Genomic DNA, 51,223 nt, shown 5'->3' with positions numbered 1-51,223 from the left:
TCTCTCTCTCTCTCTCTCTCTCTCTCTCCTCTCTCTCTCTCTCTCTCTCTCTCTCTCTCCTCTCTCTCTCTCTCTCTCTCTCTCTCTCTCCTCTCCTCTCTCTCTCTCTCTCTTATCAGGGCAGGGTTAGGTCCTGGCTGTGTGACACTGATCCTGGCAGATAGAGATTAGCGAAGGCCACATAGGGAAGAGACCGGAGAAACCATTTACCAGCCGCCGCCGGACACTGATGAATGGACACGGGCCGTTATCGAACGCTACCCTAATCAGACCATGATTAGGTACATTGCCCGATTATCAAACACGTTTGATAATGATGAGAATTCCAGTGAGGCTCAATCTTTTACAACTGTTGTAAGAAGAATAGAAACAAAAGGATGGTAATGAGGGTGATGGAGGGCTGAATACAGTTGGGAATTGAGTGGTACTGAAAGTAGACCTGCTAGAAAAGTGGGAATTTTCATGAAAAGGAAAATGTAGAAGATAACTTTGTAGCTATGGTTGTTTTCCCTGAACCATCAAACAAACACTGTCGTCCTATTCAGTTGACAAGCAATTCAGACAGAGATAGGGTGATTAAGTATGCCAACATTTATGGATTTGGCAAAGTATTGATTTTTGCAAATGGTCAAATGCAACAGGATAAAATTCTGAAGTTAGAATCGCTTAATGAGGTTTGGATGAAATATCCCCCGGTGCTATGGCCAACTGAGGGGGGGGTAATTGCTGGGATACCATTGTCAGTAACCATGGAAGAAGTTATGACTTCCTTGAAAGGTGGAAAGTAACTGAAGCAAAAAGGATGTCGAGCAAAACAGTGGCGGTCGAGTGGACACTACAACGGTACTTTTAACTTTGAAGGGAAATTACCAACCACAGTACATTTAGGAATGCTAAATTATCATGTAAGAGATATGTGCCACCTCCACTTCGTGTTTTAAGTGCCAAAGTACCCATCAAAATCATCAGTTTTAAGCTAGAGATATCAGATTCTTTGCTTGGGCTGCGTCTCAATCCACCACATCCGCCTATTTTGGTCTTCTGTGGTGGAAGGTGGCCGAGTTACAGCGCTGTTTGTCAGACCATGAGACATCCCGAGAATCGGTCTTCTCTCGAAAACGTCTGTAGCGTGCAAACGGTTGGCCTAACTATTATGATCACTCTATGGAAAGATGAGACTCTCACGAACACGAAGGTGTTCACCGTTTGCTCTACGACCCCAATAGTGTCACGAGACTCGTCTGAAGTCGATAACGCTGTTGTACCAACTTCTGTCTGTAGCGTCTGAACAGTTGAGCTACAAACTAATATGACCCCACTATGGTGTTCTCCGTTTTGCTCTATGACACCCACAAGTGTCACGGGACTCATCTTAAGGTAACCCATACAAACAAAATGAAAGTATGGAGGTAGTTTTGTGCCAACAATAATAAGTACGTGTCCAAAATACAAAAATGTTTCCTGAGCTTTCTTACATCTCCTAGATATAGGACAGACACTTCAAAACCTTATTCCTGATGATTTATTTTTTGAATGTCTTTTTCACCATTTATGAATGTGTTATTCAATGCGTTTCTATGGCCTATTCAATATTTAATAAAATAATAAAATAAAATAAATACCTAAAGGGGTCATAAAATTCTAAATCAAACAGCTAAATGATCCATGGTATGACCATCTTAAAACAAGTCTATATGTTAGCCCCCCAACGGAGGTTAAATTAAAGTCTGTTGGAGAGTTGTCTTTAGAGAGCAGTGGCGTGTTCTCATGGATGCCAAGGGAAGTCAGGCTTTCTCGAAGAATTGACCAAGAATTTTTTTAAAAATCATTTATTTTGTCTCTCTGCGTTTCATAATTTTCCTTCAATTGCAGCAGGCTGAATGTATCTCACCGGAGAATGTATCAGAGCGAGCAAAACAGCACCCCTCTGTCTCTGTATGTGTAGGCCATCTATCTGATGCTGTCTGGTCCAAATGAGTATGACATTGTTGCCGCCCATAGCATTGAACGCAAAGGAAGCCAGTGAGCATTTGGCCTCCCTTGATAAAAAATAATAGCCAATCGGCGTTGAGCTAAACTGAGTGAGCTCAACTGTGAATGGTCCTGGCGCACCAAAATAAAGTGTCAAGGGAAGCCAGCTTGGATTTGGCTTCACTCCAATCACATCGCATCGAGAGCATACGTCATTGACAGAAACTGGATAACAACCCAAAAAAATTATAAAGCTAGGGAAATTTGTCGACCAATATTACCAACACCAAAACATGTCGAAGAGAAATCATGGATTACCAATCGCCAAAAGAAAATGAGACTCCTCGACTGACACAGACGATTTATGCTTTTCACCACCTGGAACAGTAAGTGTAGAAACCGACTTGATAAAGTCGATAAATGATAAATTGGGCATACTAGAACTAGTCAGTAAAGATATAAAGGAGGTGAAGGCGAGCCTCGAGATGAGTGACGAAAAAGCCGCGACAATGGAGAAAGAAACAAACAAGCTAAAAAGGTACAGCCAATACTATTGAAACTGATGTTAAAGAACTTTAAAAAGAGAAGATTTTTCTGAGAGAAACCTTACTTGAAATACAGACTAGATCTATGCGAGAAAACTTGGTACTTACCGGTATTAAAGAGGATGAGGGTGAAGATCCATAGTGTGGTGAAATAATTCCTGGTTAAAGCGCTACAGATCCCAGGCGATACTGTCGACAAACTCAAACTCGAACGTGTACATCGTTTCGGACAGAGAAGACAGCGATACGAGCGCCCAATCGTTGCCAAATTTGCATTCTTTAAAGATAAAGTAATGGTTAAAAGCCTGGGCCAAAGACTCTGGCACGAAAATAGGCATGAATGATCAGTTCCCAAAAGAAATTTCAGAATGGCGCAAAGTTCTGTACCCACTCTTCAAAGTGAATAGACTAAAAGGTAGTCAATAAACTGTACATTAATAACCAACTGTTGCGAGACACCAAGACTACTCCATGGCTTTTCTAAATAATACAAAGTTCCCATAGAGGAGTCGAATAATGGAACACCCAATAATATCCATGGTAGGGATTGTAATAAAAAACTGGAAAACAATCAAACACAACAATTGATAAAGAAATAAACTACAAATACACTATTCCATTCAAGATAGGGAATGTTGTCAAATAATTTGTATTCGACTTTCTATTTATAGTATTTATAAATAGATAAAGACAGCATTAGAAGAAAGGACAGTTATTGAAATACTACATCTTCAAATATAAGGAACTGGAACACAAAAGTACTCAAAAGCCCGAAATTAGGTAGGAATCAACATGGCAGAGATAAAAACACAGCAAACAGAGGACATAGAAGGCACAGTTTCTGGGTATGTGCAGGTGTACAGCATATGTGGGGGGAGTGTTGTTGTGATGGAAGATGGGGAGTGTTTTTGTGATTGGAAAAGTGTGATGAGTTAAGTGAGTGAAAAAGGAAAATGGTTGCAAATGCCAGAGCCCATGTGTGTCTGCAAGCAGGAGTTGTGACAGAGAGTTTTCAATTTTGTGCAGATATGGGATATACATTTTTAAATAACTGAACATCTGAGCTTGTGGTTGTTTGTGGTGGAAGGGTGGGGAGAGTGTGTGTATGTACAGTGGGGGAATTAGTATTTAGTTAGCCACCAATTGTGCAAGTTCTCCCAATTAAAAAGATGAGAGAGGCCTGTAATTTTCATCATAGGTACACATCAACTATGACAGACAAATTGAGAGAAAAAAATCCGGAAAATCACATTGTAGGATTTTTAATGAATTTATTTGCAAATTATGGTGGAAAATAAGTATTTGGTCACCTACAAACAAGCAAGATTTCTGGCTCTCACAGACCTGTAACTTCTTCTTTAAGAGGCTCCTCTGTCCTCCACTCGTTACCTGTATTAATGGCACCTGTTTGAACTTGTTATCAGTATAAAAGACACCTGTCCACAACCTCAAACAGTCACACTCCAAACTCCACTATGGCCAAGACCAAAGAGCTGTCAAAGGACACCAGAAACAAAATTGTAGACCTGCACCAGGCTGGGAAGACTGAATCTGCAATAGGTAAGCAGCTTGGTTTGAAGAAATCAACTGTGGGAGCAATTATTAGGAAATGGAAGACATACAAGACCACTGATAATCTCCCTCGATCTGGGGCTCCATGCAAGATCTCACCCCGTGGGGTCAAAATGATCACAAGAACGGTGAGCAAATATCCCAGAACCACACGGGGGGACCTAGTGAATGACCTGCAGAGAGCTGGGACCAAAGTAACAAAGCCTACCATCAGTAACACACTACGCTGCCAGGGACTCAAATCCTGCATTGCCAGACGTGTCCCCCTGCTTAAGCCAGTACATGTCCAGGCCCGTCTGAAGTTTGCTAGAGTGCATTTGGATGATCCAGAAGAGGATTGGGAGAATGTCATATGGTCAGATGAACCCAAAATAGAACTTTTGGGTAAAAACTCAACTCGTCGTGTTTGGAGGACAAAGAATGCTGAGTTGCATCCAAAGAACACCATACCTACTGTGAAGCATGGGGGTGGAAACATCATGCTTTGGGGCTGTTTTTCTGCAAAGGGACCAGGATGACTGATCCGTGTAAAGGAAAGAATGAATGGGGCCATGTATCGTGAGATTTTGAGTGAAAACCTCCTTCCATCAGCAAGGGCATTGAAGATGAAACGTGGCTGGGTCTTTCAGCATGACAATGATCCCAAACACACCACCCGGGCAACGAAGGAGTGGCTTCGTAAGAAGCATTTCAAGGTCCTGGAGTGGCCTAGCCAGTCTCCAGATCTCAACCCCATAGAAAATCTTTGGAGGGAGTTGAAAGTCTGTGTTGCCCAGCGACAGCCCCAAAACATCACTGCTCTAGAGGAGATCTGCATGGAGGAATGGGCCAAAATACCAGCAACAGTGTGTGAAAACCTTGTGAAGACTTACAGAAAACGTTTGACCTGTGTCATTGCCAACAAAGGATATATAACAAAGTATTGAGAAACTTATTGACCAAATACTTATTTTCCACCATAATTTGCAAATAAATTCATAAAAAACCCTACAATGTGATTTTCTGGAATTAATTTTCTCATTTTGTTTGTCATAGTTGACGTGTACCTATGATGAAAATTACAGGCCTCTCTCATCTTTTTAAGTGGGAGAATTTGCACAATTGGTGGCTGACTAAATACTTTTTTTCCCCACTGTATCCCACATATGTTGCAATGGGGTAATGATGTTGGGGACAGTATAGGATGAATCACAATAATTGTTTCCCCAAATAATAATTGCTTGCCAAAAAAATGTTTTATGCCAGCCCTGGTTATACAGTGCCTTGCAAAAGTATTCACCCTCCTTGGCATTTTTCCTATTTTGTTGCCTTACAACCTGGAATTAAAATTGATTTTTTGGGGGTGTTGTATCATTTGATTTACACAATATGCCTACCACTTTGAAGATGCAAAATATTTTTTGGGGTGAAACAAACAAGAAATAAGACAAAAAAACAGAAAACTTGAGCGTGCATAACTATTCACCCCCCCAAAGTCAATACTTTGTAGAGCCACCTTTTGCAGCAATTACAGCTGCAAGTCTCTTGGGATATGTCTCTATAGGCTTGGCACATCTAGCCACTGGGATTTTTGCCCATTCTTCAAGGCAAAACTGCTCCAGCTCCTTCAAGTTGGATGGGTCCGCTGGTGTACAGCAATCTTTAAGTCATACCACAGATTCTAAATTGGAATGAGGTCTGGGCTTTGACTAGGCCATTCCAAGACATTTAAATGTTTCCCCTCGAGTGTTGCTTTAGCAGTATACTTAGGGTCATTGTGCTGCTGGTAGGTGAACCTCCGTCCCAGTCTCAAATCTCTGGAAGACTGAAACAGGTTTCCCTCAAGAATTTCCCTGTATTTAGCGCCATACATAATTCCTTCAATTCTGACCAGTTTCCCAGTCCCTGCCGATGAAAAACATCCCCACAGCATGATACTGCCACCACCATGGTTCACTGTGGTGATGGTGTTATTGGGGGGATGAGAGGTGTTGGGTTTGCACCAGACATGATACTGCCACCACCATGGTTCACTGTGGTGATGGTGTTATTGGGGGGATGAGAGGTGTTGGGTTTGCACCAGACATAGTGTTTTCCTTGATGGCCAAAAAGCTCAATTTTAGTCTCATCTGACCAGAGTACCTTCTTCCATATGTTTGGGGAGTCTCCCACATGCCTTTTGGCGAACACCAAACGTGTTTGCTTATTTTTTTCTTTTAGAAATTGTTTTTTTCTGGCCGTTCTTCCGTAAAGCCCAGCTCTATGGAGTGTACAGCTTAAAGTGGTCCTATGGACAGATACTACAATCTCCACTGTGGAGCTTTGCAGCTCCTTCAAGGTTATCTTTGGTCTCTTTGTTGCCTCTCTGATTAATGCCCTCCTTGCCTGGTCCGTGAGTTTTGGTGGGCTGCCCTCTCTTGGCAGGTTTGTTGTGGTGCCATGTTCTTTCAATTTTTTAATAATGGATTTAATGGTGCTCAGTGGGATGTTCAAAGTTTTGGATATTGTTTTATAACCCAACCCTGATCTGTACTTCTCCACAACTTTGTCCCTGACCTGTTTGGAGAGCTCCTTGGTCTTCATGGCGCCGCTTGCTTGGTGGTGCCCCTTGCTTAGTGGTGTTGCAGACTCTGGGGCCTTTCAGAACAGATCATGTGACACTTAGATTGCACACAGGTGGACTTTATTAAACTAATTATGTGACTTCTGAAGGTAATTGGTTGCACCAGATCTTATTTAGGGGCTTCATAGCAAAGGGGGTGAATACATATGCACGCACCACTTTTCCGTTATTTCTTTGTATAATTTTTTTTAACAAGTTATTTTTTTCATTTCACTTCACCAATTTTGACTATTTTGTGTATGTCCGTTACATGAAATCCAAATAAAAATCCATTTAAATTACAGGTTGTAATGCAACAAAATAGGAAAACCGCGAAGGGGGATGAATACTTTTACATAAGTATTCAAACCCTTTACTCAGTACTTTGTTGAAGCACCTTTGGCAGCGATTACAGCATTGAGTATTCTTGGGTAAGACGCTACAAGCTTGGCACGCCTGTATTTGGGGAGTTTCTCCCATTCTTCTCTGCAGATCCTCTCAAGCTCTGTCAGGTTAGATGGGGACAGTTGCTGCACAGCTATTTTCAGGTCTCTCCAGAGATGTTCGATCGGGTTCAAGTCCGGGCTCTGGCTGGGCCACTCAAGGACATTCAGAGACTTGTCCCGAAGCCACTCCTGCGTAGTCTTGGCTTTGTGTTTAGAGTCGTTGTCCTGTTGGAAGGTGAACCTTCACCACAGTCTGAGGTTCTGAGCACTGTGGAGCAGGTTTTCATCAAGGATCTATCTGTACTTTGCTCCATTAATCTTTGCCTCGATCCTGACTAGTCTCCCAGTCCCTGCCGCTGAAAAACATCTCCACAGCATAATGCTGCCACCACCATGCTTCACCGTAGGGATGGTGCCAGGTTTCCTCCAGACGTGACGCTTGGCATTAAGGCCAAAGAGTTCAATCTTGGTTTCATCAGACCAGAGAATCTTGTTTCTCATGGTCAGAGTCTTTAGGTGCCTTTTGGCAAACTCCAAGCAGGCTGTCATGCCTTTTACTGAGGAGTGGCTTCCGTCTGGCCACTCTACCATAAAGGCCTGATTGGTGGAGTGCTGCAGAGATGGTTGTCCTTCTGGAAGGTTCTCCCATCTCCACAGAGGACCTCTAGAGCTCTGTCAGAGTGACCATCGGGTTCTTGGTCACCTCCCTGACCAAGGTCCTTCTCCCCCGATTGCTCAGTTTGGCCGGGCGGCCAGCTCTAGGAAGAGTCTTGGTGGTTCAAAACTTCTTCCATTTAAGAATGATGGAGGCCACTGTGTTCTTGGGGATCTTCAATGCTGCAGAATGTTTTTGGTACCCTTCCCCAGATCTGTGCCTCGACACAATCCTGTCTCGGAGCTCTACGGACAATTCCTTCGACCTCATGGCTTGGTTTTTGCTCTGACATGCACTGTCAACTGTGGGACCTTATATAGACAGGTGTGTGCCTTTCCAAATCATGTCCAATCAATTGGATTTACCACAGTTAGACTCCAATCAAGTTGTAGAAACATCTCAAGGATGATCAATGGAAACAGGATGCACCTGAGCTCAATTTCAAGTCTCATAGCAAAGGGTCTGAGTACTTATGTAAATAAGGTATTTCTGTTTTTTTCTGCAAAATTTCTGCAAAGATTTCTAAAAACCTGTTTTCACTTTGTCATTATGGGGTATTGTGTGTAGATTGCTGAGTAACATATTTTTTTTTAAATCCATTTTAAAATAAGGGTTTAACATAACAAAATATGGAAAAAGTCAAGGGTTCTGAATACTTTCCAAAGGCACTGTAGGTACATCAGATCCCCTAGTTGTATGGGACAGTTGTAAATGTGCCTTTAGAGGCCATGCAATTCAATACTCATCTTTAAAACAGAAGCAATTTAGGTCTAAATAATTCATAACAGAAATAGAGGGACTAACCGTACAGATAGATAGCAATAAAAACTGTACCATAGAGCCACAGAATAAGTTAGAGGAAAAACAAAAATAACTGGAGGAACTTATTCAAGAAAGATCAAGTGTAATATTTTATTAAAATAAAGCGAACTGGATGGAATATGGGGAAAAATGCACCAAATTATGTTTTAATCTTCAACATACTGTAGAAATGCTACCAAAAATAACTTGCTAAAATGACAGAGTCAACCATGATTCACCTAATTCTTTTTTGAAAGAGGAAGCAAAGTACTTTAAGCATATATTTTCGTTTCAGTCTCCTCCGTCTCCACTAACCGAAATTGATTGTTTTTTATTAATAATGTAAAATTAACAGCTGTACAGAAAGACTAATGTGAAGGCCAAATTACAGAGGAGGAACTTCTTGATGCAATTAAAGCCTTTAAGTCCGGGAAAACTCCAGGGCTGGATGGCATACCAGTTGAGGTGTATCAAACCTTTTTTGATGTATTCAGAGGACCGTTATTAGCATGTTTTAACCACTCCTATATAAATGGTAGATTATCTGATACTCAACAAGAAGGTCTGATTTCACTATTACTGAAACAGGCCCCAGGTGGTAAATATAAACATCCAGTCCATTTAAGCAATTGGAGGCCCCTTACACTTCAGTGTTGGGATTCAAAAATTATATCAAAATGCATAGTGCATAGAATTAAAAAGGTATTGTCGGATATTATTCATCCTAATCAGACAGGTTTTTTAAATGGATGATACATTGGAGATAATATAAGACAAGTACTGGAAACAATAGAACACTATAAAAAATCTGGGAAACCAGGCCTGCTATTCATAGCTGACTTTGAAAAGGCTTTTGATAAAGTACGACTGGAATTGATATATAAATGGCTGGAGTCAAAGACCTACGGTAATACTCTGTAGGCCCTATTTCTTTCTTGAATAGCCGCAGTAAAATTGTCAGTCCACCAAGGAACCACCTTCCATTTCTCACCTACTTCACTCACTGATAAATGTAAGGTCGCTGCACTCAAGATCCCGGAAGGGACAGAGGCAGCACAAACATCAACAGGCCTTTCTAACAGTAGCAGTGCGTGGGTCAAATCACTGGAGAAGCCTAGCCAGAAAAGAAAAGCCATATTACAACCTATGTGTTGTGATAATTGTGTTGTTTGCTCTATAACCTGTTAGACACAGTGGCAGAAAAAATTCAACCACACCTTTGTTTCATCACAAAACTGGAGAGCAACCTCTGTCCGGTGAAGTCCACAAAGCATATTGCCTGTAACAAACAGTCTCTCATGATCAAATCAATTCAACAAGCTATATTGGCTGTTGAAAGATGGTCGATTGACTGGTGATTTAAATGATCAGTGGCGAAGTCTTGCTGTATGTTCTTCTCAAAGAAGAAAGTTGCTGATGATAAGCAGTTGTTTTGCATGGACAGCCTATGGGTAGGGTTTCTGTTCAAATATTGGGGTTTATGGTTCAATTAGAGATAGACATGGAAAGATAATGTAATTAATGTTGTAACAAAGTGTAAGAAGGGGGTGAATCTTATGCTCTCGGTCTCTGGTGCTGAAAGACAATCACTTATAGATAGCTATAGAGCTCTGATCAGAACGGCAATTGATAATGGGTGCATAGTTTATGGACAGTGGCGAATACTTTCCTTCAGAGGCTGGACAGAATTCAGTATAGAGCTTTAAGGATATGTATTGGTGCATTTAAATCAACAGAGGCAGGAGAGATGCCTTTGGACATATCCCATAAAAATTGTTGTTAGCTTATTGGCTTAGACTGGAAAGCTGTGAGGTTGGTCATCCCACTGCTACTGTTCTAGATAACTGTTGGGAATATACTAGTAGACAAGGCAGTGGATTTGGATGGACAGTTGGAAAGCTTGCTGATGAGTGTTGATAGTAGTTAGATAGGAGGGTTTAAGCTAACATATGGAATTGTTTTAAAATGGTCATACCAGGTACCATTTAGCTATTTGATTGAGAATTTTAGAACCCCTTTAGGTATAAAAAAATGATTTGATCAAATATTGAATTTGGCCTTTACTACTATAGGCCATAGAAACGCATTGAATAATACATTAATAAATGGCAAAAGACAGTCCAAAAATAAATCATACGGAATAAGGTTTTGAAGTGTCCTATATCTAGGAGATATAAGAAAGGTCAGGAAATATTTTTGTATTTTGGACACGTACTTATTATTGTTGGCACAAAACTACCTCCATACTTCCATTTGTTTGTATGGGTTACCTTCAGACGTGTCCTGTGACACTTATGGGTGTCGTAGAGTACTTGTGGGGGTCGGACGCTACAGACGTGTTCGGGAGAAGACCGATTTTCGGGATGTCTCATGGTCTGACAAACATCGCTGTAGCTCGGCAACCTTCCACCGCAGAGGCAGAAGGACAACTGTCACGTAGAGTAGGCCAGAAGGCTAAACTAAAAAACCTTAACTGAAAGGTAAGCCTATATTAAACTTAAACGAAATAAACGATGGCGGAGCCGCAAAAGCACTTCTGTGCAAAGGTGTTTATTTACATAGTGATTCCCAAAAAACCTGTACTGCCCCAAAAGTATACACATAAATTATGGGGTCAGCTAACTAGTGCTGCCCTATCAACATATCAATGGAAAAATCCCCCCTTTGAACTGATAAAGAGGCTCATTATGTAGGGGGAAGCCCCTCCCATCAGAACATTCCAAACTCATTCATTAATTCATCTAGTCATAACTCCTTATAGCACTTAATATATTAATATAATACATTTACATAACTCCACCACTCCTGACATGGTGTCTTCCAATACACCCATTCACGAGGACTCACAATTCGGGACATGCACTACAAAGCCAGCCCGATTGCCATAGCTCCGGTCCTTATTCCAGCATACCTGGAAGCTACAGAGATGGAGAGAGAGGAACAGAAACAAACAGAGCGCTCATCCAAAACCTTGATAAGTACAATAACCATCACTTAAATTAAACATGAAAGCTTGTCTGCGTATTCTTTAAACCTCACCAAACTGTTACTGAAGCGAGGTAAGAATAATGTGTGTAATGTATGAACTGAGATCGCTAGGTTAACTTGTGTGTCGACCCACATTGCTAACGTAGCTGAACACGGAGCTGGGAGGGAGAGATGACTATGTGTGGTTGTGTTAGCTTACCAAATGCTGCCTGCAGCCAGTGACGGACTTCTCCGTCACACCGACATAGGTGGATGCGGTGGATTGAGATGCAGCCCATGCAAAAAACCTGATATCTCTAGCTTAAACTGATGGATTGTTATGGGGATTTTTTTATTTTGTTACTTAGATGCGTCGATAGACTAGCTGCCTTGAAAGCAGCTCCTCAACAAGCATCAGATGCTACTCAGTGGTGTAAAGTACTTAAGGAAAAATACTTTTTTGGGGGATCTGTACTTTACTTTATTATTTTTGACAAACTTTTACCTTTACTCCACTACATTCCTAATGAAAAGAATGTACTTTTTACTCCATACATTTTCCCTGACACCCAAAAGTACTTGTTACATTTTGAATTCTCAGGAAGGACAGAATTATGGTCCAATTCATGCACCTATCAATATAACGCGTTGACATCGCTACTGCCTCTGATCTGGCAGACTCACTATACACAAATACTGCATTTGTAAATTATATCTGAGTGTTGGAGTGTGCCCCTGTCTGTCTGTAAAAAAAGAGAACTAGAAAATCGTGCCATCTGGTTTGCTTAATATAAGGAATTTGATGTACAACATTTACTTTTACTCAAGTATGACAATTGAGTACACTTTCCACCACTGTATGTAAGTACATTTAAAACCAGATACTTTTACTCAAGTAGAATTTTACTGGGTGACTTTTACTTGAGTCATTTTCTATTAAGGTATCCTTACTTTTAGTCAAGTATGACAATTGAGTACTTTTTCCACCACTACTGCTACTCATTGCGAATCAGCCTCCACACTCTAAACCTGACCAAACAAATACACTTCCTCTTTGTTCTGCTGTGCACATCACTGTGAATGACTAGCCTTATCAAGTGCTGCATCCCTCCTCCTCCCCTTCTATCTAGTATCTCTTAGGTTCTTCCAAGGATCTCTTGGGGGGGATTGCCATCACCACAGCAGCCTAACTCCAACAGCCAGAGGATGGTGTCTACTAGCCTAACTCTAAAGAGTTCACCCCCTGGATCCAGTCCACTCTTATTCCTCTTCCTGAATGCTCACTCACATTCCTTACATATCCTCAATAAATATTCTAAACCCATTTCAATGTCTGATCCTTAAACTCGTGAAAAATGAATATTGGGGGATATTTGATATTCATAGTTCGACATTTCATCTCTGAAATTAGAATGGTTCAAAATGTAAAACATAAAATACGTTTTTATTTTGTCTCCCTCCATTACACAAATACATATGTAACACAGACACAGGGTACAGGACTCCCCCACCCGAACGTGAAATATCAACTGTGAAAATATAAGATGTGCAATATCAACTGTGAAAAGTCATCTTTCGCCTAGAAAGCCAGTCACCTGCCCAGAGTCTTGACTGTGATAAACAATTAAGTATCACGCCAGCCTGGCACGTCGGGCGACGCAGTGCAACGTGTTCACAATTCACTAGACACCCTAATTGCTTTGAGGAATAATTGAACAAATAAATAAAATATTCTGTAGAAATGTAACACTAACAGCATCAATCCAACAAAAAAGATTACAAATTCTCTTAGCAATAACTTATTTCACATCATGCAATGAAAAAATAAAAAAAATAATTAAGAACAAGTATCAGATAGATTTTCTTCAAATGGGTTGGAGTTTGTGTTTTGGAGGTAAGGAGTGCCTCGATGCACACTGAAAATTGAGTTATAAATTACTGTGCTGAAATACACTTACCATGAATACTCAATATCGGAATTTACACACACACTCTCACATGCAAATAAACACACACCCTTCCCTTGAGGACGTTGCAGCAGCATTTGATTTGATCAGAAAATGTACTATAGGCCCTGGAGGAATAAAACTGTTTGTGTGCGCATGTGTGTGTGTCTGTGTGTGTGCAATCGCTTGTGCATCTGCCCCTGAGGGTGTCAACATTGATAAGGTCAAACAAAAAACTGTACTGAGTTTGAATATCACTCTTTGTGATGTGTGTGACAGAGTCCTCTGAATATCAGTAGAGCTGCAGAGTAGTGACTCTTATCCTCAGACAGCGCCATTACAGACTATAGGCTTGAGGGACCAAGAGAGAGGAGACCAATACGGGCTGGGGGGGCTGGACAGATTTTTGGTTAAAGTGGGCAGCGTTGTCAGGACACGGGACAGAAGGGGGGGCGACAGATGCAGTCTTATTTAATGAGCTTTCACCTGTTTCCCCCACTTTCAATGTATGTGCTGTCTGATATTCCTACACTCCCCAAATAGATACTCACTCAAACACGCCCCCCCCCCCCCCCCCCAAGCTCTAGTACAGCAGAAAGAACACACACACACACACAGGTAGGTGTGTTCAGGCTGCTGGCCTGTCTTTGTGAGAGGGAAAGTGACATTAGCCAGCAGCCATGAAACACATCCTGTCAGCACACCCCAATCACAGCACAGCCTGCGCTCTGCCAGACATACACCCAGGGAGACCACACACACACACCCAGGGAGAAAACAAACACACCTTCCATAAGAAAAGAAGACAACCCCTCTGGTACATCCAACCACCATATGCTGCCCCCTTCTCCTGTCAGGGGATAAATACTCACGGAGCTCAAGACATGAAAGATGGTGCCAACGGAGAAGGACTACATCTTACGAGTTCCAACTCAACTTTGCTATTTATTATTAATTTGCTATTTAGTGACTTCTTTCATGATGATCTTGACTTTTGCTGTACAGAAAGTTCATACTATTATCTTGTGTATTTTATTCCTCCTGTTAGTGTTTATTGTATTATTATTTAACTCTGCATCGTTGGTAACGGCTCATTAGCAAGCATTCACATTAAAGTCTATACTCGTACTCAGCGCATGTGACAAATACAATTAGATTTTGATTTGATCTCTACGCAGCATGTGTGAGATAGAACCAGATAGAGCTAGAGGACAAAGGTTGGCAAGGAGATGTACTATAGAACACTGTCCATCCATCCCTACCACGGCGGACCCGGGATTCAAACCCACAACACAACGTACCCCAGAACCAGTCAACACCATGGTACAACTGACCCAGAAAACCTACATCTATACACCATAGTTTCAGGATTCTTTTGACTTCACCATTTACAAAATCAGACACATTGTGAAGATGTGAAGGGGATGAATACACTGAACTGGTTTTATCTCCTATGAAGCTCATTTTAGATGTTAAAACACCCTCTACTGGGCTGATACCACAGTACATCTAGTGTGGCATCCAAAACCCAACTAAATTATTTATAAGGGAAAGGGTAGGGGGATACCTAGTCAGTTGTACAACTGAATGCATCCAACTGAAATGTGTCTTCCGCATTTAACCCAACGCCTCTGAATCAGAGAGGTGCGGGGGGCTGCCTTAATCACTACTCATAACACGTACATAAGTATTCAGACCCTTTGCTATGAGACTCGAAATTGACCTCAGCTGCATCCTGTTTCCATTGATCATCCTTGAGATGTTTCTATAACTTGGAGTCCACCTGTGGTAAATTCAATTGAGGCACACACCTGTCTATATAAAAAGGTCCCACAGTTGATCGTGCATGTCAGAGCAAAAACCAAGTCTTGAGGTCGAAGGAATTGTCCGTAGAGCTCCGAGACAGGATTGGGTCGAGGAGTGGTAGGCCACACAAGCTCACAGAACTGGATCGCAAGTGCTGAAGTGCGTAAAAATCGTCTGTCGAACACCATCTGCCCCAATGCATACTGCCAAGTGTAAAGTTTGGTGGAGGAGGAATAATGGTCTGGGGCTGTTTTTCATGGTTTGGACTAGGCCCCTTAGTTCCAGTGAAGGGAATTCTTAACACTACAGCATACATTGACATGCAACCGTTTGTGCTCCCGTGCACAAAACGAGGTCCATACAGAAATGGTTTGTCGATCTGTGTGGAAGAAATTGACTGGCCTGCACAGAGCCCTGACCTCAACCCCATCGAACACTTTTGGGATAAATTGGAACGCAGACTGCAAGCCAGGCCTAATCGCCCAACATCAGTGCCCAACCTCACTAATGCTCGTGGCTAAATGTAAGCAAGTTCCCGCAGCAATGTTCCAACATCTAGCAGAAAGCCTTCCCAGAAGAGTGGAGGCTGTTAAAGCAGCAAAAGGGGGGGACCAAATCCATATTAATGCCCATGATTTTGGAATGAGATGTTCGACGAGCAGGTGTCCACATACTTTTGGTCATGTAGTGTATGTACGGAACTTAACATTGAAGGAAAGCCCATGGATAACCTTTAACATAACGAAAATAAGACATTATTTGTTGGCAGAAGAGACAAGAAACCAAAGCACATTTCAACCAAAAAGACTTGCTGAATATTCCAGAATTTCACAACGGGCACAGACGATGACACCAGCCACAAAGTCAATCAACCATCAAGTTAGTTCTTCAAAAAACAATATTTATTGATACTTGGAATACTCCATTTAAAAGTATTTTATAAATCTTTTTTTTAAAAAGTGCAACACATACAACACTCCTTAGAACAGTTTAATAGTGCAAATAAAAAATAAAGTATAATTTATCATTTAAGAATATTTCCCAGTACCATTGCAGGTTAACTGATAAATCATTATTATTTTTTTAACTGTAAGGCACAAGTTAGAGATTAAGACTAAGATATTGCATTAAGACAACTTTCCGTTTTGGAGAAGAGACTCGTTCACTAGTGTGGTATCTGAGGAATGTATGACTTTGCTAATGGTTTCAAATGGTTTTAGAGGATGTTGACTCAGCTTAAAGGGAGCATCTGGGGAGTAGTTCTATAGGGGCACCCTAAAGCCGAGGAAGTCTGTTAGGTGGCCTCCTGGGATTGGTCGGTAGGGAAAACACCCATATTATGTTACATAGGGCATAGGATATAAATACTTGGTTAAAACAAAGGAGGACAGAACAACATATTACAGATTGGGGTTGTTGTTCTCCAGATATTCTGCAGATGTCTGTAAATTGAAGCTGTAACACTTTGTCCTTTGATTATAAAGGTTTATTTATATCAGTGTCAGCGGAATTCTTGTTCTCACAGCATCTCAGCAACGTTTTCTCGACACCACACTAGCAACACTTGTCAGTCCACAATAGTGGGTGCATCAATATAATAACATATATCCTTTAAGAAAATATATAGCTCAGACATGTTAAAAGACCGATAGGGGACGCAGAGAGAATGCGAACAGAGAACCACGTAAAAAAAAGGCCTTTCTACTCATCTTCAGAGGTTTGAGAGGTGCACCTCGAACAGCAGCAAACAGAGTCTTTGGGGCGGCTTCCAGGAAAAAGATTATGCCTATTCCTGGACTGAAAAGCACTTTCAATCATTTAGCATGATTTTTAGTGCAGGACTTGGCTGAATATTTGTCCAAGAAACAGCCCTTTTGTGCGTGTATGTGTATGTCAGGGCTCTATGTGTTCCTGGTCACGAGGACTCTGACAGACCGCTGAAAAATCCTCCATCCCTGATGGTTAGGTTTCCGTCACAGTCTTCACAAGTGCTGCGGTCACAGGGTAGGGGGCTGGGGCTGTGGGGGACCCCTGAGTCGTGGCTGTGGCCCAGACCTGATGACGTGGTGCTGGAGAGGCAGAGAGGAGAGTATGAGAGCACTCAAATCAGTAAAAGGTAATGTGCCCATTTTGGCTTGCATCGTTTCTCCATCGACAGTTCAGCTGATCAACTTTATGTGCATTATTGTGCATTTTTAGTTGTGAGTCAATCAACGGATGACATTGCAAAAACCAAAATCGCTCAATCCGTACGCTTACCTTTCGCAGTCCGAGTCGCAGTACACCTTGCTGCTCTTCTCTATGGGGAAGCGTGTACGGTGACAGTCACTACACATTTGGATGGCCTGGCCCACTGTGTAGCGTGTCTGGCCCGAGACACACGCCTCCATCTTGGTCATGCTCAGCTGGGATTGGAGGAACAGGTGCACTCTACTGTCAGACAGCAGCAGAGGGTCCTGGAGGACGCTGATGATGAGAAGATAAAGATTTACCCAATGAATGAAATGAATCATTAAGAACGCCAGCCAAAAAACTAGCAGTAGATACATACAACTATCAAGAACACCATAGAAGTCTTATTTTCAGTTTGAAGTAATCAGTACTCAATGTTACAGACATTATAACAGTGTGTGGTAGGAGGTTGAATGAATTTTTATTCTGTGCGCTCTGGTACCCTATGTCAAAGCACTACAACAGGAGAAATGAAGAGAGAAGGAGATTGTAGTCTCAGCAGGTGAAAGTGGATTTCATTTCTTCCCGGTATGGAACCTCCTATGTGTGAGCGTGTGCACAAAACATTTGTATAGAAATACATAATAGAATCCCTATTCATTTAATAGGATCTCTGTAGGCCTAGTAGTAAATATTTGTAATTTAAAATGTATTACCTTTTAAAATGTGGCATAAACACCAGTCATGATGTTTTCATCTGATTGTCAAACAGGCTACCCGCGCAGGTTTGTCCACTCACAAATTAATCCCAGCAGCCAAACAGTGCTACGTGCACCCGCCATTTGATGAATGGAAAGAAACCTCTTCAAAACACCAAAAAGTGTAATGACAGTTGCTGATTGTCATTAAGCCTACACTTTTAGCCTGAACTGATGAGTCTACTGCGGTCTGCGCACGTCAGTCATCTCTGCCTTGGAAAAAACGTCAGTGTTCTACCACACCGCATTTTAGAGCACACCACCCGTTTTCAAGTACATTTTTCATGCGGCTGACCAGAGCGTGGCAATATGGACAAATACCATTATGCGATAAATTGCCTGAATTTATGCAATAACGATCAACAGAACGATAAGTTTAACATACATTTTTATTATAATTTTAACTTCTACTTTGATGGTTGTAGCCATCAATTGTCCCATTTGTCCCATTAACCCATATTAGAAAACCTTTTTCATTTCAAACTTAACATTTCTCTAGTATAGGCTACTTATCGTAATGAAGGATATCAGCAATAAGTGATCCGTATGGTCAGTGTCGATCATTTTCAGTTTATCGTTCCAGCTCTATGGCTGACATGATAAATACCCACAGGTTGAATCAACGTGGCGTCACGTCATTTCAATGACATTTCGTTGAACCAACGTGGAAGACGTTGAACTGACGTTTGTGCCCAGTGGGTAATGTTATAAAAGCATACAGTTTTTTTTGACATCTTGTTTTAATTATTGTGATAGGCTCATATATTGCCGGGACGTCATATGTCCGGCTTACTTTCACTCCTGGTCATCAGTAAGCAATGTTTTCTGTTTCAACGCATTACAAGTGTGGAGTGGAGGAAATTAATGAAGTAGCCACAAGATGGCGTTTGGTGCCATAAAACTATGGGTATAACTTCTTATACAGGGCAAGCAGAGGGTTTCCAAAACAAATGTCAAAATACAGGAGGAAAAAAACGGAATTAATTAGATGGAATTAGATTGCCATTCATTTGGGATTGAGGCCTGCGCCAGCAAATTTTTCCTAATGCGCACAAGGGGATCTACACCACAGATTGATATGGACTGCTTGACCTGACGACTAGAGGTAGGAAAACATCTGGCAAACTGACATTGGTTGCATCAGACCCAACAATGGGCTATATCTAGATTCTAGCTCATCCCGTCAAGCCTTTTGAACATGCACAAACGGGTGGTCATTCATAAGGCTGAGGGTGAGAAGGGAACAGGAGAGGAATAGATGAGGACTCACATCTCTAGAAACTCCTGCAGCCCCTTCATCCGCTGGTTGACCTGAGTGGGGTTGTTCAGACTGAAGAACGGGTTCCAGGGAGGTAATTTGGGCAACTCTCTGGAAAGGGACAACACATTTGTAACACCTTATTTGGATACACAAAACATTATTTAAAAAAAAATGTATAACTCTAGTCATACATTTGGACTTCATACAATGTGAATAGTCAACCCCTGATAAGTATACAAATGGGCAAGTGCATACCCTGTGTCCGCATCATTGCTTCAGGAGTGAACACATTATGCAGTTAAGAGGGCCATCAGTGAAGTATCCCAGGGTTATACGTACATGAGCATAGCGTTGTCCTGCAGACGCTGGCGGAGCCAAACAAACTCACTGTACCGCCTACGCACACAGGATGTCTTCTTCCTAAAACACATGCTATTGGTCTACACACAGGAAGCAGGAAGAACAGACAGGAAGGTAGAGGTTGCCAGTAAGTCTCCTCAGAATCCTCATTATATCAGAAGCAGAAGATAAATGTTATTGTTTAATGATGATAAGATGACGCTAATCAAGCGGAGCGTGCCATGCAAATACAGTACTCACATGTAAACAGATCTCGTAGTCGATGTGCGTGTGCCAGAAGTCATCTTTGTGGAACTGTGGATCTTGGACCCAGACACGGACAAACTCCTTCAAAACCCCCTAAAACAAAAGTGTTGTTCAGAGGAGAAGTGTGCCTTAGGGATGTGTGTGGTTTCTATACACAGTCCCAGTCAAAAGTTTGGACACACCTACTCATTCAAGGGTTTTACTTTATTTTTACAATTTTCTACATTGTAGAATAATAGTGAAGACATCAAAACTATGAAATAACACCTATGGACTCATGTAGTAACCAAAAAAAGTGTTAAACAAATCAAAATATATTTTATATTTGAGATTCTTCAAATAGCCACCCATTGCCTTGATTACAGCTTTCTCTCAACCAGCTTCACCTGGAATGATTTTCCAACAGTCTTGAAGGAGTTCCCACATATGCTGAGCACTTGTTGGCTGCTTTTCCTTCACTCTGCCATCCGACTCATCCCAAACCATCTCAATTGGGTTGAGGTCGGGGGATTGTGGAGGCCAGGTCATCTGATGCAGCACTCCATCACTCTCCTTCTTGGTCAAATAGCCCTTACACAGCCTGGAGGTGTGTTGGGTCATTGTCCTGTTGAAAAACAAATGATAGTCCCACTAAGCCCAAACCAGATGGGATGGCATGTCGCTGCAGAATGCTTTAGTAGCCATGCTGGTTAAGTGTGCCTTGAATTCTAAATAAATCACAGACAGTGTCACCAGCAAAGCACCCCCACACCATAACACCTCCTCCTTCATGCTTCACGGTGGGAACCACACATGCGGAGATCATCCGTTCATCTCACAAAGACACGGCAATTTGGACTCCAGACCAAATTTCTAATGTCCATTGATTGTGTTTCATGGCCCAGGCAGGTCTTTTCTTATTGGTGTCCTTTAGTAGTGGTTTCTTTGCAGCAACTCGACCATGAAGGCCTGATTCACACAGTCCCCTTTGAACAGTTGATGTTGAGATGTGTCTGTTACTTGAACTCTGAAGCATTTATTTGGGCTGCAATTTCTGAGGCTGGTAACTCTAATGAACTTATCCTCTGCAGCAGAGGTAACTCTGGGTCTTCCATTCCTGTGGCGGTCCTCATGAGAGCCAGTTTCATCATAGCGCTTAATGGTTTTTGCGACTGCACTTGAAGAAACTTTCAAAGTTCTTGAAATGTTCCGGATTGACTGACCTTCATGTCTTAAAGTAATGATGGACTGTCATTTCTCTTTACTTATTTGAGCTGTTCTTACCATAATATGGACTTGGTGTTGTACCAAAGAGGGCTATCTTCTGTATACCCCCCTACCTTGTCACAACACAGCTGATTTGCTCAAACGCATTAAGAAGGAAAGAAATTCCACAAATTAACTTTTAAGAAGGCACACCTGTTAATTGACATGCATTCCAGGTGACTACCTCAGGAAGCTGGTTGAGAGAATGCAAAGCTGTCATGAAGGCAAAGGGTGGCTATTTGAAAAACCTCAACATATATTTTGATTTGTTTAACACTTTTTTGGTTACTACATGAGTCCATAAGTGTTATTTCATAGTTTTGATGTCTTCACTATTATTCTACAATGTAGAAAATAGTAAAAATAAAGAAAAACCCTTGAATGAGTAGGTGTGTCCAAACTTGACTGGTACTGTATATATTTTTTACACAAGAACAATGAGGCCACAGGATAGGAAACCTTTCAGCAGAAATATCACCCAACTTCTTCAGTCATTCAAGAAAATACAAATATATAGGCCAAATCCACAAAATGAGATTGAGGCCTAATATTGAATATGTTCACCAAAAGCTACAGGCTTTGTGCAGGCTTTTGTTCCAAACCAGCACCAAAAGACTAAATCAAGAGTATTAGCTCTGGGTAAAGAAGAAAAACTCTCTGGGAGCAGGATTAGTGACTACTGTTGTAATATAGTAATGACAGATAGGTCTATCACGCACCTGTTTCATTCGACTGTCAAACGTAGCCATTGTAGAATGGAATCTGAGTGAGAGAGGACAGAGACAGGGCAGCGGAGAGAACTTCATTGAGTCAATTGGTAAACAGTGAGGCAAGAATGAAGAAAATAATGCTTTTCTCTAGTAACCAGTGTTTCTACACAGTTATTCCATTGCCAGAGTCAGTTTTATTACATAAGGGGGTTCTTTCTCACACAAAAACAGGTGCACTCAGCAATGTTTAGTCAAACAGTCAAAGTCCACTGTTCTCAACCCAAGATGCCCAACCGTGCACATGGGCAAAACAGCAAACCTCAACTGCTTAGAGAATAACCTAAAAACTGCATGAGCACTCTAACAATACAAGCCATTGTAGCAAAAAAAGGAAGTGGATTTGCTGTGAGAAGAGAAATCTGCCTTATCCATAAACAGCTTACCCACTCAGTAATAAACAGCACAACATAGTCCTGTAATCAATACAAGGCCTTTGGCAGGCTGCAAAAGAGTAAAGCTACAAGGTATACAGGACTAGGGTAAACACTGCTATGACACCAATTCCATTTATATAAAGCAAAGTTGATACTGTACTGGTAAACTTTGGAAAGTATAGACCTTTTTAACGGCTTTTTGAGAACGAGCAGAAGTGAACCTGGGAACCCCAAAAGAGGTTCTAGTGCGATGGTAAACAGTCTAGCTAACTTAGTCTAGTTTTCTCAAGGTCAAAATTACAATAGTATTTGCGGGTGGGATGGTCCTTACATCCAGGGAATCATCTATTTTTGAAAGTTAAAGTTGATAGACTTCCCAAAGAAGCATGGCATGCACTGTCTGCATGGATGGTAGCGCTAGCAGCAGGAGGTGGCGCTGCCAGGATGATGTGTAGCACACGGGGAAAGTTGCTTATCAAGTTAACCATCTATTATATGTAACGTCAGCTAGCTAGCTACATATAAATAGGATAGACAGCCATCCAATATTTGTTTTCTTTAAATGACAAACGTTATCTTGATCTGCTAAAAACAATGTTGGCTACCTAGCTAATGAACAGATCTCCAGTCCCAAAGAGAAATATGACAATACAAAAACACAATTGCAACGAAATATCCAATGTTATATCACTTGAGTATAATTAAGTAAGTCCTGGTCTAATTTATATGTTTCCTAACCTCAGATGCAGAGACCTGTGGAAGCTGCTACACCATGTCTGCGGATGAAGGTCCCAAGTCCTGGAGAGACTAAAGGGTATGTCTCCAATGGGTTGTATATGCTTTGATTTACTTTTAGAATTGGTTGTAGGATGACAAAAATACTGTTAAAAGTATTAATGCATAGACCTAGAAAATGCATGGCCAACCTTGCTCCCAGAGATCTAGCTACTGGGTGTGCAGGTTTCTGTTCCGGCCCAACCCTGGCATTCTGCTTATTATTTGTATTAGACACTATTCACGTAACTTTTTTTTTTTATTTCACCTTTATTTAACCAGGTAAGCCAGTTGAGAACAGGTTCTCATTTACAACTGCGACCTGGCCAAGATAAAGCAAAGTAGTGCAATAAAAACAACACAGAGTTACATATGGGGTAAAAAAAAAAAACATAAAGTCAGAAATACAACAGAAAATATATATACAGTGTGTGCAAATGTAGCAAGTTATGGAGGTAAGGCAATAAATAGGCTATAGTGCAGAATAATTACAATAGTATTAACACTGGAATGCTAGATGTGCAAGAGATTATGTGCAAATAGAGATACTGGGGTGCAAAAGAGCAAAATAAATAACAATATAGGGATGAGGTAGTTGGGTGGGCTAATTTCGGATGGGCTGTGTACAGGTGCAGTGATCGGTAAGGTGCTCTGACAACTGATGCTTAAAGTTATTGAGGGAGATAAGAGTCTCCAGCTTCAGAGATTTTTGCAATTCGTTCCAGTCATTGGCAGCAGAGAACTGGAAGGAATGGCGGCCAAAGGAGGTGTTGGCTTTGGGAATGACCAGTGAGATATACCTGCTGGAGCGCAGACTACGGGTGGGTGCTGCTATGGTGACCAATGAGCTAAGATAAGGCGGGGATTTGCCTAGCAGTGATTTATAGATGGCCTGGAGCCAGTGGGTTTGACGACGAACATGTAGTGAGGACCAGCCAACAAGAGCGTACAGGTCACAGTGGTGGGTAGTGTATGGGGCTTTGGAGACAAAACGGATGGCACTGTGATAGACTACATCCAATTTGCTGAGTAGAGTGTTGGAGGCTATTTTGTAAATTACATCGCCGAAGTCAAGGATCGGTAGGATAGTCAGTTTTACGAGGGCATGTTTGGCAGCATGAGTGAAGGAGGCTTTATTGCGAAATAGGAAGCCGATTCTAGATTTAACTTTGGATTGGAGATTCTTTATGTGAGTCTGGAAGTTGAGTTTACAGTCTAACCAGACACTTAGGTATTTGTAGTTGTCCACATACTCTAGGTCAGACCCGTCGAGAGTGGTGATTCTAGTCGGGTGGGCGGGTGCCAGCAGCGTTCGATTGAAAAGCATGCATTTAGTTTTACTAGTGTTTAAGAGCAGTTGGAGGCTACTGAAGGATTGTTGTATGGCATTGAAGCTCGTTTGGAGGTTTGTTAACACAGTGGCCAATGAAGGGCCAGATGTATACAAAATGGTGTCGTCTGCGTAGAGGTGGATCTGAGAGTCTATCGTCTTGTTTTGGAGTAAGATTAATGTCTAAAACCACAAAACCATAACCTTTGTTAGGCTAACACTACTTCAGGTCTCAGTGTGGGTGACAGCACCACGCGACGGCTACTAGGGCTTTGCCTCACTTTGTCTTTCCTTGATTGCTCACATCCTATCCACTCACCTGTATTATATCGCAACTGTATTGGAGGAGAAGGTACAAGGTCCCTCCCCTCTGACCTTCTCCAATGGGTTTTTAGAAGGAGGCGAGGAAAGATGAATTGAGAAAGAGCTTAGCACTCACCTGTCAACTAGCTCACGTGCTACACATTCACCCCTCTGTTACACTCACTGACCTCCTTCTCAACCTCAGCAGCCAGCAGAGCGAACTAAGTCAATCTAGCACCCACAGAATTAATTTTGTAGGCATTAATTCTGCTACATTGACTCAGATCACAGTCTGCGGCTGAGTTATACTGTCGGTGGTGTAGCTGGTGGTGAAAGGGGTGTGACTGTAGCAGAGGTAAGCTGCAGGAGAGTTCTAGTAGCCACTATGATGTCATCCCCCCTGAGACTTGAAGTAGTGTCTCTGGTCTATCATGAATATATGCACAATATATTTTAATACCGTAAGCATCTCAGCTGCGGGAGGATCTCCTCCTGCAATTTTGTGCCGATTTGCTTCATTCTACTACACTCACTGTCCTTCTCCAGTGGTTGGCATGCTAGCTTCAAGTGTCATTGGATTAGAGTTTGCGTCCCGGCCCGGTCAGCCATACAGGGACAGAACTCATATATTACAGGGCTACTTTGCAGTCCATGTAAAAGTGACCCTTCACTGTGGTCACTCTCCAGGGTATTTCTGTCTTGCATCCACTATCCGTGCTCTACCCTTTTGGTTACAATGGATGTGAGATGATTTATGGCATGCATGCCCAATGCAGACATACAGTATGATGGGATTGGTAATGGCATCGTGGGCATGACCAATGCATTTGTCATTTCTATACTGAAACAGGATTAGCAAATCCTCACACGTTAACATTTTGTTGAGATGTTTTCTCCATTTCAAATGATACTATTAGAAATAGGAAAATCACTCACCTCTGAGATAACTTGTGTGGGAATCATTTGCTAATAACTTGAAAGAAAAGAAAAGGCTGATACTGGCAATATCAGTGTGTGGGTTTTTCTTTTTCATTAGACAATTAATGAGGCTAACCATGTTGAAGGATACCAGATTAGACTTCTACAGCTACAGTGCATGCCGTCATGAAATGGATTAGTGCAAGCCCTACCCTTGTCATGACGGTAGGCCTTAATGATGACATGCACAAGAGAGACATTATTAGCAAATATGACTATCATGAGGGTGTGCAGAAAGAAATGTGAAGGTTATTTCATTTCAAAATAAAAAAAATATTGAAATAAAGTTGCAATTTGTTTGCGTCATGATACACTACTGCATTCGGAAAGTATTCAGACCCCTCAACTTTTTCCACATTACAGCCTTATTCTAAAACGGATTAAATAAAAATACTCAATCTACACACAATGCCCCATAATGACAAAGCCAAAACAGGTTTAGAAATTTTAGCAAATATATTTAAAAATAAAAAACAGAATTACCTTACTTACATAAGTATTTCAGACCATTTGCTATGCGACTTGAAATTGAGCTCAAGTGCATCCCGTTTTCATTGCTCATCCTTGAGATGTTTCTACAACTTGACTGGAGTCCACCTGTGGTAAATTCAATTGATTGGACATGATTTGGAAAGGCACACAACCTATCTGTAGAAGGTCCCACAGTTGACAGTGCATGTCAGAGCAAAAACCAAGCCATGTGGTCGAAGGAATTGTCCGTAGAGCTCCGAGACAGGATTGTGTCGAGGCTCAGATCTGGGGAAGGGTACCAAAAAACTTCTGCAGCATTTAAGGTCCCCAAAAGCACAGTGGCCTCCGTCAATGGAAAAAGTTTGGAACCACCAAGACTCTTCCTAGAGCTGGCTGCCTGGCAAAACTGAGCAATTGGGGGAGAAGGGCCTTGGTCAGGGATAATAATAATATGTCATTTAGCAGACGCTTTTATCCAAAGCGACTTACAGTCATGCGTGCATACATTTCTTTTGTGTATGGGTGGTCCCGGGGATCGAAATCACTACCTTGGCGTTACAAGCGCCGTGCTCTACCAGCTGAGCTACAGAGGACCACAGATGTGACCAAGAACCTGATGGTCACTGACTGAGCGCCAGAGTGTCTCTGTGGAGATGAGAGAACCTTCCAGAAGGACAACCATCTCTGCAGCACTCCACCAATCAGACCTTTATGGTAGAGTGGCCAGACGGAAGCCACTCCTCAGTAAAAGGCACATGACAGCCCGCTTGGAGTTTGCCAAAAGGCACCTAAAGGACTCAGACCATGAGAAACAAGATTCTCTGGTCTGATGAAACCAAGATTGAACTCTTTGGCCTGAATGCTTAGCATCACGTCTGGAGGAAACCTGGCACCATCCCTATGGTGAAGCATGGTGGTGGCAGCATCATGCTGTGGGGATGTTTTTCAGCGACAGGGACTGAGAGTCTGGATCGAGAGAAATATGAACAGAGCAAAGTACAGAGAGATCCTTGATGAAAACCTGCTCCACAGCGCTCAGTACCTCAGACTGGGGCGAAAGTTCACCTTCCAACAGGACAACAACCCTAAGCACACAGCCAAGACAACGCAGGAGTGCCTTCGGGACAAGTCTCTGAATGTCCTTGAGTGGCCCAGCCAGAGCCCGGACATGAACCCGATCGAACATCTCTGGAGAGACCTGAAAATAGCTGTGTAGCGACGCTCCCCATCCAACCTGATAGAGCTTGAGAGGATCTGCAGAGAAGAATGGGAGAAACTCCCCAAATACAGGCGTGCCAAGCTTGTAGCGTCTTACCCAAGAATACTCAAGGCTGTAATCGCTGCCAAAGGTGTTTCAACAAAGTACCGTGTAAAGGGTCTGAATACTTATGTAAGTGTGATATTTCAGTTTTTCATTTTTTATAAATGTACACACATTTCTACAAACCAGTTTTTGCTTTGTCATTATGGGGTATTGTGTGTAGGTTGATGAGGGGAAACAATTTAATCCATTTTAGAATAAGGCTGTCAAGTAACAAAATATGGAAAAGTCAAGGGGATACATTCTGAATGCACTGTATATACAAAAGTATGTGGACACCCCTTCAAATGAGTGGATTCGGCTATTTCATAGGATGCCACCTTTCCAACAAGTCACATTTCTGCTCTGCTAGAGCTACCCCAGTCAACTGTATGTGATGTTATTGTGAAGTGGAAACGTCTAGGAGCAACAACGGCTCAGCCGCGAAATGGTAGGCCACACAAGCTCACAGAACGGGATCGCATAGTGCTGAAGGATTTAAAAATTGTCTGTGGAACGCTATCTGCCCCAATGCATACTGCCAACAAGCGGTGTAAAGCTCGCCGCCATTGGACTTTGGAACAGTGGAAACGCGTTCTCTGGAGTGATGAATCACGCTTCACCATCTGGAAATCTGACAGACGAATCTGGGTTCGGCGGATGCCAGGAGAACGCTACCTGCCACAATGCATACTGCCAACTGTAAAGTTTGGTGGAGGAGGAATAATGGTCTGGGGCTGTTTTATATGGTTCGGGCAAGGCCCCTTGGTTCCACTGAAGGGAATTCTTAACGATACAGCATACAATGACATTCTAGACGATTCTGTGCTTCCAACTTTGTGGCAACAGTTTGGGAAGGCCCTTTCCTGTTTCAGCATGACAATGCTCCTGTGCACAAAACGAGGTCCATACAGAAATGGTTTGTCGAGATCGGTGTGGAAAAACTTGACTGGCCTGCACAGAGCCCTGACCTCAACCCAATCAAACACTTTTGTAATGAATTGGAACACCGACTACAAGCCAGGCCTAATCGCCCAACATCAATGCCCAACCTCTCTAATGCTGTTGGCTAAATGGAAGCAAGTCCCCGCAGCAATGCTCGAACATCTAGTGGAAAGCCTTCCCAGGAGAATTACATTTCATTACATTTCAGTCATTTAGCAGACGCTCTTATCCAGAGCGACTTACAGTTAGTGAATGCATACATTTTTATTTATTTTTTTTACCTTTTTTTTTTTTTTTTTTCATACTGGCCCCCGTGGGAAACGAACCCACATCCCTGCCGGCCAAACCCTCCCCTATCTTGGACGACGCTGGACCAATTGTGCGCCGCCCATGGGTCTCCCGGTCGCGTCCGGCTGCGACAGAGCCTGGACTCGAACCAGGATCTCTAGTGGCACAGCTAGCACTGCGATGCAGTGCCTTAGACCACTGCGCCACTCGGGAGTCTAATAAGGAATGGAGCCTATTATAGCCGCAAAGGGGGGACCAACTCCATATTAATGCTAATGATTTTGTTCGACGTGCAGGTGTCCACATACTTTTGGTCATGTGGTGTATGTCTCATCCTGGTAATTAATATGCAATTCAACATTATCAACACAGGGTGTCAGCGCTAGATTTGTATTATAGTCTCACTTTACTACATGTAAACAAACCACCAGCTAGGTCTCGTAACATGAGGTGGATAATACATGCCTAGCACACACTAGCGGTTCATTAAAACTACAGTATGTTTCTTACTTGAAACTAAGTGGGCAATACACCTGGGTAAAATATAGTTGCGTTTTGAGGAATCAGACGAAGAGCTAGGAGAGACAGATTGTTGAGGGGGAAGAGGTTGATAGTGGGGTAATTACTGCTGCTAGCTAACTTTTTATGTAAACAATGTGGCCGTCAAACATTACTTGTATGCCAGCTACATTTAGTTTAGTTATATTATTGGCTGTCGTGAGAGAAATTCATCTAGCTGGCTAACAAGGTAAGCTGATCTTTCTCTACCTTCACATTTCTCTACCACTAGCGAGCTCTGTGGTTATTTGCTGTGCTAGCCAAATGTAACACCACCAGAGCAAAATGGATAATAAAACAGGAAATAAACGTTGTCTGATTATTTTGTTTAGTGGATCTGGTAGCAACAAATCAGTGTGTATATAACTTGTTTCTTCAGGTTTTTTTTGTTGGATCAAGAAATACGAACTTGTGATTGCTAGCCAACTAACTAGCTATCAGCGCCGGATGTGTACTGGGGAACCTCTTGGTTGTGAGTGTATTATAGAACGTGTTATTGTTTTGACAGCTGAAAAGGTCTATTAAAGAGACAGAACATTGAAGAAGAACAGGGCAAAAGACATGCTACAATAGGCAAATGTTTATTGGGCATCAATGGGTATTGGTTTGTTGATTTGTTTAGAAAATAAATCAAGAACTACTAAACCATTTCCCACTTCTAATGAAATAACACAGAAAACTTGAATTAATAAGTAGATTTATAGAACCTGGGAGGCAATTTCTTTATCCATGTGGCACAGGGCCCTGTGTGACATTTTGTTTTTGAGATGCACATCTTTCAGGTTACAGTGGAGACATTCTTCCTGACACCAAGATGAGCTATTGACATTTCAGAGAGACTCATGTTTTCTCCACTCACTGTCACTTCCAGGAACTGAGGACAGGATGCAGGGCTAATTAACCTACTCAAGCAGAGCCATGTGTAGAGAGTCTACTGCCAACCTCTCACCGGAAAAGGCTATCAACTAACCCCATCCTACTAAATATCACATGATATTATTCTTGCCACTAGTGGCCAGTTCACAGCACAACAGATTATCATCTAATTTACTGAGATATAGGTAAACTCCCTATGCATGGCTAAATTTACACAGCATGACTGACTGATAACATCTAGATATGCATCAACAAATCTGACATAATTCAGTTATATGGCACAGAAATTAATACATTATATATAATTCTATGGTAGCCTATTAATCATAATTCAATAGTCATTGTACCAGGACTTCAGAGCTGTGTCTGAATTATTGTTCACATTGGCAGTTTGAAGTGACTCAAATCCAATTTTTTGAAATAGCTGATTCTAATCTTCTTTTTCCTGCAATCTGATATGTCAATTCACATTTCAAACTCCCTTCATAGGTGGTTTGAAGTCAGAAACAAATCTTATTCCTGGCCATGTGACTTGTCTGAAAGGTCAAATGTGATGTACTTGCCCTCAAGTGGTTTTCAGACTTATTTGGCTTTTCTTGTTGCTTGTGAGCTACTCTGTCGGCAGTTTGACAAGAACATGTGGTAGCTAACTAGCTTGTTATTTGTTTACAAAGTGAATGTGCTAGAAAGCTAAACAGCCATATAGCTAGCTAGCTGCTGTGGATTGCCACAAAGGACTCGTTTTGAAAGTTGGATCATCTCATCCTTTGAGGCTTTAAGTGTTCTTACACTTTGATTTTGAACATTCAAAGCAACTGGGAAACGTCCATGGCAGGCTTGAAAAACATTGATTTCAAAGTTTAACAAACCATACAACTGCATGCACAATGACTGCTTTGAACAGTAACAGACAAAAAACATTTACTGTGCTGATGCAAAGTTTGGTACCATTTACATTTACATTTTAGTCATTTTAACATACGCTCTTATCCAGAGCGACTTACAGTTAGTGCATACATAATTTTTTTTCATACCCCCTGTGGGAATCGAACCCACAACCCTGGCGTTGCAAACGCCATGCTCTATCAACTGAGCTACATCCCAGAATTACGGTAAAATATCCCTCAGTTCTCCCTGTATATGCACAGTTCTTCCTGTAAATGTGTTTTTTTTAAAGTGTCACTGTTCATTGAGTTCTATGATTTGTTCAACTTTTAAATAAATGGTTTTTGATTGGTATACATTTGTGTGAAAAATCTGAATTTCAACGTAATTCCGTAACCATGGAATTGACCTTATACAACTACTTGAACAACATACTAATGATTGAAACGAGACAGACATTCCTCATTCTGTTGAGGTATATTGTACAGTTACAAAATGTATTTGTTGCGAGTTAACAATGCGAGTTTGCTTGGAAGCAATTGGAGAAAGTGAGAGACAGGTAGGTTCGGTTTGAAATGGGCTAAACTGAGATGTTAGCCAGACTGCCTGCAATAAGGTTAAATTCTGCAAACCCATAGAAAGGCTAAGCGACAATAACAAAATCACGCTCCAGATTTCTGTTGAAATACAAAACAATTCTGAGAAATAATGTGATTGCCTTTGAGGTAGTATGAAAAATGTATGCACTCACTAACTGTAAGTCGCTCTGGATAAGAGCGTCTGCTAAATGACAAAAATGTAAATGTAAGGTAGCCTAGATTTGATTGGCATTTGAACCGTTGCAAACTCATGAGCCAAACATTTGAAACACACCAGACAAAACATGGCAAACTGATGACTTTTCCACCAAATTAAAAGCCTGCTTATCTCTTATAATATAGCCATACTACTTTTCTTCTTACCCTTCGGCTGGCAAATCGTTCGATAGGATTTGGTGCCTCTCGGGCAGACTTGATTCCGTCACTACGTGCTCTGCTCGCGGTTAAACCGACTGTAGTTGTTGTCTGAAGAACTTGAGAATGACACGCCCTCTGTTCCTTCATTTTGCTCGTGCACGCTCCTGGTATGAAATCTGGGGAGTACTTTAACCAAAACTTCCGTACACAACAACGCATTTAAAAACAAATCAAACACTCCTTTGACTGAGCTACAGGAGAGGATACATCTTTCTTTGCTGAATTCCCCACCCCCACAGGCAGTACGTAGCCTCACACCGGAAATCCATCTAGCATGTTGGGGGCGATGAAATATGGGAGCCCCATTCATTTTCAATGAAGGAGAGCAAAGTGGGCGGGGGACCGTGACCAGGTTAGGACCAACGTTTGAAAGCCGAACTTTTGTTCCATACACACTCCGCTACATCGTGTACTCCGTATACATATATATATATATATATATATATATATATATATAATTTTTTTTTTTTTTTTACATACTTATCGGATTCTTATCCGTATAACTTAATATATGGCTGTCCTTACAAACCTAGAAGAGTCTGATGCACTAAAGATAGGGCTAAATGTAATGGTAGAATACAAAGTGCTGCCAAAGACAATTAAATTGATACAACTGGGATTATCAATATATCCAAAATATCCTTTGAGCAACCAGTTGGTGAATAGTCAAAATATCCAAACGGGCTAAAACACCCCAAAATCATTGCTAGCATTGAACTAAGACACACAATCATATTTAGGTTCTTATAGGAGTTTCTCAATCTTTATTTACACGTTTTCACCATCATCATCTTTTGTGGGTTAATCCTATAGCTGATTAAATGTCGAGCCATAGATGTAGGTCAACATATAAATATCCTACATCTCTAGTTTGTCAGCTACTGTCTAGTTCTAGACCTGGGCTCTGTCCCAAATGGACCATATTCCCTATGAAGTGCACTACTTTTGACCAGGGCCCATAGTGCACATGGGCCTCGGTCAAAAGTAGTGCACTATATAGGTAATAGGGTGAAATTTGGAATGAATCCCTAGTCTGTCCAGCTACAAGTACTTAACTAGATTTGCCTGATTGAGCATAGGACTCTGCCTGACCCCGAGCTGCTGCCTGGAAGCCTGGATGCCATTGTGATGCTGCAACACCACGTCAACATTCTAACCATAGCCCAGACAGAATGCACAGGCTGATCCTGTCTAATCGTCTGCCTCTCATAACATTTAGAAAGTACTGTATGTTGTGGACGTATACCTAACTTGTCGACGTAAAAAAAACAGTTGCCCGTAAGGAATGTTCTCAGTGCTTTTAGGGAATCACTCTTTCCTCAGTTTCCATTTATTTTCACTCAAGGAGTTCACTAGTTTGTTGGATAGAATACCCTCCGTTCTCATTACAAATTGGAATAGAAGGATTGAGAATCTAGAAAATATTCACAAATCGTACAACAAAGATGTTATGTCTCAACACAATTCTTGTGTGGTTAACCTCTTAGATGTTAAGACCCCCATATGGTGTACAAAGCGCTCTGTGAATGCCGTAGTGTCCCTTGGCATTTTTCCTATTTTGTTGCCTTACAACCTGGAATTAAAATGGATTTTTTGGGGGTTTGTATCATTTGATTTACACAACATGCCTACCACTTTGAAGGTGCAAAATACTTTTTTTTGTGAAACAAACAAGAAATAAGACAAAAAAACAGAAAACTTGAGCGTGCATAACTATTCACCCCCCCCCCCCCCCCCCCCCAAAGTCAATACTTTGTAGAGCCACCTTTTGCAGCAATTACAGATGCAAATCTCTTGGGGTATGTCTCTTTAAGCTTGGCACATCTAGCCACTGGGATTTTTGCCCATTCTTCAAGGCAAAACTGCTATAACTCCTTCAAGTTGGATGGGTTCCGCTGGTGTACAGCAATCTTTACGTCATACCACAGATTCTCAATTGGATTGAGGTCTGGGCTTTGACTAGGCCATTCCAAGACATTTAAATGTTTCCCCTTAAACCACTCGAGTGTTGCTTTAGCAGTATGCTTAGGGTCATTGTCCTGCTGGAAGGTGAACCTCCGTCCCAGTTTCAAATCTCTGGAAGACTGAAACAGGTTTCCCTGTATTTAGCGCCATTCATCATTCCTTCAATTCTGACCAGTTTCCCAGTCCCTGCAGATGAAAAACATCCCCACAGCATGATGCAACCACCACTGTGCTTCACTGTGGGGATGGTGTTCTCGGGGTGATGAGAGGTGTTGGGTTTGCGCCAGACATAGTGTTTTCCTTGATGGCCAAAAAGCTCAATTTTAGTCTCATCTGACCAGAGTACCTTCTTCCATATGTTTGGGGAGTCTCCCACATGCCTTTTGGCGAACACCAAACGTGTTTGCTAATTTTTTTCTTTAAGCAATGGCTTTTTTCTGGCCACTCATCCATAAAGCCGAGCTCTGTGGAGTGTATGGCTTAAAGTGGTCCTATGGACAGATACTCCAATCTCCGCTGTGGAGCTTTGCAGGTCCTTCAGGGTTATCTTTGGTCTCTTTGTTGCCTCTCTGATTAATGCCCTCCTTGCCTGGTCTGTGAGTTTTGGTGGGCGGCCCTCTCTTGGCAGGTTTGTTGTGGTGCCATATTCTTTCTATTTTTTAATAATGGATTTAATGGTGCTCCGTGGGATGTTCAAAGTTTTGGATATTTTTTTAGAACCCAACCCTGATCTGTACTTCTCCACAACTTTGTCCCTGACCTGTTTGGAGCGCTCCTTGGTCTTCATGGTGCCGCTTGCTTGGTGGTTCCCCTTGCTTAGTGGTGTTGCAGACTCTGGGGCCTTTCAGAACAGGTGTATATATACTGAGATCATGTGACACTTAAGATTGCACACAGGTGGACTTTAGGTCATTGGTTGCACTAGATCTTATTTAGGGGCTTCATAGCAAAGGGGGTGAATACATATGCACGCACCACTTTTCCGTTATTTATTTTTTAGCATTTTTTGAAACAAGTAATTTTTTTCATTTCACTTCACCAATTTTGACTATTTTGTGTATGTCCATTACATGAAATCCAAATAAAAATCCAATAAATTACAGGTTGTAATGCAACAAAATAGGAAGAATGCCAAGGGGGATGAATACTTTTGCAAGGCACTGTACATATGAGGGCAATGCACACCAGCAGCTGTTGAATGGCCTCCGGACATATGTAGTTGCATCAACCTCATACACCATAATGTCACCAAGTCAACATGTAGACTGGGCCTATCGAGGACAGTTCTGGGAGATTCAGGATGGCATTGACATTAGAGAGGTGTGTTGGTTCAACTGAGCAAGAGGACAAATACATTAGAGTGTCTAGTTTGAGAAACAGATGCCTCACAGGTCCTCAACTGGCAGCTTCATTAAATAGTACCCGCAAAATACCAGTCTCAACGTCAACAATGAAGAGGCGACTCCGGGATGCTGACCTTCTAGGCAGAGTTGCAAAGAAAAAGCCATATCTCAGACTGGCCAATAAAAATAAAATATTAAGATGGGCAGTCTGAGATATGGCTTTTTCTTTGCAACTAAGTTTTGAATCCGGCGTCGTTTTGTGTATCAGTTCATAAACACTATGCCATGGAATATGTACGTCAAAAATCTCTTCCCAACTATTTTGCAATCTATATGGGACGGCTGTCAATCCTTTGGTCCTTAAATGAAACTGGTATACTTTTTTATTTATCACAATTTTCTTTAACCAATTATGTTCTTTAATGCAGCGCCGACAGACAAGTTCCTTACTTTTTCCCCCTTCCACTTTCCTCTTCCATTTTTGCGGTATTACTGCAATTATTTGGTTGTAATTTTGGGTAGAGCAGACATTTCCATATGTTTTTGTTAACTGCATGTGCGACATAACTCCACCAGTCCTACCTATGATATCATTTACGAAGATTATACTTTTTATAAACATATTTTCAAAAAATAATGTTTTTTTATCATTAGTATATTTTAGTTTAACCACAATATTTGTTGCATTATTTGTTCTGTCGTTTCTGGAGGATTAAATTGAAATTGCAACCAACTTTCTATGGTTTTAGAAATAGTGATATTTGGGAGATTATTTCCTTTTCAAATAACTGAAAGTGAGAGGTTGTAATCTGAATAAAGGGAAAAAGGCCATTCTTGAACATGGGGTGAGACAATCTTACTAATTTGCTAGAGAACCAGTTCGGATTTAAGTATAACTTTTGTATGACTGAAGCTTTTAGTGATAGGTCTAATGCTTTAATATTTAATAATTTCTGTCCTCCAAATTCATATTCATTATATAAATAGGCCTGTTTAATTTTGTCTGGCTTGCCGTTCCAAATAAAATTGAATATGTTTTTCTCATATAATTAAAAAAACTGTTCGCTAGGTGTAGGCAAGACCATAAGCAAATAGGTAAACTGGGATAATACTAAAGAGTTAATCAGGGGGATTTTTCCACAAATAGACAGGTATTTATTTACCTTTCCATGGTAGCAAGATCTTATCTATTTTTGCTAACTTTCCATTAAAATGTATTGGAGTGAGATCATTTATTTCATTTGGGATATGTATTCCCAGTATATCCACATCACCATCAGACAATTTTATTGGTAAACTACATGGTAATGTAAAAATTTTTATGTGATCCAATTCGTAATATAGTACATTTATCATAATTTGGTTGTAATCCAGAGAGGTTAGAAAATGTATCTAGATCCTCTATGAGGGTGTGGAGGGATTCAAATTGTGGATTTAAAAGAAAACTTGAATCATCAGCGTACAATGACACCTTTGTTTTTAAGCCCTGGATTTCTAATCCCTTGATATTATTGTTGGATCTGATTTTAATAGCTAACATTTCGATGGCCATAATAAATAGATATGCCGATAGTGAACAACCTTGTTTTACTCCTCTTGACAGTTTAAAACTTTCGTAGAAATAGCCATTATTTACTAATTTACACCTAGGGTTACTATACATGATTTTAACCCATTTTATAAGAGATTCTCCAAAACTGAAATGCTCCAGGCATTTTATATAAACTCCAGTCGTACTTTATCAAATGCCTTTTCAAAGTCTGCTATGATAGCAGGCCTGGTTTCCCAGATGTTTCATAGTGTTCTATTGTTTCCAGTACTTGCCTCCAATGTATCGTCTATGTAAAAAAAACCTGTCTGATTAGAATGAATAATGTCTGACAATACCTTTTTAATTCTTTGCTCTATACATTTTGCTAGAATTTTTGCATCACAACACTGAAGTGTAAGGGGCCTCCAATTTTTTTTATGGACTGTATCTTTATATTTCCCACTTGTATCCTGTTTCAGTAATAATGAAATCAGACCTTCTTCTTGAGTGTCTGATAATCTACCATTTACATAGGAGTGGTTAAAACATGCTAATAACGGTCCTCTGAGTATATCAAAAAAGTTTTCCCAGACTTAAAGTCTTTAATTGTGGTCCTCTGTAGCTCAGCTGGTAGAGCACGGCGCTTGTAACGCCAAGGTAGTGGGTTCGATCCCCGGGACCACCCATACACAAAAAATGTATGCACGCATGACTGTAAGTCGCTTTGGATAAAAGCGTCTGCTAAATGGCATATTATTATATTATTAATTGCATCCAGAAGTTCCTACTCAGTAATTTCACCTTCACATGAGTCTTTCTGTATGGCTGTTAATTTTACATTATCAATAGAAAAAAAATCCTAAAATTAGCTTCAGTTAGAGGAGATGGAGGCGACTGAAATGAAAACATATGCTTAAAGTACTTTGCTTCCTCCTTCAAAATATAATTTGGTGAATCATGGGTGACTCCATCATTTGTAACCAGTTTCAGTAAATTCTTTTTGGTAGCATTTCTATGTTGAAGATTTAAAAAATAATGCTGTTTGTTTGTGTATGTAGGGTAGATAACTGACTACTTGCATTCCAAATTCTAGCAGTATCAGAGCTTGCAATACAGTTGCCTACGGGAAGCCACAGTTTTGAGAAGCTGTCGCTCCAGAGGCTAGAGGAAGTTGCTATGGGAATTCCTTGTATTGTATCACTGAGGTCTAAAGTCCATCTCCAGCCCCCTAATGCCAGTCATTGGACCCCTGTTCCTGCAGCTACCATGATATCAATGCCAGCTGGCCAGCAGAGTCATAATAAACCTAAGTGTCCCATGAATTTTGTTGTCCATAAACACAGACCTAGGACCAGCATCTAAAGGCAGCTTTCTACTCCTTCCAAATCCTGACTGCTGAGCAAAATAATTAGGGGCTTTCCTGCAAAAAAGCCTCCCTGCCTTGCCTCCTCCAAAATAAAAATATATAATTTGATGGAGGTAACCACTCTAACAAACTTAGTAAACTCTGTGATCCATACCTCCCAGAGAGACAACTGGTTCCTGACCTTTGGGATCAGGTCATAGTGACATTATCAGCATTAGTGATCAGTGGGGTCAGAAAGGGAAATGCATCAGAACAGCACTATCATGTGTCTGACTGTGGGATTCTGTCAATCTTTCATTCTTGTGGGACTTTCCCCATCTCATTGAACTTTGAGGTTCAATGAATTGTCATATCTGTCTGATCTTATCTTTCAGGGAATTTGTGACTGCTGTCACTCACCGGAGACTATTAAGAAGGTCTGTGAAGAGTAGGCTAGCTTCCATGGCCTTCACAGATAAAGTCAGGCAGTCTATTCTACCGTGTTCAACAGCACAAAGCAGATGTTAAACCATATTTACGATGACCCTACTAAACATTCCTAAGAGTAAAAATGAATTATGGTGGGCCCATGATGTTTACATTTTTATTTTAGTATCGATAGTTCAAAGAATGAGGTTCAATGAACCACAGAATGGAGTAGGTCTTGAACAGAGGTGGGAAACTGGCCCCCCTTCTGTAGGTCTGCAGACAGATTTGACAAAAAATGTAATAATATACAGTCCCAGTCAAAGGTTTGGACACACCTACTCATTCAAGGGTTTTTCTTTATTTTTACTATTTTCTACATTGTAGAATAATAGTGAAGACATCAAAACTATGAAATAACACATATGGAATCATGTAGTAACCAATAAAGTGTTAAACAAATCAAAATATATTTCAAATAGCCACCCTTTGCCTTGATGACAGCTTTGCACACTCTTGGCATTCTGTCAACCAGCTTCACCTGGAATGCTTTTCCAACAGTCTTGAAGCAGTTCCCACTTATGCTGACCACTTGTTGGCTGCTTTTCCTTCACTCTGCGGTCCAACTCATCCCAAACCATCTCAATTGGGTTGAGGTCGGGTGATTGTGGAGGCCAGGTCATCTGATGCAGCACTCCATCACTCTCCTTCTTAGTCAAATAGCCCTTACACAGCCTGGAGGTGTGTTGGGTCATTGTCCTGTTGAAAAACAAATGATTGTACCACTAAGTGCAAACCAGATGGGATGGCGTATCGCTGCAGAATGCTGTGGTAGCCATGCTGGTTAAGTGTGCCTTGAATTCTAAATAAATCACTGACAGTGTCACCAGCAAAGCACCCCCACACCATAACACCTCCTCCTCCATGCTTCACGGTGGGAACCACACATGCGGAGATCATCCGTTCACAAAGACACGGCGGTTGGAACCAAAAATCTCAAATTTGGACTCATCAGACCAAAAGACAGATTTCCACCGGTCTAATGTCCATTGCTTGTGTTTCTTGGCCCAAACAAGTCTCTTCTTCTTATTGGTGTCTTATTTAGTAGTCGTTTCTTTACAGCAATTCGACCATGAAGGCCTGATTCATGCAGTCTCCTCTGAACAGTTGATGTTGAGATGTGTCTTTTACTTGAACTCTGTGAAGCATTTATTTGGGCTGCAATCTGAGGTGCAGTTATTCTCCTCTGAACTTATCCTCTGCAGCAGAGGTAACTCTGGGTCTTCCTTTCCTCTGGCGGTCCTCATGAGAGCCAGTTTCATCATAGCACTTCATGGTTTTTGCGACTGCACTTGAAGAAACTTTCAAAGTTCTTGAAATTTTCCGGATTGACTGACCTTCATGTCTTAAAGTAATGATGGACTGTTGTTTCTCTTTGCTTATTTGAGCTGTTCTTGCCATAATATGGACTTGGTGTTTTACCAAATAGGGATATCTTCTGTATACCAACCCTACCTTGTCACAACACGACTGATTGGCTCAAACACATTAAGAAGGAAAGAAATTCCACAAATTAACAAGGCACACCTGTTTATTGAAATGCATTCCAGGTGACTACCTCATGAAGCTAGTTGAGAGAATGCCAAGAGTGTGCAAAGCTGTCATCAAGGCAAAGGGTGGCTACTTGGAAGAATCTCAATAAAAATTGATCTAAGATTGACATTTTTACATCCATTTTTATATAATGGTTTTAGGCTAGGATGGAATTAGGGTAGGATAAGCTGATCCTTCATCTGTAGTTGAGAGCTTGGGGTTACATCTAAACTCTAGTAATTGAGGAGGTTTGCAGAATGTTTCTTTGTTTGAACAAATTAGAAATGCATTAACCAGTGTTGCAATCAGTAATCCTTCTGTTTATTTCAGGAAAATGGGAGTCAACCTGGCTGGAAAATGCTGCATAGTCAGAAGTTTGGCCCATCTGAGAAATGTGACTAAAACATGTGCTTAGAGCAGGTGAGCTATTCAATATTATGAACTGGGTGGTTCGAGCCCTGAATGCTGATTGGCTGATAGCCGTGGTATATGACAAAACAGTTATTTTTACTGCTCTAATTACGTTGGTAACCAGCTTATAATAGCAATAAGGCACCTCTGGGGTTTGTGGTATATGGCCAATATACCACGACTAAGGGCTGTGTCCAGGCACTCCGCGTCGTGTTGTCCATAAGAACAGCCCTTAGCCGTGGTATATTGGCCATATACCACACCCCCTTGGGCCTTTTGCTTAAATGTAAAACTGTTTCCCCAAATGGTGGGTGGTGTCTAAAGACTGATAGCCAGTGTGTGCTGCATGTGTTGTGTATGTGATAGCAAACAATCAAAACAGTGACCTTCACGACAGAGCAATGAAAAGAGAGATTAAAACAGTCCGCTGTTAAATGGAAATGTTATAAACAGAGAGCCCATTGTTTCTTATCATTAGATATTGTTTTGCTAAACATTCTGGAATGTCCTCACCCTTTACTAGCCGAAGGTATGTTTGCCCTTGCCAAATTGAATAAACAAAATAGCAACCATGTTTCCCCATTCCAGAGAGGTACATAATAATATGCCATTTAGCAGACGCTTTTATCCAAAGCGACTTACAGTCATGTGTGCATACATTTTTGTGTATGGGTGGTCCCGGGGATCGAACCCACTACCATGGCGTTACAACCGCTGTGCTCTACCAGTACATCACATAACAAGATCACCAACTTTAGTCAACATTCAAATAGCTTAGTTTCCAGGATGTCACTAAGCCACCTTTGTCATATGTAGGCTACATTATAGATACAATTCATAACCTGCTTTTATACATGTGAAATGGGGGTATAACAAACACTGGAGATATTTTGCACACCATCACTATTAGGGACTGGTGTGTATGAGTCTATTGTCAGGGTAGGCCAATAGTCTTTCAACAAATCACCTCAGTAAGTCATAATTTCATGTGTTCTTTAATTTTGCTGTTCAGACTCATCTATTTTTATGAGAACACCGTCCAACAGTAAAGACTTGGTCACTATTTTCTAAATCAGCTTCCCTAGAGACAATGACTGACTGCCATCACCTACTGGTAGAATTTTACAATGCACAAAACAGATAAGCATTTCACTGCCTCCTTTCATGTGTCAGAGTCCTTAGTGACAGTATAGGCTTTTAATTACTTTGCCAGCAGCTACAGTAGCCTACACACCGCTGTCTGAGTTGAGCGCTGCTGTGCATTAGACTATTTAATTCCCTTCATCTGAACAGGCGTGTCATCAACAATCATGCATGTCAGTCAGTGCACAGAACATTACAGAAAATTCTATATTTTAGAATAATTTGGTAGAACAGACATGCGTCTGTATTAAGCTATAGCCCTATTCGCACGGGACTAGTATTACTATAGCATTTCGGTTATATAATTATGACCCAAGCATGTCCAGTGGATTCAGACGGGATTAGTTTTACCAAACTGCGCCCATTTTCCCCCCTCATTCAAAATTGACTGTTATGACAGAAGCCTGGAGGCTCTTCTAGGCGTGAAGATATTTCAAACGTCTAGGGAGCGCGTAGCATTCGCCCTCAGTTCGGAGAAAGTCAAAATAATGCATATAAGAACCATGAACTGTAACCTATGCAGACATTTAAATGACAGTATTTATCAATTCATTGGCACAATATCGTCCATTTTATCTTTTAAAAGAGAAGTATGACACTAGGAAAGTTGATGTGACAAAACAGATAATCTGTAGGCTACGTGAACAGTACTGTTTTAAGCATCAATGTGTTACCATGTTCTTACCCAAACTGAGTGCTGCCTGCACCCAAAACGCAGGGATGACGATTCGCACGGGGGAAGTATTAGAGGACCTGGGAGTTTGCCGAAAAACTGGTTTAGGGCTGGGATAACCTTCCTGCAAGTAAAAAATTAGATCCGGACGGGACAAAAATTACGGCTGTGATTTGTGGACATAATTATCTAAACTCCCCTAGTAAAACGTATCCATTCCGAATAGTGTTAAATATGTAATCTCAAAACCAGCCCCCCACCGGGGAGTTTTTTATTTTATTGCGTATCGACACTGATCTCAAAAACTACCCCTCCAGAATCAAAATGACAGAAATCCATCACAGTGAACAATTATCTTCTGGCAGAGTTGTAGAGTCTATGGTTACAATGGTCAATAACAGTTCCAACTACCTTTAACTCAGCCCTACGTAACACAACTCAGCCCAGGCAGAGGGGGTGGTAAAATGAAGCATATAAACCTTTATTGAACAGCTTTTTGAAAAAATATTTACAAAGTGAATATACAGCAAAAGACATGCTGTTCAAGGAATTCAAGTATGCAACCATGGGGGGGGGGGGGGACTCAAAGAAACTAGTTTCATGGGAGGGAGGAGAAGAGGGGAAAGGGGGCTAGACTGAACAGAAGAACAGCCATGCACCACCTTGAAAATACATGTCTGACAAGTGATTATATGGGTGGGAGAGAAATAAAATCAAGATTTCATATGATCCATGGTGTACATTTTCAACTGTAACTATTTATCGTTTGAGGAACTAGTCCCTGACAGTTTTGGATGAGGAATAGGTCCATGAAAAGCGACAAATCGCCCATCCCATTATTTCTACATCCTACCCATTTCTCTGCATCCTCCTCAGTCCCTTTCCCAGTAAACAATGTTGTCCTATCACTAAAGTATGTACTAAAGCACAGGCTTCCACCCGACTGCTCTGCACTAACACTATGGCTAAACATATTGTAAATGTCAAAAAAGTACATGGGGCGAGAGGAGACATGGAGAACAGTCCTGAGAGGCAGGATCAGGGACAGGATAGAGGTCGAAGGTCAGGGGGGCACACAGGGGACATCAGCTGGGTGAGGAAGGGGTGCTATTGCGCCTCATCCTCAGGACAGGAGTGCCAGGTCAGCCTCTCCTCATAGAAGGAGATGACCACCTGAGGGCAGCGGGTGTTGGCCTCGCGGGCCGGGACCAGGTCCGCCTCGTCTGAGTCTTTCCTGTAGAGCCAAGGGACAACAGTGGTTGGTGTTTACTAGTGGCTATTGATCAGAATAATAAGGTTGACCTAGTTAGCTAGTAGCACTATTCAGGATAATGAAGTTCAGATGCACATTATAAAAATAGAGAATGTGAAGTTCCCGAAGGCACAGTCATTTTAGGAGGTGAATATCATGCTATCAGGGAAGATAAATTACATGAGGAATGGCTCTTGGGCTGTGCAACACTGAAAAGAGGTGATATTTAAGAAGAACATCACAGGAGGTTGTGTTTTGCAATTTGAGACTCACCACTTCATCAAGAACATAAGTTCTCCACTGCTGTCGGTTGCACCAATGATCCTCTCTGGGTCCAGGCTCCTGGCAAAGCCCCGTGGCTTGTCACTCTGAAACACACAGTACAGAAATAAATCACAGCTTCCATGCAAACCATCTGGCATATCAAAACATATGGATACAATAACCATCGCACACAGACTAGCCTATACACAAAGTCATTAGGCCTACACAACACAGTCATCCTACAATGATTTGAAACACTCACCACATCCTTCTTCTTCTTGGCTTTGCTTTCCTCTGTCTCTGGCTCATCTGTTGAGGACTTCCTCTTGTTGGAGTCAGGCTTCTCCACCACGTTCTTCTGGGCTTCCAGGAAGGCTGAAATCAGCTCAGGACAATCCAGGTTATCCTCTGGCTCCCAAGTGTTATCCGCTCTGAAAGGAAAGAGAATAGTCAGTGGATATTTATTCTACAAAAACCATCAGCATGTTGGTAAGAAGATCTACACATGCTCTAGAAATGCAGCAACCTATTTATTAAATTTTTACAAGCGAGCCATACCTGTAACTAAAATGGCAGTCTGAAATTCAATTCACAACTCCGATTATTTCAACTAGCTAGGTTCTGCAGGATAAGCATGCCACACAAGTACAACCCCATACCAAGGAAGTACTTCCAGGCCAGCGTCCCTGGAACTGTGCACTCACTCTGTAAATCCTTTCCACTTGAGGAAAAATTCCACCTTCCCGTTGACGATGCGCTGGTCCATCACCTTCTCCACAACATACTCCTCTGGCGGCTCTGCCTCCAGCACCTCCTTCTTCCCTTTGCCATTCTGCTTTTTACCCATGTTAGGCTGCAAAGCAAGAGGGGAGGAGGTTTTCATCTTTTTAAAGAGACGAATTTGGGTTTTAATAACATGAGACCACCTGACACAATGTTTATACAGGTTATTTTCCAGACCAGGGTTTCCCAAACTCGTTCCTGCCCTGTCCCCCCCCCCCCCCCCCCCCATGCTTTGGTTTTTTTCCCTAGCACTACACAGCTGGTTCAAATCAAAGCTTGATGAGTTGGTTATTTGAGTCAGCTGTGTAGTGCTGGGGCAAAACACAAAATGTGCGCTCAGGGGGGCCCCCCAGGACTGAGTTTGGGAAACACTGGTCCAGCATATCAATACAATATCAAATATATTTTTGGAAGTGATAATTTGGTGACATGTAAAGTTTGCTGTACACCCACAATAACTGTCCAGTGGAAATCTCACTTAAAATGTCATTCTGTTAACTCATACCCAAATGTGGTTGACTCATCCTATACTCATATTCAGGGTCACAACTTTCACTGGGGAAGGGGAAAGTTGTGTCCCTGAATACAAGTATAGGAGGAGTCAACAACACTTGGGTATGAGTTAACCTCGGGTAGGCTGTTTTAAATATATATCTATATCCCCACACTTCTAAAACCAAAGTGTCTCCCCTGCTCGTATGTGGCCAAAGCATAAAGTGGAGAAAAACTCTATATCAGTCTCGTGTCTCAAACAGACGTTTAATAAATGCTTGCCATTTCCCTAGAGGATGTCATTATCCTCCTGAGGAAGCTGAGGTGGCCAATCAGCAGTGTACTTGCCCCCACCATTGTTGTTGGGGTAATCCCAAACCATTTCAACACAGAAAAGCTGCTTTTAAACATGGCTACTTAATTACAATTTTTTGGCAAGAAAACTATTTCACTCGTACCATAATTAATTACAGGTCATATTTCATAGAAATCTGGAAACACTGGACAGTTACTTTAAAGCTAAAAGTAGTGATACCTCTGTCCCAAATATAGTATTTCCCATCGTTTTCTGTTATTATCCTTATCTAGCCATGAACACGTTTCTGCTCTTCTAGTCGTTAGTTGCCAAGCAACATTAGATCATTCGATCAAAGTGGAGGGAATCACACAGAGCTCGTGCGCCTTACACTACATCCTCACACAGACAATGCTATCAAATTAACTGTTAGCTAAACAAAAAAAGGCACACAGGTTGTCATGTTATTCTCGGTAACGTTTGCTAGCCATTTTGTATTAGAGCAGTTTATGTGCACAGAATCTAACGTTATGCACAATCCGTTGAGCCCCCTCCCCCAAAGCCACGATCTAACGTTAGCCATTTTTACAAGGCCTAGGCTAACCTAATGCCTGTATTGATTTCACTAGCTAGCAAAGTTAAGTAGTTACTGAATTTAATATAGATGTTGAACTAACGTTAGCAAGCATAAGCTATCTAAACCAGACTGTAGCTATATCGTTGACTAAACCACTCTTAATCGTATTATGATGCCTAATCACTTTACCCTGCCTTCACTTACATATCTACCTCAAAAACCTCGTACCTCTGACTGCACATTAATCTGGTACTCCCGGTATATACAGTATCGTTAGCTTCATAATTGTATTTTATTCCTCGTGTTACTGTTTTATTATTTTCAGATTTTGCATCGTTGGGAAGGGCTCGTAAGCAAGCATTTCACGGTAGTCTGCACCGGCGCATGTGACCAAATTTGATTTGATTTTAAACAACCGGCGGGAGCTTAGCCAACTAACTAGTGTGCAACCTGTGTGCCAACATTAGCTAGCTAACTAAACGTTATTTTTTATATACAATTATTGTGGTGGTAGCTTGCTAGTGAAGTGGAATTCAACAATCTTCGCTAGAAAGCTTTCAGGGGCTTACCAGACGTTTGTTTGAACACAAAGGCCGGACAAATTGTGATTGCAAGGCCTAAAACCTGCAAACTGAACATAGCTACACTATCTAGTTGATTGGGAAGTGAGAATCAGATCTTATTTTCCTAAAATGGCAGCGAGCTATCAAGCGCAGTTACATAAGATTCCTAGCTAGCACAATGGAATCACTTTGTCAGTGTAGCTAGCTAGCAAAACTGTAGCAAGTTTGCTACCGGTGGCTAGCATGACCGCGCGCTATAACAAAATAATAAAGACGACACAAATATGCACAACAACAATTATCAGTTTACAGCCTATACTTTGCATAATAATTTGACGTTGGACATTGAGGGACTCACCTTCCAAATCAAGAACACGCTGATGCAGAATGTACGACGGAAAAGGAACAAGCGTCTTCGTTCTCACCCGCGTGTGGTGCAGAATATATGTTGCTGCTGCGCGCGCGCCAAAAATAAACCTCTGCCTTTTTCTACGGGTGCCGCAAGGGTAACTAACTTCGTAATGTGGTTGTTCAAAGGAAATGTTCATGGATGAATCTAAACCCAAAAAGGAACTTTAAAGCCACATTCTGTAACATGCACCCCCGGAAAACGTAATGAGATGTTACGTAATCGTCTTAACTTTATGTCAAATCATCTGTTATTTGCTACATTGTTTGTTTTTATCACATAAGTCACAGTGGCACCTAAGAATGTTAAAACAAAAGTTCCCTTATAGTGGATAGTTTATTTTTTAGGTTGTTATTCTCCTCCTAATATTTTTATACCGAAATAGTGATATGTTGGCTAAGGTTTCAGAAAGTCTCTCAATTACTAAGCAAAACCTTGAAGTAATAGTTCTAACAGAGATGTAGGAAATAATGTCATTCGATTTATGTCATTTGGTTCTAACAACAAACTCCTTTCACTCGGTTTCCCTTATCACTCGGTTTAATTTCACCAATTAATTATGGACCTGGGCCTGGTTTCCCAAAAGCATCTTAAAAGAAAACTCCACCCAAAAACTATCTTTTGGCATTTGTTTCATTTCTCCATTGTTGACATAGTCCCAAAATGTTTTACTTGTCAGCAATGAAGTTTTCAAGATACACTACAGTGCATTTGGAAAGTATTCAGACCCCTTGACTTTTTCCACATTTTGTTACCTACCAGCCTTATTCTAAAATGGGTTAAATAGTCCCGTCCCCCCCAATCTACACACACACACACACACAATACCCCAAAATGACAAAGCAAAAACAGGTTTTTATAGATTTGTGCAAATTTACAAAAAATACAAAACTGAAATAATACATTTACATAAGTATTCAGACCCTTTACTCAGTACTTTTTTGAAGAACCTTTTGCAGCGATTACAGCCTCAAGTCTTCTTGGGTATGACGCTACAAGGTTGGCACACCTGTATTTGGGGAGTTTCTCCCATTCTTCACTGCAGATCCTCTCAAGCTCTATGAAGTTGAATGGGGAGCATCGCTGCACAGCTATTTTCAGGTCTCTCCAGAGATGTTAGATCCGGTTCAATTCCGGGCTCTGGCTGGGCCACTCAAGGACATTCAGAGACTTGTCCCGAAGCCACTCCTGCGTTGTCTTGGCTGTGTGCTTAGGGTCAGTGTCCTGTTGGAAGGTGAACCTTCACCACAGACTGAGATCAAATCAAATTTTATTTGCCACATGCGCCGAATACAACAACGCCTTACAGTGAAATGCTTGCTTACAACCCATTAACCAACAATGCAGTTTTAAGAAAAATGTGTTAAGTAAAAAAAAAGATAATTAAAAAATAAAAATAACAAATAATTAAAGAGCAGCAGTAAAATCAAATAACAGTAGGGAGACTATATACAGGGGGTACCGGTACAGAGTCAATGTGCGGGGGCACAGGTTAGACGAGGTAATTGAGGTAATATGTACAGTGAGGGAAAAAAGTATTTGATCCCCTGCTGATTTTGTACGTTTGCCCACTGACAAAGACATGATCAATCTATAACTCCACATATTTTCTATGGGATTAAGGTCTGGAGACTGGCTAGGCCACTCCAGGACCTTAATGTGCTTCTTCTTGAGCCACTCCTTTGTTGCCTGGGCCGTGTGTTTTGGGTCATTGTCATGCTGGAATACCCATCCACGACCCATTTTCAATGCCCTGGCTGAGGGAAGGAGGTTCTCACCCAAGATTTGACGGTACATGGCCCCGTCCATCGTCCCTTTGATGCGGTGAAGTTGTCCTGTCCCCTTAGCAGAAAAACACCCCCAAAGCATAATGTTTCCACCTCCATGTTTGACGGTGGGGATGGTGTTCTTGGGGTCATAGGCAGCATTCCTCCTCCTCCAAACACGGCGAGTTGAGTTGATGCCAAAGAGCTCGATTTTGGTCTCATCTGACCACAACACTTTCACCCAGTTCTCCTCTGAATCATTCAGATGTTCATTGGCAAACTTCAGACGGGCCTGTATATGTGCTTTCTTGAGCAGGGGGACCTTCCGGGCCCTGCAGGATTTCAGTCCTTCACAGCGTAGTGTGTTACCAATTGTTTTCTTGGTGACTATGGTCCCAGCTGCCTTGAGATCATTGACAAGATCCTCCCGTGTAGTTCTGGGCTGATTCCTCACTGTTCTCATGATCATTGCAACTCCACAAGGTGAGAACTTGCATGAAGCCCCAGGCCGAGGGAGATTGACAGTTATTTTGTGTTTCTTCCATTTTTGAATAATCGCACCAACTGTTGTCACCTTCTCACCAAGCTGCTTGGCGATGGTCTTGTAGCCCATTCCAGTCTTGTGTAGGTCTACAATCTTGTCCCTGACATCCTTGGAGAGCTATTTGCTCTTGGCCATGGTGGAGAGTTTGGAATCTGATTGATTGATTGCTTCTGTGGACAAGTGTCTTTTATACTGGTAACAAACTGAGATTAGGAGCACTCCCTTTAAGAGTGTGCTCCTAATCTCAGCTCGTTACCTGTATAAAAGACACCTGGGAGCCAGAAATCTTTCTGATTGAGAGGGGTCAAATACAGTGGGGAAAAAAGTATTTAGTCAGCCACCAATTGTGCAAGTTCTCCCACTTAAAAAGATGAGAGAGGCCTGTAATTTTCATCATAGGTACACGTCAACTATGACAGACAAAATGAGAAAAAATAATCCAGAAAATCACATTGTAGGATTTTTAATGAATTTATTTGCAAATTATGGTGGAAAATAAGTATTTGGTCAATAACAAAAGTTTCTCAATACTTTGTTATATACCCTTTGTTGGCAATGACACAGGTCAAACGTTTTCTGTAAGTCTTCACAAGGTTTTCACACACTGTTGCTGGTATTTTGGCCCATTCCTCCATGCAGATCTCCTCTAGAGCAGTGATGTTTTGGGGCTGTCGCTGGGCAACACAGACTTTCAACTCCCTCCAAAGATTTTCTATGGGGTTGAGATCTGGAGACTGGCTAGGCCACTCCAGGACCTTGAAATGCTTCTTACGAAGCCACTCCTTCGTTGCCCGGGCGGTGTGTTTGGGATCATTGTCATGCTGGAAGACCCAGCCACGTTTCATCTTCAATGCCCTTGCTGATGGAAGGAGGTTTTCACTCAAAATCTCACGATACATGGCCCCATTCATTCTTTCCTTTACACGGATCAGTCGTCCTGGTCCCTTTGCAGAAAAACAGCCCCAAAGCATGATGTTTCCACCCCCATGCTTCACAGTAGGTATGGTGTTCTTTGGATGCAACTCAGCATTCTTTGTCCTCCAAACACGACGAGTTGAGTTTTTACCAAAAAGTTCTATTTTGGTTTCATCTGACCATATGACATTCTCCCAATCCTCTTCTGGATCATCCAAATGCACTCTAGCAAACTTCAGACGGGCCTGGACATGTACTGGCTTAAGCAGGGGGACACGTCTGGCACTGCAGGATTTGAGTCCCTGGCGGCGTAGTGTGTTACTGATGGTAGGCTTTGTTACTTTGGTCCCAGCTCTCTGCAGGTCATTCACTAGGTCCCCCCGTGTGGTTCTGGGATTTTTGCTCACCGTTCTTGTGATCATTTTGACCCCACGGGGTGAGATCTTGCGTGGAGCCCCAGATCGAGGGAGATTATCAGTGGTCTTGTATGTCTTCCATTTCCTAATAATTGCTCCCACAGTTGATTTCTTCAAACCAAGCTGCTTACCTATTGCAGATTCAGTCTTCCCAGCCTGGTACAGGTCTACAATGTTGTTTCTGGTGTCCTTTGACAGCTCTTTGGTCTTGGCCATAGTGGAGTTTGGAGTGTGACTGTTTGAGGTTGTGGACAGGTGTCTTTTATACTGATAACAAGTTCAAACAGGTGCCATTAATACAGGTAACGAGTGGAGGA

At 41.6% G+C, this 51,223-nt stretch overlaps 1 protein-coding gene and 1 pseudogene across 3 annotated transcripts; both read right to left on the bottom strand.

Moving 5' to 3' along the window:
- Positions 1-17,092: 17,092 nt before the first annotated feature.
- Positions 17,093-32,434, bottom strand: LOC311131657 (sorting nexin-10A-like; annotated as a pseudogene). The gene is made up of 7 exons (XR_014615354.1): positions 32,147-32,434; positions 22,052-22,094; positions 20,082-20,180; positions 19,821-19,921; positions 19,491-19,589; positions 17,550-17,756; positions 17,093-17,359 (listed from the first exon to the last, which is right to left on the bottom strand). The product of XR_014615354.1 is annotated as a sorting nexin-10A-like (transcript).
- A 10,651-nt stretch (positions 32,435-43,085) lies between these two features.
- Positions 43,086-47,318, bottom strand: LOC311132395 (chromobox protein homolog 3-like). 2 transcript variants are annotated; one of them, XM_084165667.1, is made up of 5 exons: positions 47,215-47,318; positions 44,851-44,999; positions 44,409-44,577; positions 44,156-44,250; positions 43,086-43,864 (listed from the first exon to the last, which is right to left on the bottom strand). In XM_084165667.1, exons 2-5 carry the CDS (start codon positions 44,991-44,993, stop codon positions 43,738-43,740), a joined length of 534 nt encoding a protein of 177 aa, XP_084021793.1. In that variant the 5' UTR covers positions 44,994-44,999; positions 47,215-47,318; the 3' UTR covers positions 43,086-43,737. The 2 variants fall into 2 exon arrangements, with proteins under 2 accessions (XP_084021793.1, XP_084021794.1); XM_084165668.1 differs by having other exon boundaries at positions 44,851-45,029; positions 47,215-47,309.
- Positions 47,319-51,223: the final 3,905 nt, after the last annotated feature.

The sequence above is a fragment of the Coregonus lavaretus genome (assembly GCF_964263955.1).
Source record: "Coregonus lavaretus genome assembly, chromosome: 7".
In the NCBI taxonomy this organism is placed as follows: Eukaryota; Metazoa; Chordata; class Actinopteri; order Salmoniformes; family Salmonidae; genus Coregonus; species Coregonus lavaretus.
This window is presented reverse-complemented; position numbering and strand designations above follow the sequence as displayed.

Excerpts from the sequence above, each read along its gene's own strand:
- LOC311132395 (XM_084165668.1), bottom strand. The coding sequence starts at position 45,029 with ATGAAAACCTCCTCCCCTCTTGCTTTGCAGCCTAACATGGGTAAAAAG. Across the intron at positions 44,578-44,850 it reads AAGTGGAAAGGATTTACAGA|AGCGGATAACACTTGGGAGC; the intron begins GTGAGTGCACAG and ends CTTTCCTTTCAG. Across the intron at positions 44,251-44,408 it reads CCAAGAAGAAGAAGGATGTG|AGTGACAAGCCACGGGGCTT; the intron begins GTGAGTGTTTCA and ends TGTGTGTTTCAG.